Consider the following 71,592-nt stretch of genomic DNA (forward strand, 5'->3'; position numbering starts at 1 on the left):
TGACGCAGCGTTAACGTATCCACACTTTTGGCCGTCGCCAGGTCCGCTGGGCAATGGCTCCGCACCCAAGCCGAGGTGCCGCTCGGGAGCCCCACCATGAACTGTTCCAACACCACCGTGTCCAGCATCCGCCCCTCTCCCGCCCCCCCCCGGGCTGCAGCCACCTGCTTGCTGCGTCCTTCAGCTGCTGCGCGTACACAAATGGGCGGTCGTTAGGCTCCAGTCTTGTCCCCCGGAACCTCCGCCGATGGTCTTCTGTGGAGCAGCCAAGACGATCCAGGACAGCCCGCTTCACCTCCCGGTACCGCCCTCGGCTGGAGGCCGGCAGGCCCGGTGCCCCTGCCCCCTCCTGGGACAACATCGCCTCCAGCAGACGTGTCTGCTTTTCCGCCTGTGTATGCAGAGCCGCCAGGTGCTGTCTGCTTGAGGAGGCCTGGTCGTGGCTCATCTTAGCAACTTCTTTTAGCATTTCTGCTAGTGTGTTCACCGGCTGATGTGGATCCGTCATCTTGTGAGTTGGGTTACGTTGGGCGCCAGTTGTGGCAGGATTCGTTGCCACCGTGGGTTCTCCCCAACACACACACAGACCACTTCGTGGAAGTTAACCGTTTATTGCTGATAACCAAGGCTCACTAGGCTGAACGCAGGGGACGATCGCCGTCTTCTCCGGTACTCTGGTTCTTGTGCCTTCTGCCGTCTCTCAGACAGGTCATCTCACGGTTCTCCCCCTTGCCCGGACCAGCACGCTACTGATAAAGGGGAGAATGATTAGCCAATGATGTGCAGGTGTGCCAATCATCTCCCCTCCCACTGTCCTCTGCACCTGATGCACCACGCCCCCTCCACAAGCACTGAATTGTTTGTACATGAAATGTGCTATATAAATAAATTTGATTTGATTTGATTTGATTTATAGAGGTTAACCTGCTTAAAAGGGACATGTTTGGAACGATTTAAAAACAATTGTTGGTTCAGAGATCAAGTGCAACAAAAAGGTGGCTCTTCCTGGTTTTAATTCTGATAACCGATTGGCACATGAGTTCAACAAGTTTTACCTCAGGTTTGACTGCCTTGATCTTAGCAATGAGATTTTAAATCTGAAAAACAAACTTTTCTGTTCTGGTCATACTCCTTTTCATGTTGTCTCTTTGGCCAAATATTTTGAATATTCTAAAGTTTGTAAAAGCCCGGGTCCTGATAATATAAGTGGTCGGCTGCTCTCCTCCTGTGCGGAACAGTTGGCTCACATTTTTTATGATATCTTTCAGCTGTTATTTAACCAACAGAAGGTGCTGGAAGCAGTCCATAGTGACACCTGTGGCTAAGACCAGCCTCCCTAAAGCTTTTAATGATTTTAGACCTGTGGCACCGACTTCCCTTGTCATGAAATCTTTTGAAAAATTGATAAAGAAAGATCTTCTTATTAAGACTGAACACCTACTGGACCCTTTACAGTTTGCCTACAGGGCCGGTCGTGGAGTTCAGGATGCTACTGCCACCTTATTAAACTGGATTTTTAAACATCTTGAAGGTAACAAAAACCATGCTAAGCTGCTGTTTGCGGATTTTTCCTTCGCTTTTAACACTATCCAGCCCCACATTCTGATCCATAAGCTTCTTAACATTTTTCATTTAGATTGCAATACCGTGGGCTGGATTCTTGACTTTTTAACATCCAGAACACAGAGAGTGAGGGTGAATGGATGCATGTCGGAAGAGATGACATTATCCACCGGGTCTCCCCAAGGCTGCGTCCTCTCCTCCATATTTTCTACACCGACGATTGCTGCAGTCGGCAAGAGAATAGATTAGAGAAGCGAGGTGTGTCGTCTGTCCAACCTGAGCATCATCTGTACACAACATCTATGGAAACAAAGAGATTATTCAGTGAAATGTTTCCTGGTTCTGTCAGAGTATCAGCTGACTGACTGCACACACCTGTCTGTGTGGTCATCACCTCTCAGTGTTTAGTTTCATTGGTTCTGGTTCGGATCCTCCGGTTCCCCCTGGTTAGGTTCCCCCTGGTTCGGATCCCCTGGTTCAGATCCCCCCGGTTCCCCCTGGTTCAGATCCCCTGGTTCGGATCCCCCCGGTTCCCCCTGGTTCGGATCCCCTGGTTCCCCCTGGTTCGGATCCCCCGGTTCGGATCCCCCGGTTCGGATCCCCTGGTTCGGTTCCCCCGGTTCAGTTCCCCTGGTTCGGTTCCCCAGGTTCGAATCCCCTGGTTCGGATCCCCTGGTTCAGATCCCCTGGTTCAGATCCCCTGGTTCCCCCTGGTTCAGATCCCCTGGTTCCCCCTGGTTCGGATCCCCTGGTTCAGATCCCCTGGTTCGGATCCCCTGGTTCCCCCTGGTTCAGATCCCCTGGTTCCCCCTGGTTCAGATCCCCTGGTTCCCCCTGGTTCGGATCCCCTGGTTCAGATCCCCTGGTTCGGATCCCCTGGTTCCCCTCTCTGGGAGCTTTTGGATCTCTGTGGAGCTTCACTGCAGCACTTTGTTTTTGGCTTTGCTGGTTAATTAGTAAAGCAAATGTAGTTCTTATCCTCCTGCCTGTGAGTCCAACTCTTATCAGAACCTTGGGACCCCTGTTGCACGCCTCCCCCTCCGGTCCTGAACTGGCTCCTTGTTGAGTCTCGTATTATTATGTCAAGGATGAATATGATCCATAAAATTCTATTTGGTAGCGCCCAAATGTTTTTATCATGTCTTATCACTAAGGTAAAGGACAAATATTTGCACTCGTGGCAGCATATCAGATCTGCGTCCATATTCTTTTAAAACATCTGTAGGGAAAGGAACCTTTGCCTATATAGGGGCAATAAAGTGGAACAAGCTAGATAGGGAAATTAAAGTCACATCGTGTCTGAATACTTTTAAAAAGAGAATCAAGGCCTGGTTACTAGAGAGGGTAGCTGAATAGAGCAGGGGGTCAGCTATTGTCATTTATTTTTATTTAAGAAAAATGTGGTTTGCATTCTATGTTATTTATTACTATTTGTCATACACTCTGTGAGTGTCTTGTCGTAGCTTGTCTTGTCTTAATGTTTTTTGTGAGGACCACAATGGAAATAAGTCCTGGACTTTATTGTGTTCCTATCCTCAATTGTGTTTTGAGTCTTTGAATATGTGTAAGACTTTTCTGATACAATTAAATAAATAAAATCAAATCAAAAAAATCTGCAGCCTGCACCCAACAGAGAGACTCCGCCCACTGATGCTGGGATGGGTTTTATGTCCATGGGCTCAGAGGGGGTTTCACTGTTCAGCTATTTTTTTCTTTAAAAGAAATTCTGCATGAACTCTAAAGACGCTGCTTTTCTCAGAAACTGCGTCGGATCTGACCGGCACGAAGAGTTCGGTCTGGGTTGGGCGGGTTCCTGATGCCCGAGAGGCCGAGCTGCAGATTCCAGGAGCCACAGGAAGCCTCAGCAGAGGGTCAAACATCCCAAACCTCCAGTTAACACCAGAGGGCTCATTTAGCCGACACTTTGGAAGAATTCTCAGTCAGAAACCATCTCCTGGGGCGGTCCGTGGCGTAGTGGGTACAGCAGGCGCCCCATGTACAGAGGCTATAGTCTCAGCAAAGGGCCGCATCGGACGGTCCTTTGCTGCGTGTTATTCCCCCTCTCTCTGCTTCCTGTCTCTCTATACTGGCCTATATAATAAAGGCATAAAAAGCACCCAAAAAATGTACTAAAAAAGAAAAGAAACCATCTCCTCACCGCTGTGACTGTAAAGGTGCGACTTTAGTTTAGGAGCTAAAGTTTACTTTTACCTTCTGTCTGAACACAAAGTCCTGTTTCTGCATCAGTGGAAACCTTAGTTTACTCGGTGGTAAGTTACCACCGAGTAAACTAAGGTTTACCAGAAAGTCCGGTTTCTGCAGGACTTTGTGATAAGCTAAAGTTTACTTTAGGAGCTAAAGTAAACCAAAGTCTCACCTTTTAATTAAAATGCCATGACTCAAGGAAGTAAACTGATGTTCAGAGTAAGGCACGTGGACTGCAGGTGCTTTCCCGTGAGACAGTTTATCTGTGAGTGTTTGAGAAGCGAGGTGTGTCGTCTGTCCAACCTGAGCATCATCTGTAAAAACAACATCTACAGAAACAAAGAGATTATTCAGTGAAGTGTTTCGTGGTTCTGTCAGATCCTTTTTCAGATTTGATTTAAGACCCGTCCAGAGAGCTGGTTGTGCTGACAGAGGTGCATCATGGGAGCTCCCCCAGCAGGCTGAGGCTATAGCAGCAGAACTATGGGATGCTTCAGGGTCACTTTGTTCAGGGTCAGAACGATCTCTGCCAAGCTGATAACGGAAGACGCTCAGACACGGTGCTGAGCAGAGATTGGGTTTTCCTCCGTCACAGAGATGTGACGGGAAGGTTAACGCTAACTACTCTACAACGATGAAAGTGGAGAAGAAAACGTAGCACTGTCATCAGTGGGCCTCATGCAACAACCGTTCGTACGCACAGATTCGTTCTTAAGTCGTGCGTACGAGTGATCTAAGAGAACATTCACCAATCTTTTCGTATTTTACGTTTTCTTTCAGGTACGAACAGAATTTACGAGTGATCCATAGCTGTCGTAGGAGTTTCTTTATAGAACCAATCTGACACCAAAACCCTGGCCACTTTGGCGGCACGCTGGTCCCGAGTAGGGACAGCCACAGTGTACTTACTAAAGATGTCAGTAAGTACCAGGACGTCTTCTACACCATTCTGGGCTGGTTCCAGAGTAGTGTAGTCAATAGGCAACCACTTCTACCTTGCCAGGATCTGTGGAGACACCGTCAGCCGAAATCACATGGCCCAAGTAATGCGCTTCCCTTTGGGAGAAAGAGCACTTGCTGAGCTTGGCTTTAAGCCCCTCACGTTGAAGCCGCTCCAGCACATCTTTCAGTCTGTCCTACGGTGGAGGAGAACACCACAGTGTCATCGAGGTACAACAACAACGGCTGACACCGTTGGTCCCCAAAAATGCGTTGCATGAGCCTCTGGAAAGTGCTGGGAGCATTACAGAGGCCAAAGGGCATCCTGTTCCACTGGAACAACCCAAAAGGGGTACAGAAGGCGGTCTTTGGCCTATCTGCCTCGGTGACTGGCACCTGGTTATGTCCAGGGTCGAGAAGCAATACGCACCTGACAATGCATCCAGGGACTCCTCTATGCGTGGTAGAGGAAAGGCATCTCTTCAAGTCTTGCTGTTGAGCTGTCTATAGTCAACACACATACACAGGCTACCATCTTTTTTACCGTACCAGCACAATAGGGGACGCATAAGGACTGCTACTCTGTCGAATAACGTGCAAGGAGAGCAGCTGACTGATGTGTTCCTTCACAACCTCTTATTCTGAGGGTGGAATACGCCGATAACGTTGTTTCACGGGGGTATCATCCACCAAAGGGAGGTCGTGAGATACGAGGTTAGTACAACCCAAATCGGTGTCATGGGTGGAGAAGACTGAAAAGTACTGCCCAAGCAATGCCCTCACCTGACCCTGTTCCTCCACAGACAACGGAGAAAGGTCAACGCTCTCCACCTGCTGCTGCACACTGGGAGAAGCCATCTGAGAAAACATAGTAGCCACAGCTGAAGGTACCTCAGTGACCCCTGGAGGAAGGCTAACCACATTCACAAAATCCAGTGCACCAACAGCAGCACGTGGGTGCAAAACAACATCATTGCAGCCAACATTAAGGACAGGTACGTAGGCAGTGCCTCCAATGACACGAACCAAAGCAGGGGAAGCCAGTAACCCAGCGGGCAAGCCGGCATCTAGAACAGGACTGTACAACCCGAGAACCGTTCGGAACAGGTGACAGACACAATTTTCATCACACCGCCAGGATTCTGCCAGCCTCTCCTGCCCCTGACCCTCACTGCCCCAGGCCCACATGATGCACGACCTAAGTATTCGGGGGATCCGAACCAGGGGATCCGAACCAACAATGAAACTAAACACTGAGAGGTGATGACCACACAGACAGCTGTGAGCAGTCAGTCAGCTGATACTCTGACAGGACCAGGAAACACTTCACTGAATAATCTCTTTGTTTCTGTAGATGTTGTTTGTACAGATGATGCTCAGGTTGGACAGACGACACACCTCGCTTCTCAAACACTCACAGATAAACCGTCTCACGGGAAAGCACCTGCAGTCCACGTGCCTTACTCTGAACATCAGTTTACTTCCTTCAGTCATGGCATTCTAACTCAAAGGTGGGACTTTGGTTTACTTTAGCTCCTAAAGTAAACTTTAGCTTACCACAAAGTCCTGCAGAAACCGGACTTTCTGGTAAACCTTAGTTTACTTCTTGGAAACTTACCACCAAGTAAAGTTTAGTTTCCACTGATGCAGAAACAGGACTTTGTGGTTGTAACATTTCACTGAATAATCTCTTTGTTTCTGTAGATGTTGTTTTTACAGATGATGCTCAGGCTGGACAGATGATGCACCTCACTTCTGATTGGTCGGCCGCGGTGCCACCTCGCTTCTGATTGGTCGGCCACTGCGCCACCTGGCCACCATCTGCAGGTATAAGCAGTGAAGTCTGAGAGCTGACAGGCATTCGTGTGGAGAGTTCAGTGCCAGCCGCAGGTGAATTCACACAGGTGAGCCCCGAGCGGGATGACTTTCCACAGAGTGGCAGTCTGTCTCTGAGCCCTGATCATTGCTTTATGTTGTGGATTCATTCAGCAGAGATCATTCAGCAGAGATCATTCAGCAGAGATCATTCAGCAGAGATCATTCAGCAGAGATCATTCAGCAGAGATCATTCAGCAGAGATCATTCAGCAGAGATCATTCAGCAGAGATCATTCAGCAGAGATCATTCAGCAGAGACTATTCAGCAGAGATCCAGACTGACATCCGCCTCCGTCACTTCCACACAGCTGAGACGATGAAGGTGAGTTTGGACCTTACTGAGCGTTTGTAAAGCCTCGGGACAATATTTCAGAAGCTTCCAGGACATCCCATATCAGCAGCATCATTTCTGAACATCTTCTTACCCCCTGCTGCGTCCTGTGAGCAGAGTTCCAGCCTCGTTTTGGTGTTGATGAAGGTAGTCCGGCTAGTTGGCTGGGGTTTAAAAAATAAAGCGTTTTGCTTCTCAGAACAATATGCGTTCAACAGAGTAATACATTTGCATCACAAAATGGTTCTCCAGGAAAAAGTCAGACCTCACAATCTCTTGGCCCTATTTTCTCTCCCTTCATATCACTGCCTGCTGCCGCCTGCCGACAGCCGCGCCTGTTACAGTGTTTGCTGCTCGGTCTGCACTTCGGTCTGCACAGCAGGCAGTGATACGAAGGGAGAGAAAATAGGGCCAATCGATTGTGAGGTCTGACTTTAAGAATGGCAGACAGTAAGAATCTCCTCATGTCCTCTGTTCCAGCTCCCATCGGTCCTCCTCCTCCTCCTCCTGGCTCCGCCCATGATCAGCTGTGAAACCGTCTTCCAGCCGGTCGACTGCAGCGACATCCACCGCCAGGACAAGAACACACCCAGCGGAGTGTACACCATCTACCCCATCGGATCCAAGTCTGCTTTCGAGGTACCCCTCATCCTGTCTGTGAAGCCCAGGCAGGGGCTGGGCCGAGGGGCCCGTCTAAGGGCCACAACAGACCAAACTTCCCTTCTGCTTTCAGTCTGTGGGTTCATACTCCTGTAGGGGCGGTAGGGGCTCTTTGGGGCTTTTTGGGCTCTTTAGGGCTCTTTGGGGCTCTTTGGGGTCCTTTAGGGGCCCTTAGAGACTCTTTGAGGCTCTTTGGGGCTCTTTGGGGTCCTTTAGGGGCCCCTAGAGACTCTTTGAGGCTCTTTGGGGCTCTTTGGGGCTCTTTAGGGTCTCTTTGAGCCTCTTTGGGGCTCTTTGGGGTCCTTTAGGGGCCCTTAGAGACTCTTTGAGGCTCTTTGGGGCTCTTTGGGGCTCTTTGGGGCTCTTTAGGGTCTCTTTGGGGCTCTTTGGGGTCCTTTAGGGTCCTTTGGGGTCCGTTGGGTCCGTTGGGTCCGTTGGGTCCGTTGGGGTTCTTTGGGGTCCTTTAGGGCAGGGGTCCCCAACCACCGGTACCGGTCCGCGAGACATTCCAAACCGGGCCGTGAGATTGGGGGAAAAAAAAAAATAATAAAAAATTATTATTAGTTTTTTATTTTTTTAAAAAGACATGGAAATCGGGAATACTTTCATTTCACTCGCTAGATTCTCTACTTGGAAACTGCATAGATTGCATTATAGGAGGCCGATTGTGCACGTTTATTTTTTTCAATGATGACTGTCTGTCTGTCATCATATCCTAATTTGTAAAAGCGTCTGCTAAATGTAATGTCTGTTGAACGTAAAATACAATAAAAAAAAAAAGTAACAAATTGCAGAACCAAACCGGTCCTTGGTGCTGAAAAGATTGGGGACCCCTGCTTTAGGGCTCTTTGGGGTACTTTGGGGCTCTTTGGGGCCCTTTGAGACTCTTTGGGCTTTTTTGGGCTCTTTAGGGTCTCTTTGGGGCTCTTTGAGGCTCTTTGGGGTCCTTTGGGGTCTCTTTGGGGCTTTTTTGGGCTCTTTAGGGTCTCTTTGGGGCCCTTTGGGTTCTCTTTGGGGCTCTTTGGGGTGTCTTTGGGGTCCTTTGGGGTCTCTTTGGGGCTCTTTGGGGTCCTTTAGGGTCTCTTTGGGGTCTCTTTGGGGTTCTTTGGGGTCCTTTAGGGTCCGTTGGGTCCTTTGTCTCGTAAAAACGTGTAAAATCTCCATGAAGTCTGGATCACATGAACTGATGTGTTTCTGTGTGTGTGTGTGTGTGTGTGTCTGTGTGTGCGTGCGTGTCTGTGTGTGTGTGTGTATGTGTGTGTGCGTGTGTGTGTGTGTGTGTGTGTGTGTGTGTGTGTGTGTCTGTGTGTGTCTGTGTGTGCGTGTGTGTGTGTGTGTGTGTGTGTGTGTGTGTGTGTGTGTGTGTGCAGGTGTACTGCGACATGGACTCTCTGGGAGGAGGCTGGACGGTGAGTTCTCCACCTGAAGTCACGGCCGGCTAACGGAGAACCTCAGTTCTCTGAGTGTTCTCTGAGGTTCTGCCCAGTGTTGTATAAAGTACTGAAATCTCACATTCAAGTAAAAGTACAGGAACCCCTCCAAAATATGACTTTGGTAAAAGTCCAAGTCACTGACTGAAATGTTACTTGAGTTAAAGTCTTAAAGTATCCGAAACGTCTTGTTCTGTAGTATGAGAATTACTGTAAAACTAGATGTGCTTAAGTAATGTAATGAAAAGTAGAAGTAAAAAGTAAACAAGGCAAATGCAGTTTGAATGACATTTTTTATATTTTGGTAAACTTTGAAGGTCAAATACACTTAAAATCTGCACACAACCAAGTGCAGGCAACATTTAGACATAAAATACAAACTTTGTGAACCTTTAAGTTTTTCTTCTTCATGTAAGGTCAGTGCTGAAAATGAGGCGTACATTACACCATTAAGAAAAAAATTAAACAAAAGAGGCTGCTGCTGTTATTGCCATCATTATAAACAAAATTCAAAGAAAAACTGCAGCTTGTCTGGCATCTGAAGAGGGAGTCCAGTTTGAAACGCCTTTTGTAAACCTTTCTAAAAAATAAATAAAATAACTCAGTACAGAAAATGCGGCCAACATCAAGAAAAAAAGCTGTTACGGTTACTGTACTTCACAAGCTGTAGGAGGTGCACACACAACCGCTCATTATACAAAAGAAACAAAGAACTGGGAGGGAACTGCAGCTCATCTGGCATCTGAAGAGGAAAACTACCTTAAAACCTAAAAAAGGGGAGTTTCTGTAAGATAGAATTTCCACGTCTTTGGGCAGGCAGAACATGCATGGGGTCACAACACCGCTGCGTTTTTTCTCTCTCTCTTTTTTTTATAACGAGTAACTAAACCGAACAATGAAAATATATCGGAGTAAAAGTATGCAATTAGGTTCGGAAATATAGTGAAGTAAAAGTGAAAGATGTCAAAAAAATTTAAACTTGAGGAAAGTAGAAAGTATTCCAACATATACTTAAGTACAGTAGTGAAGTATTTTTACTTCGTTACTATACAACACTGGTTCTGCCATGACCCATTTATGTTCTACACTATTATCAGAAATGCTGCACAGGACAGAAAATGCTGAGTTTGTAAACGATAATTCTAACTGATGGTAGAAACTTCTTGGGGTTCCCACAGTTAATGGGACTGACAGCAGGTCGGGCTCTGCCCCGAACGACCAGTCGCCACCGTAGACCCAGCAGAGCTGCAGGCTCCTCACAGTCCGCTCATTAAACCATTCTTTGCTTCCAGGTGTTCCAGAGGAGGATGGACGGCTCGGTGAACTTCTACAGGCCCTGGGATCAGTACAGCACGGGCTTTGGGAACGCTGCCGGGGAGTACTGGCTCGGTGAGGCGTGACTTTGCTGGCTGTCCGTGTTCTTTGACTGTAGCGTAACATGTGTGGCGTTAGCTCCCCCTACAGGTCAGGGGAGGAATGACAAATCTCCACAGGTTTTAATTATGGGTGCCAATGCCGAAGGCATTAGACACACATCTTACTCCTGTACCAGACTCGTTCGGTGACTAACTAGTCTGGCAGCGATGGTCCCACCGACATAAAAAGTGCATTGTTAGGTGCGCATTGATCGGGAATAGTGTGCAAAGATTTTTCTCTCTCATTAGTCAAAAGGAATTCCGGCAAAATGGGAAAATGTTGGAAAATTTAAACAGGGAATCCTCATCAAAAAGTAAAAAAATGGCGATTTTGGCCCTTAACGAGCTTAAAAAAGGCATTTTCAGAGGCCTTATAACTCCATACAGCATAGTACAGACCTCATTCAAAGTTTGTAAGTGACACGAGACTCTCGGCTTTAACTGAATCGAAGGGTTTGAATATATTCAATACGGCTTTGACACGACGGCAGTTTACGTTTGAGGGTGCCAAAATGTCAGGTCGTGCGTCTCACGCACTCAAGCTCTCACTCTAAAATTCATTAATCACGGATTCTTCAAACAAAACTCTCTCACGTCTGAAATATCTGGCCGATCTGGACAAATTTTTGTCCTCTTTCACACAATGTCACACTCATTGACCTCTGCCACACAGATTTATCACGAATTGCCTCTGAACGCAAAGTGCCGTCCCTCAAATCCATTATAAATGGCAGAAATCCTCAAATCAGTGTTTAAATATGATTTTAAAACTGCCATTTAAAACGAGCCCGAGGGGGTAGCCGAATGAAAATCACACCGCTGGATTCGGCCGTCCCTTGTGGCGCTCACGGTACAAAAATGATACGAACACGAGATTTACTTTTCGAGCTGTGACCGTTTGTTCGAGAAAGTAGACGGAAATCAGAAGTGCTCCATTTTTAACAGGTAATAGTGTGTGTCATTTGCAGCAGCTGTCAGTTGGAGCTGCGCGCGTGCTGACGAGCTGTCTCCTAGCAACAAGCTTAACAGCCTGCTACGGGCTGAGACAGACTTCCCTTTCACACTGCGACCCGCTACCACAGCCATTATAACTAACAGCCTTGCCACTCTCTATTAAGCCCCATTGTACCGGCTTTTTGGCTGCAGTTCCACCAGAATTCCACTGGGGGCGTCGGTGGAGACCAGAATGAATGGGGCCCAATAGAGCTAGATGCTACAAATGGTCAGTTTCACCTAAGTCTCCTCAAGAGCGCTCAGATTTGAATGTAGTTTCTGAGAGCTCAACATGGGTTTCAAGTCAAAAATCTACTGAACGAGTACATATATCCCTTTGATTTCTAACAGGTTGGCTTCTTGTTGTCCACCACGCGCTAGCATTGTGCTAATGACAGCGCTCGACCAGAATTACGACCAGAGGCACCGCTTGACGGCTGGCTCCATACCAAGCGACAACAGAATTAAGATGGACTTTTTCCGCTTATGTTACCACAGCCTAAGAATCTGTGATGTTACCACACATTCTCTCTTACTACAGCTCTTCCTTGAAAACGCTGCTGCCTTTGAGACCAACAACAAGCAGGATTGTTGCCGTAAAGCGGCATCTCCGGTCGTAAGCTATGCATGACGTCATATATACTTAAAATCCTTTTTTTAAGCTAATGAGTGGCTCTAAAAATCTAAAACTCAGCCATGGGTATTTTCTAAACATCCTCTTTCGAAAACAACATTCGAATTTCTAGAGAAAAAATTATATCTTGAGATAAGGGCACGCTAGGGCGTATAGCTCCATAGGACTCCATTCATTCTGGTCTCCAAAATTGAGCGCCCCACGTGGAAAAAGGGTGGAACTGCAACCAAAATCGCCTCGTTGGAAACCGGAAATGCACCGTGAGTGGCGTATCTGTACTATTATAGAATCTGTGCCGCTACCTTAGCGGGTCCAAATTGCACCTTCGACCCGCGTCGAGCAATGTGAACGCTTGGCGTGTCAGGGTGACCCGTGTCGCCTGAAGCCGAGTTCAGGGGGCGTGGCCTAGTGGCAGAGCGTCACACGAAACACATAAAATGCTGGGCGTGCACAATGACGTAGGCACAAGCCATGCGTCGGAGGTAGGGTTAAATACACGTTGAGGACTCGTTTTTGCAATTGTATATGCAGTTCATGGAGATGTTATTTTACAGGGTGTGGATGGTTACAACGTGGGATGCCGCCGAAGAACATATGCGGAGAATACAAGAGCACTATAGTCCCCGAAATGTGGCGGTAAATAACGTCCTCTGCCCGGGGGCTGAGGAGCTCGCGGACCTCCTTGTCTCCCCAGTTGGCCATCTTCAAAAATGTCTCGAACTTGATGTAGGCTAAAACAGAGTAAAACTTGTCCTCACCTGTCGCTGTTGTTCTGAATCAGCTGTCCATTCTGTCTTTTAAACTCCTCACGCCACGCCACGCCCACGTCCGACCCGCGTCGATTGCGTTCACACCAAACTCGGCTCGGCAAAAAGACCACGGTCCGACGCGGGTCGAAAGGCGAGTCGAGTTGACGCGGCAGCCCAGGTCGGCAGTGTGAACGCAACAGCGGACACGCTAAATTCGCGGATTAAACGCGGGTTATTCCTCAGTGTGAAAGGGGCTAGAGACTGCTTAGGAGGAAAAAGCCAAGATGGAGTCATTATAGAGCCATATTGTGCCTTCCAGATGCCTTATCCAAGTACCCATAATGCATTGGGAAAATGCATTGAAAAGTACTTAACATTAAGCACTTAAGCATATTTAAAATGGCATAAAAACTGTTTTTTACACCAGACCTTAATAAAAATTACATAAATGTCTCCCCCAATTTAGGGGCTGGCAGAAGCGCAAAATTGAATTGGAAAATCGATTGAAAAGCACAAAATGAAGCCATTTCGAAAATGCCATTAAAGCTTTATTTTAACCAAGACCTTGATAAAAAATGACAAAACTGTCTTCATCGGACCTCTCTTAGGAATTTTGGGTGTCGCAGACACCCAAAATTCAATGGGAAAATCGATTGAAATTGATTGAAAAGCACTTAACGAGCCCCAAAATGCATTTAAAAATGCTAAAAAACCTGTTTTTTTAAAACTGGACCTTGATACAAATGACATGGCTGTCTACAGCAGACCTGTGTTTGTCTTTGGACCTGTCTCAATGGAAAATCGATTGAAAAGCACTTAACGAGCCAAAAATGCCAAAAAATGCCCTGTTTTGGAGGCCTCATAACTCTGTCATACGACATCACAGAGACCTTATTCAAAGTTTATATGTGACAGAAGGCTCTCAACTTTATAGGTTTGTTCCAGGTATATGCATCAGGATTAAAACTCATGGTCATAAGGAGAGAAAAAGAAGGCACTTTTGCCTCAAATGCCAGAAACTGCCCTATTTTGGAGTTGCCATAACTCAGCCATACGACATCACAGAGACCTCATTCAAAGTTTACATGTGACAGGAGACTCTCGACTTTAACTGAACATTAACTAACTTATCGATTGGGCGGGCAGTGGATTGGCACCCATCAAAATTTCTTCAGGAATTTTCTAGTTCCTTTTAATGTCAAGACTCTGAGTTGATAATGTCCAGCTGGAGCGGGTCTGAGTAAAGTGAGGATATAAAGTTAAGGTACTCTTGTTGGTCCTTATTAGGTAGGTTTCAATCCTAGGCGGGGCTTACTCTTCTAATTATCTATGTCCTCATAAGTCGGTAATAAATCAGGTTGGGATATTTTTCAGTTGAGTGTAAACATATTTTGAAGTGACTTTTCTGTTCTGTGGCTTGAAATCTAATTGTTGATATCTTCAGCAGCTCTGTAGAACATTCAGAAAGTGGTGTCCCTGTAATACACCCCCAGAACCGGTCTGACAAGCGTACTAATAACACACAAAAACCGGTGTGTGTGTGTGTGTGTGTGTGTGTGTGTCTGTGTGTGTGTGTGTGTGTGTGTGTGTCTGTGTGTCTGTGTGTGTGTGTGTGTGTGTGTGTGTGTGTGTGTGTGTGTGTGTGTGTGTGTGTGTGTAGGTCTTGAGCACATCCATCAGATGACTCGCAAGGGAAACTGCGAGCTGCTGGTGGACATGGAGGACTTTGAAGGGAAAAAGGCGTTTGCTCGTTACTCCTCCTTTAAGGTGGATGCTGAGTGTGACGGTTACCGTCTGAATGTGGCTGGATTCTCCAATGAGGGAGGGGCTGGTGAGTTACCATGGTTACTCCTGCTGTGGAGTTTATTGTCAGCTGTCTTTTCTGGCGACTTTGTCATGGTTTCACTCTGAAAGCCGATCATTTTTTACTTTTTACTTTGATTTCCATCAAATAAAAACAATAAGAATACTTTGGTATCAATTCACTTCACTTGTGTTTCTGCAGGAGAAACTGAAACATTCCCTTCTTATTTTTGCTGTTTCTGCAGGAGAAACTGAAACATTCCCTTCTTATATTTGCTGTTTCTGCAGGAGAAACTGAAACATTCCCTTCTTATATTTGCTGTTTCTGCAGGAGAAACTGAAACATTCCCTTCTTATATTTGCTGTTTCTGCTGCAGAAACTGAAACATTCCCTTCTTATATTTCCTGTTTCTGCTGCAGAAACTGAAACATTCCCTTCTTATATTTGCTGTTTCTGCAGGAGAAACTGAAACATTCCCTTCTTATATTTGCTGTTTCTGCAGGAGAAACTGAAACATTCCCTTCTTATATTTGCTGTTTCTGCAGGAGAAACTGAAACATTCCCTTCTTATATTTGCTGTTTCTGCAGGAGAAACTGAAACACTGCCTTCTTATATTTGCTGTTTCTGCAGCAGAAACTGAAACATTCCCTTCTTATATTTCCTGTTTCTGCAGGAGAAACTGAAACATTCCCTTCTTATATTTGCTGTTTCTGCAGGAGAAACTGAAACATTCCCTTCTTATATTTGCTGTTTCTGCAGGAGAAACTGAAACATTCCCTTCTTATATTTGCTGTTTCTGCAGGAGAAACTGAAACATTCCCTTCTTATATTTGCTGTTTCTGCAGGAGAAACTGAAACATTCCCTTCTTATATTTGCTGTTTCTGCTGCAGAAACTGAAACATTCCCTTCTTATATTTCCTGTTTCTGCTGCAGAAACTGAAACATTCCCTTCTTATATTTGCTGTTTCTGCAGGAGAAACTGAAACATTCCCTTCTTATATTTGCTGTTTCTGCAGGAGAAACTGAAACATTCCCTTCTTATATTTGCTGTTTCTGCAGGAGAAACTGAAACATTCCCTTCTTATATTTGCTGTTTCTGCAGGAGAAACTGAAACATTCCCTTCTTATATTTGCTGTTTCTGCAGGAGAAACTGAAACATTGCCTTCTTATATTTGCTGTTTCTGCAGCAGAAACTGAAACATTCCCTTCTTATATTTCCTGTTTCTGCAGGAGAAACTGAAACATTCCCTTCTTATATTTGCTGTTTCTGCAGGAGAAACTGAAACATTCCCTTCTTATATTTGCTGTTTCTGCAGGAGAAACTGAAACATTCCCTTCTTATATTTGCTGTTTCTGCAGCAGAAACTGAAACATTCCCTTCTTATATTTGCTGTTTCTGCAGGAGAAACTGAAACATTCCCTTCTTATATTTGCTGTTTCTGCAGGAGAAACTGAAACATTCCCTTCTTATATTTGCTGTTTCTGCAGGAGAAACTGAAACATTCCCTTCTTATATTTGCTGTTTCTGCAGGAGAAACTGAAACACTGCCTTCTTATATTTGCTGTTTCTGCAGCAGAAACTGAAACATTCCCTTCTTATATTTCCTGTTTCTGCAGGAGAAACTGAAACATTCCCTTCTTATATTTGCTGTTTCTGCAGGAGAAACTGAAACATTCCCTTCTTATATTTCCTGTTTCTGCAGGAGAAACTGAAACATTCCCTTCTTATATTTGCTGTTTCTGCAGGAGAAACTGAAACATTCCCTTCTTATATTTGCTGTTTCTGCAGGAGAAACTGAAACATTCCCTTCTTATATTTGCTGTTTCTGCAGGAGAAACTGAAACATTCCCTTCTTATATTTCCTGTTTCTGCAGGAGAAACTGAAACATTCCCTTCTTATATTTGCTGTTTCTGCAGGAGAAACTGAAACATTCCCTTCTTATATTTGCTGTTTCTGCAGCAGAAACTGAAACATTCCCTTCTTATATTTCCTGTTTCTGCAGGAGAAACTGAAACATTCCCTTCTTATATTTCCTGTTTCTGCAGGAGAAACTGAAACATTCTCTTCTTATATTTGCTGTTTCTGCAGGAGAAACTGAAACATTCCCTTCTTATATTTGCTGTTTCTGCAGGAGAAACTGAAACATTCCCTTCTTATATTTCCTGTTTCTGCAGGAGAAACTGAAACATTCCCTTCTTATATTTGCTGTTTCTGCAGGAGAAACTGAAACATTCCCTTCTTATATCTGCTGTTTCTGCAGGAGAAACTGAAACATTCCCTTCTTATATTTGCTGTTTCTGCAGGAGAAACTGAAACATTCCCTTCTTATATTGCCTGTTTCTGCAGGAGAAACTGAAACATTCCCTTCTTATATTTGCTGTTTCTGCAGGAGAAACTGAAACATTCCCTTCTTATATTTGCTGTTTCTGCAGGAGAAACTGAAACATTCCCTTCTTATATTTGCTGTTTCTGCAGGAGAAACTGAAACATTCCCTTCTTATATTTGCTGTTTCTGCAGCAGAAACTGAAACATTCCCTTCTTATATTTGCTGTTTCTGCAGGAGAAACTGAAACATTCCCTTCTTATATTTGCTGTTTCTGCAGGAGAAACTGAAACATTCCCTTCTTATATTTGCTGTTTCTGCAGGAGAAACTGAAACATTCCCTTCTTATATTTGCTGTTTCTGCAGGAGAAACTGAAACATTCCCTTCTTATATTTGCTGTGTTTCTGCAGGAGAAACTGAAACATTCCCTTCTTATATTTCCTGTTTCTGCAGGAGAAACTGAAACATTCCCTTCTTATATTTGCTGTTTCTGCAGGAGAAACTGAAACATTCCCTTCTTATATTTGCTGTTTCTGCAGGAGAAACTGAAACATTCCCTTCTTATATTTCCTGTTTCTGCAGGAGAAACTGAAACATTCCCTTCTTATATTTGCTGTTTCTGCAGGAGAAACTGAAACATTCCCTTCTTATATTTGCTGTTTCTGCAGGAGAAACTGAAACATTCCCTTCTTATATTTGCTGTTTCTGCAGCAGAAACTGAAACATTCCCTTCTTATATTTCCTGTTTCTGCAGGAGATGGTCTGCTTCATCACAACGGAATGAAATTTTCCACCTTCGACAAAGACCAGGACACCTGGTCTGAAAACTGTGCCAAGTCATTCCTGGGAGGATGGTGGTATGGGAACTGTCACCAATCAAACCCCAACGGAGTTTACCGCTGGGGGGCTGATGGTACCCTCTATGCTGTTGGAGTGGAGTGGAAATTCTGGAAGGGGCATGACTATTCCCTGAAGGCCATCAGCATGAAGATCCGTCCTGTGAAGTAACTCTGCGGGACAAACCAACAGAACATCGTCACAGGTCGATCTGTGTCTGTTCTCTCATCTATCATGTAACCCAACATAATCTTTGGAATTAAAGCATCAATCAAAAGTCAAATGTTGAGTGTGAGCAAAGTTTTCTGTGCACCGTGAGATCTTTAAGATGTGATGGAGCTCGGTCATTAAGAGCTTTATATGTGAGGAGAAGAATCTTAAATTCTATTCTGAATTTAACAGGGAGCCAATGAAGAGAAGCTAAAACTGGAGAAATATGATCTCTGCTGTTAGTTCTCATCAGAACTCTGGCTGCAGCATTTTGGATCAACTGAAGGCTTTTCAGAGAATATGTGGGACAGCCCAATAATAAAGAATTACAGTAGTCCAATCCTGAAGTAACAAATGCATGGACTAGTTTTTCTGCATCACTCTGAGACAAGATGTTCCTGATTTTAACAATATTACAAGATCCAAGCACAGAACCCTGAGGAACTCCATGACTTACTCTGGTGTGTGAGGAAGATTCTTCATTTACAAGAACAAACTGAAATCTATCAGATAAATATGACTTAAACCAGCCTGATGCAGTTCCTTTAATCCAATCATTTAACATACTAACATGCTCAAATGTGTTCATAGGAGATTCAAATAAATAAACAAACTACAAAATATAACTTTTTATCAAATTTTGGAAAACTTTAAAACAGTGGGTCAACATTCAGTCTTTCAAGTTCATTTTTCAAAAAAAGGGTCAAATATTAACTTTTGAGTTACTTTGACAAGAAGTTAGACTTTTTACAGCTGCAGCTAGTGCAGGGAGTTCCCAGTCTGCAAAAGAATAAACTAAATAAATAATAAACTTGTAGATAAATAATAAAGTAACAATAAGCTAAGAAATAAACCAAGTAGACTAAGAATAAACTAAGAAATAAACCAAGTAAACTAAGAATAAACTGAGAAATAAACCAAGTAAACTAAGAATAAACTGAGAAATAAACCAAGTAAACTAAGAATAAACCAAGAAATAAACCAAGTAAACTAAGAATAAACTAAGAAATAAACCAAGTAAACTAAGAATAAACTAAGAAATAAACCAAGTAAACTAAAAATAAACCAAGAAATAAACCAAGTAAACTAAGAATAAACTAAGAAATAAGTTTATTCTCTTTGCAAGAGCAAAGATGCAGGAAGCTCTGCTCTTCATCACCTTTACAATAAACTTTAACCCCTTTGTTGTGATTGGATGTTTCTCTGAACCGTGTCGGCCTCACAAACCAAACGCAGCTTTTCCTGGTCTGATGGCAGCTGTAAGCCTACAAGTTTCAGAAAAGTAAGTGAACTGAGCTGTTGAATAACGTAGGGTACCCTCTAGGTACGTACGAGCACATAATAACCCCAATGCGGAGGGGTTTTTGAACATTTCTAGGGGGCGCCACTGAGCCATTTTGCTCCGCCCACAGACGATACCCTTTACATACGGACGAGGTCGTCAGGGTGGACGTGTGAGCCAAGTTTCACGGCCTTGCAATGATGATGAGGCTTTCAAACCACAAACGCCATCACATGATTTTCCACATCCAGCAGGTGGCGCTATAGGTGGATGATACTATGGTAATATGTGCGCGTTCAGGCTGGGTCCAGCAATTACCGTATGAAGTTTGGGACAGATTGGATAATGTATGTGGGAGTTAAAAGCGACTTCATTTTTTGTGGCGAGTGATGGCGAGTCATCGAACTTTGAGGAGTTGCCACGCCCACGCCCTTTACATTTTGAAAAAGTTTCTCCATGATTCTTTCCCCCCCATGTCTTAAGAGTAACCTGGCCAAGTTTGAAGTCTGTAGCATTAAATCTGTAGGACAAGTTCGATCTTATGCAAGGCGTGGAATCGGGCAAAAGTGGCACCAAAACGTACTTTCCATCCAAAATGGCCGCCTTCCTGTGTACGTGGGACCATGGCGGCAGGAGACTTTTTTGTGCGTCTGGGCATGATGAATGAGTGCATCGAATTTCGCTGTCCCACCCATCAACCAACGTGCAGATTATCTTCTTTCTGCTGTTGGAATCTGAAGTGCTGAACATAATCTGACCTGAGGAGGTTTGAAACGGCATCAAAAGTTCACAGGAACAAAGTGAAACTGAACACCTGACAGTTCAGGTCAGGATGATTGATGAGCAGCTCAGGGACAGACAGCTTGAAGCTCCAGCTGATGGGCAACTTTTTTATTTCAATGTCACAGAGAGTCAAGAGAATCAAATAAAACACAAATCAGCCAGAAGACATGTAGAAAGAGAGGAAGGTGTGGCAGAAACCTCGGGTTCAGTGGAATAAGGACATTAAATGTTATCTCTTTTGCAATTTTCATGATGAGATCTGTGTGTGTTTCTTTGAACTTTGAACATTTCCTCTGGTTGTCAGCGCTGCTGTGAGTTCTAACCCGACCGTTTTATTGCTGCGTCTTCTTCTTCTACTTCTTTCTGTCAGGGTGCAGAGACGCTGTGAAACGTTGCTGCTCCTGTTTGTTGGGACCTGGACGGATGTGGAAATGTGGTTTCTGATCCCTTTTTAGGTGGCGATGTGTGTGTTGAATCACAGCTTTCACTGAGTCTGTGGCTGTGTTTGATATCACATACTGCATACTACATACTGCATACTCATCGATCAGACAGTATGCAGAGCGTTTACCCACAATGCATTGCGCTCCTGCCCGAGCCGAAATCAGCCGGCCTGAAGCTGATTTCTCTTAAGCTCTAAACTCTGTAAACTTTAGCAACATTTGAAACATTTTCAGGTGAGAAAGTAGTCGTTTAGATCCCCAACGTGTTGAAAACCTGACAAAATACCGGCTGTTTACAATTTTGTTCCCACGAATTCGGCGCTACTAAAGCTAGCCGCAGTGAGCAACGCACTTCCGGTTATTTTCACAAAATAAAATACCCGTTGCCTTTTATCATAGGGAAAGGCATTACCATACAATTGGTGCTTTTGTTTTGAAAACAGGAAGTGAACCTACCCTCGTTGTAGCTAGCTTGAAACTGCCGTTTTGACCGGAAATGACGATCGGCGACGTCACATTACGTTGCATCTTGGGTAGTTTGAGTATGAGTAGTAACAGAGAGTCTCTATTATGAGGAGAGGGAAAACTGGCGGCTATTTCCGGGTGGTACTGCACTCTAGGGGCGCCAACGAAGCAGTGCAGAGCACGCCGAACTCTAAGGTGGTACTATGAAATCCACCTTAGATGCAGCCATTGCTTTGGATAGAATTTTTTATATTTTTTTATTTTCATTTTCCTAAAGGCAGGATAAATTATCCTTTCAAACGGCACTTGGTTTGATTTTTTAGACTCACTAGATCTTTTTAAAATACACATTTATTGTCAGTATTGCCTCACGAGTGACGTCACGCATGTGGCATCACTTTACGGCATGGTCAGTCCTAGCGCTGAGCTAGCAGAGAGGTGTTAGCTCAAATAGTTACAGATTTCAGCACAGCCCTTTTACATACTCTCTGACTAGCCTCTGGTTTAACTTTGGTTGTTGTTAGCGGCACCAGGTTAGCACTCTGGCACAGTGGACGAGTGCCGTAAAGCAGCCGGTCGTAATCTGCCGTATGTTCTTCAGATTCCGTTAGCTAGATGCTAGCAGATACTGACTCGCAAATGCCAGACCTGTAAGAAAACAGAAAGATATAACTCCCAGGTTATTGTACTTTTGATATAAATCTACATCCCTCTGTCAGAAATCACAGTATTATTTTCAGGTTTCAGTCGCTAGCGGGGACATTTTTTGAGTTATTAGCGCCAGCCCTATGGAAAATGGTCATTCTGCACTCGCTCGCCAGCGCCCCCAGAGAAAATCAACTGAACTGCAGCCAAATTTTTTATAATGGGGTGAATAGGAAGTGGAACGGCTGTCTGTAAAAGGGCTGTGGTAGTAACAACAATTCAGAGAATCTAGCATGCATCTGGGAACTTAAAAAAAGTTTAAGTTTGTAGGAGTATGCGGTTTGAAACACAGCCGCTGTGTGTTTGGTCTCTTTCTGATGGTGAATCCGGCCTGTTTCCCAGCTGCAGACGGTCAGAGGCTGCAGCAGCTGGAAGGATGGTGCTCAGTTTCTGGTGGTGGGTCCATCAGCTCGTCCTAAGCTCACAATGACTTCTACACCTCCATCGCCGAGTCCATCCCGCCGCCTCCTCTCGCTCTCAGACGAGTCGGGCCGCTCTGATGGGGAGCGCCTCATCAGAGCGACCCGACTCGTCAGCTGTGAGCGTCTCGCCGTGTTTTCGCAGGTCAGATGACGGACCTTCTGTTCGTGGAGAAGGACCTGGTCGCCTCGCTGAAGGACTACATCACGGCCGAAGAGGACAAGCTGTAGAGCATCAAGAGGTGAGGCTGAAGCGAAGGAAGTCGGAGCCGATCCGTGTGCAGAATTAGTGACATCATCGTGGCGGACGAACGAGTCCCGAATGTGATGGAAACCTCTGTGTGACACCAGGTGGGCGGAGAAACTCTACGTCCTCTCGGCCGCAGCCTCCCAGGACCCCGAAGGCTTCCTGGGTCACCCGGTGAACGACAATCTTTTCAAGGCAAGCGCCAGAACTGAAACGTCATTTTGACGTCGCGGACCGCCAGCGTCGTGAGCGACGCGTCAACTATAAATCCAGCTTTAAAAGTGGATACGGCGCCGTCTCTCAGCTGGCACAACGATTTTTCCCAGTCGCCACTCGTGGTATTTCAACAGAAAAACAATCCCGTGGCCCAAAAAGCATTTTTTTCCCCATAGTATAGTACAATAGATGTCTGTAAAACTGTTCCCAGGACGCCTCCAGCTGTAACCGCTGATATTTACTAATCTTACTAATTCTATATTTTTAAACCATGGACTTTTTATCCGTCAAAAAATTTTGTAACGTCGAGAAAAGTCCCAGAAAAGTCTTCCCAGCGTGACATCACAGCTGTGTACATGCACTGTGATGTGTACGTACGTGCACGTCCTTATCGCCCCGGGGCATGATGGGAGGTCCCAAAGCATCATGGGGGGTGACTCTACTGCGCATGTTGTATGGGCCGCATAACGCGGAAGTCAGAAACTTTTACGGCGTATGCGCCAAGCGAGCAACTCCATTGAAATAAACGGTGGCCATTTTGCGGTCCGGTATTCAGATGATATAATACATCCATGGTGTACGTATATCGGGCCAGTGCTGGTCAAGTTACTTGGAAATAGTAGTTAGTTACTGATTACTTCTCCAAGAAAGTAACCCAGTTACTTTACTTACTTACTTTTCAAAAACATGATGCACGACCTAAGTACGCTATAAAGCAATAGACCTTTCAGCCTAATTCTATTCCGTCTGCATATTCCATCATATAGAACTGAATCAAAAGAAAAAGTCTCTTTCAAAACACCTGTCGCTTTTAGGCTATTTTCACCTGTTTTGCGGGAGAGGGGCCGTCAGCGGATTGACGGTTTGGATGTTAAAAAGTCAAGAATCCAGCCCACGGTATTACAATCTAAATGAAAAATGTTAAGAAGCTTATGGATCAGAATGTGGGGCTGGATTGTGTTAAAAGCAGATGAAAAATCCACAAACAGCAGCTTAGCATGGTTTTTGTTACCTTCAAGATGTTTAAAAACCCAGTTTAATAAGGTGGCAGTAGCATCCTGAACTCCACGACCGGCCCTGTAGGCAAACTGTAAAGGGTCCAGTAGGTGTTCAGTCTTAATAAGAAGATCTTTCTTTATCAACAGGTATCACTATGGACTGCTTCCAGCACCTTCTGTTGGTTAAGGACAGGAGCACCACAGGGGACTGTACTCTCACCATTCCTTTTCACTCTGTACACTTCAGACTTCCAGTACAAGTCAGACTCCTGTCATCTACAGAAATATTCAGATGACTCTGCAGTTGTCGGGTGTATCAGAGATGGACAAGAAGCTGAGTACAGAGAGCTGGTGGACCGCTTTGTGGCATGGTGTGGGAACAATCATCTCATCTTGAATGTTAACAAAACAAAGGAGATGATTGTAGATTTCAGGAGAAACAGGGTCAGATCAAACCCTGTTTTCATCATGGGAGAAGAAGTGGAGGTGGTTGAGGAATATAAATACCTTGGTGTTCATGTGGACAACAGACTGGACTGGAGACACAACAGTGAAGCCATCTACAAGAAAGGACAGAGCAGACTGTACTTCTTGAGGAAGCTAAGGTCCTTCAAGGTTTGCAACAAGATGTTGCAGATCTTCTACAAGTCTGTTGTTGAGAGCGTCATTTCCTCTTGCGTCATCTGTTGGGGCAGCAGCATCAGAACCAGGGACCTAAAAAGACTCAACAACCTGATAAAGAAGACTGGTTCTGTTCTGGGGACGACTGTGGAACCTCTGGAGACAATAATGCAAAGAAGGATTTTGCATAAAATCAAGAGAATTATGGACAACCCTGAACATCCTCTCCATGAGACTGTTATCAGAAAACAGAGTCTCTTCAGTCAAAGGCTTCTTCAGTTTGGATGCAAAACGGACCGCTACAGGAAATCTTTCCTGCCCACAGCCATCAGCATCTATAATAACTCTTTGATTTAATTGAGCTACATCAACATTTAATTTCCCTCTGGGATAAATAAAGTATTTTGAATTGAATTGAATTAAATGACAGCTGAAAGATATGATAAAAAAAATGGGAGCTAACTGTTCCGCACAGGAGAAGAGCAGCTGACCACTTATATTATCAGGACCCGGGCTTTTTCCAGCTTTAGAATATTAAAAAGATTTGGCCAAAGAGACAACATGAAAAGGAGTATGACCAGAATAGAAAAGTTTGTTTTTCAGATTTAAAATCTCATTGCTAAGATCAAGGCAGTCAAACCTGAGGTAAAACTTGTTGAACTCATTTGCCAATCGGTTATCAGAATTAAAACCAGGAAGAGCCACCTTTTTGTTGCACTTGATCTCTGAACCAACAATTGTTTTTAAACCGTTGCAAACAGGGCCCAATCTGTTGGCAAGTTCTCTTTCCAGCTTCTCCTTGTTATATAATTTTGCCCTTTTTATTTTATTCTTAATCTCCCTTTTAAGCAGGTTCACCTCTATAAAAAAGTCACCATCTCGGAATGCCTTCCTCTTTTTGTTTCACAGGTTTTTCAAAGACAACCAGGGTTTGCTATTAGGAAATATTTTTACTGACTTTTTTGGAATCACACAGTCTTCACAAAAAGCCACATAGCTACTAACAACGTCAGTCAGCTCATCAATATCACTGCATGAATCCTTGAATCTGTCCCAGTCAGTTTTATCAAACCGGCTCACCAAATCCATCAATGAACATTTCCGCGTTTGAGACTCTATCCGAAAGCCAAGTTTCAGTAAACGCCAGTAAACATGCATTTCTGAATTAATGTTAAAATCGAACTTCGGCTTGGAGTTCATCAAGTTTATTACGGAGAGACTGTGCGTCAGCAAGGATGATGGACGGTAGTGGAATGTGAGAGAGCGACTGTCTCCGCAGGCGTTCGAGCAACCTGCCATGTCTGCCCCGCTTCCTAGTTTTTCGTAGCGGAGCATTAAAGTCTTTCTGATCGCCTTCCCTATGATCAGTAAAGGAATCCAGGCTTGGAAAGATTAGATACAGAGGAGGAACTGGCAGGGGGTCGCTCCACTGCAGAAGTAACTCCCTGCTATATTGAGTCCAAGCCGGCTGATCTTGTGACAGCTGGAGACCAGAGGAAAGGCAGAAGAATAGCCAGAGTAGGAGAAAACACGCTTTAGACTCCATTGCTCATTAAGATATACACCTTCCAGTCAGATTCTTTAGTCCAGGATCATATCCACCTTTCGACTAAAAAATTTTCTTCAAATATCACAGCCAAATGGTTTTTCCCCAGTGTGGACCCTCATGTGTCGCTGAAAAATAGCTTTTTGATAAAATGTTTTACTACACACCTCACAGCTAAATGGCTTCTCTCCTGTGTGATCAGTCATGTGTCTTGAAAGATTTCCTCGCTGACGAAATCTTTTATCACAAACATCACAGCTAAATGGCTTCTCTCCAGTGTGGAGTTTAATGTGATTTGAAAGACTTCTTCTGTAGCGAATTTTTTTCCCACAAACATCACAGCTAAATGGCTTCTCTCCTGTGTGGACTTTCATGTGACTTGAAAGAGTTCCTCGCTCACGAAATCTTTTATCACAAACATCACAGCTAAATGGCTTCTCTCCTGTGTGGACTTTCATGTGACTTGAAAGATTTCCTCGGTCACGAAATCTTTTCCCACAAACATCACAGCTAAATGGCTTCTCTCCTGTGTGAACAGTCATGTGTTTTGAAAGATTTCCTCGGTGACTAAATCTTTTCCCACAAACATCACAGCTAAATGGCTTCTCTCCTGTGTGGACTTTCATGTGTGCTAAAAGAGTTCCTTTTCTACTAAATCTTTTATCACAAACAGTGCAACAAAACGCTCCTGTATGCACTCTTGTGCGTGTCTTATTAACAAACTTTTCTCCACTGTCAGAGGAGCCGAAGGATATTTTGGCAGCGTCAGAAACGACATCATGTTTTACACTTGACTCAAGTACCATCTTCTGTCCCGAATGTTTGTAACTGTCCTCTGTTTCAGGTCCAGATTTCTGCCAATAATCATCATCACTGACTTCAGTCTCAGAAGAGTCCGACGCCTTGTCATCAATATTTGGTTGTAAATGACCGTGTGGATCTGAGTTTCTGGCTGGTTCTGGTCCTTCATATTCCTCTTCATCAGTTTCTGTTTTCACCTGTTCAGCTGAGCTGGTTGGAGTCTCGATTTTATGAAAGTGTAAGGGCTGAGGTTTCTCTTCATCTTCACTCTTTACAGTAACATCAGTGAGCGAGAGCCTGGTGATATCAGTCTCTTCCTGCCCATGAAGCTGCTCTTCCTCCTGATTGGTCCAGGGAGCCTCCTCTTCCTCCTTAATTTGGATGAGTGCTGGGTCCTGCTGGTCCACACCGGAGCTCCAGGGAGCCTCCTCTTCCTCCTTAATTTGGACGAGTGCTGAGTCCTGCTGTTCCACAGCGGAGCTCCAGGGAGCCTCCTCTTTAATCACCAACAGCTGCTGAACATCTGCAGGAAACACAAATATACATTATATTACAACACACAACTTAGCTTAAATGCATTCATCCTGCTCCTCAACAGCTTGAGTATTATTCAAAATGTTGCTGGTCCGTTTAAACAAAACAAGCAAAAAATTTGAAATTAAATATACAAATTTTATACAACTGAGACCACATGAGTGATTTATTTATTTTATTCCACAAGCTGCTCCAGAAGTGAGTGAAATTGTGTGAAGTGCTGCAGAGGAATGATATGACGGCTGCTAAAAATCGAACTTATGAAAAGACGGTTTCTGATGGTGATGTTGAAGGGAACAAGACGGTGTAACTGCTTGAATCTTAGACAGGGATTCTCTTTGAGGAGTCTAAATGTTCTCCCTGTACTTGTATGGCTTTTCTTTCCTCTCACACTCCAATAATGTGCATATTAAGGTAATTAGTGATTGTATATGTCTAGCAGGTAGAAAGTCTGTCCTCCAACTTAAAGACTGGCAGGATTGATCTTTCAGAGTCCTCGCCCCAAATGTGTCGATCAGTTATTGATTGCAGAGAAAATGTGCTGTATGTGTTGCGGTTTGAGTGTTAATAATTTGTTACCTTTAGCACCATGGACAGAAACGCCACCAGAGAACTGTTACTCTCTTCCCCCTGATTTTATATAGGAAAATGGCAGTAAATGGCAAAGTTTTTGGAGCCAGTTTGAGACAGCTGTTTATAATAATGCAAGTCCAACCAAGTCTGATAAATTTACATATTTGAAATCGTTCTTATATGGCACGGCAGCTAATGTAGTTATGGGACTTTCTTTATCAGACGAAAATGATGACAATGCAAAGAAAATGCTTATCAGCCGATTTGGGCGTAAAGATCTCATCATAAATGCACATATGAATAAGCTGTTAAATCTGACACCAGTGAAAAGGGCCTCGGATGTCCCAGCTTTACGCAGGCTGTACGATGACATCGAGATTCAAGTGCGCAGTTTAGACTCAATGGGAGTAGTCTCTGACAGTTATGGCAACTTGCTCTGCACTATTCTCATGAAGATGATACCAGAAGAAATGGCTTTGCAGTTCACCCGTCAAAACGCTAATGAACGAGATGACGCAAATAATGACAACACGTTCTGTGTCAAAGGCCTGATGACGTTCTTCCAAAAGGAGGTTGAAAGTCGTGAAAGAACAGCCAATCTCAGCCATAATGTGCAACAACCAGATTAAGAGAAACAATGGGAAAAGTCTTATGCGGAGAAAAGAATACCGGAAAAAAGGAGATCTTACACGGCCTCTACAGCCTCGTTTCACACTGTCAGCGTTAGAGATGAGACACATAAGCGTGTATTCTGTGGTGGAAATAATCATAGATCTAAGAACTGTACAGAACTGACTCTTGAACTGAGGAGAGAAACATTAAGAAAAGAAGGGAAGTGTTTTGTGTGTTTAGGCAGGAGACATGTAGCGCGTAATTGTGAGACGCAGGGAATCACCTGAAGAATGTGGACGAAGACCCCACAAAGCAGTCTGTCCTCAATTAGCCAATCACCAAAAACACACACAGAGAGACAAGGAAGCACACAGCAAGCTGCCCGAAATCTTTCAGTAGATGCAGTGATGGCAAGTGCAGCTCCCAGTAGTTCTACGAGTGGTACAGTTTTACTCCAAACAGCTACCGTTTGGATCGACGCGCCCACTCAAAGTCAGGTGGCCACATGTCTTTTAGATGGAGGTAGCTCACGTAGTTTTGGTCGAGAAGACGTATCCAGAGCACTTAACCTGCCAGTAATAGGTGAAGAAATCCTGAATGTTTTTGTATTTTGCTCCAAAACACCCCAAAGACTTAAGGAACATCAGAAATAATCAGAACATGGAAGTTCAGCTCCTGGAGACCCCCAAGGTGAGCTCTTCCATTATTAAAATGGCAAGTGAAACCATAAGAAATGATTTGGAGTCAAAAGGAATGCCTCTGGCGGATGTTCACGTGAGAGGAGTGGAGTCAGAAGAACTGGGAGTCCTAATTGGAGGGGACCAGTACTGGAGAATGGTCACTGGCAAAATGGAAGAACTGGAAGACGGGCTAGTTGCGCTGGAAAGTGTGTTTGGATGGCTTGTGCAAGGAGAGGTCACCGCACTGAATATTGTCACTGAAGCTGATGACGTTGAATTACTGCATGTCTGACGGATGAAACAGTTCTGAAAAGATTTGAAAAATTAAAAATGAGCACGTAACTATGTCTCTTTACATATCAGACGAATTCAAGTATGATAGATCTGGTCTCTCAACGCTATTGATCAAATTTTCTCTAATGAAAGTTGGGGAAAGGAGAACCCTCATGCCCCGACGGCACATTCTTCGCTGGATACTCAATGGACTCCTGGGAGAAATGGAGAATTCTGTGTGTAGCGATGCTGTACGCCGAGGACGTCGACGATGTCTATATATTTGGATTTATGATACTCGGGTTCCTGCTATTTGGAGTTGGAGGATACCTGGTATTTCACAAAATTAAGAGAACGTGGAAAACGTTCGAGTGGGTCACAAGAGCAATTAACGCTCAGACTGAGATGCTACGTGAGCAGAATTGGAAGCTGGATGCGAGCGCGCAGGCCGGCTGAGATTCCTGGACTCAGAAGAGAAATGGATTAAAACTGGGAGTAAAGTTGATTGATTACTTGGACCGGGCGGAAATGGTCTACATTCCACAATTCGGCCGATCGGATTTCGCCATGAGACGCACCAGCAGAAACTTAAAGACAGACGGCACTATCAGTAGTCTGTCTGGACCAAAAACAAAAATTGTTATTTCAATCTGGCGCCCCAGGACTGGCCTGACAAAATCGTTCTCCAAGATTGTTATGTAATAAACATGTGCTACCCCCCCTTTCCTGAGACTCCTGTGGAAACTCTTTGGACTGGCTGGCAAGCTTCCACCACTGTCAAGGACAAAATGCCTGATAAGAGTTTAGCACAGACTTACGTGCACACACCCACACACACACACACTCACTGAACTCCTACAACACACCTCCTTCACTGTTTCCCAATTCCTTCTTTGTGCTGATCTCTCTCCTCCTCTCCCCAATGTGTTATTTCCTCTCTCATTCTACGCCTATCTCATTAACGCTTCACTAAGACGAAAACTTAGTTACATTCAAATGGTTTATCTTATTAATGAAAACTTAGTTATATTCAAATGGTTTATTAAGACATATTATCACTGTATAAACCTTAATATTTCCTCTCAGATGAAAGTTTTTTAACCAAGTCCCCTTTAATTTAATTTATGGACCATTGAACGGCTTCTTAAATGCTTCCTCTTAGAGGAAAGCTTATCCATGTTTCTGACCTTATTAATGCTTCACTAGGAGGCGAACTTAGTCATATTCATATATTGAAGATCTGTTATCATTCATTATATCAACCGTTCTGTTATTAGCTATATTCTTAAATGCTTCCTCTTAGAGGAAAGTTTATCCATGTTTGTTAGCTTTTGTTAGTTTACTCAAATGACCTGCTCTGTATTTCTGTGTTGTATTTTTTTATGTCTTTATGTGAAGCACATTGAGTTGCCTGTGGTATGAAATGCGCTATATAAATAAAGATTGATTGATTGATTGATTGATGTCTTCAAATTATGTTACAGCAAAAAACAGATTTGATAATCTAATGAGAAGGCTTAAAATGAATCCAACTCTTTTTGATAAATATGATGCGGTTAGTCGAAACTATTTAAAAGAAGATATAGTGGAAATGGTCAATGATAATGTAACGGCCCAGTGTATTATTTACCACATCATCCAGTCATAAAGGAAGACAGAGCTACGACAAAGTTAAGAGTTGTTTTCGATGCGTCCTCTTATGAGAAATTTAGTTGCTCATTAAATGAGTGTCTGCTTACAGGTCCTAATTTAAATCCTGACCTTTTGATCATCCTGATTAAATTCAGACAATATCCAGTAGCTGTAATGGCAGATATTAGGTCAGCCTTTCTGCAAATCTCTCTCGACGAAAGGGACTGAGACGCACTGCGATTCCTCCGGACAGATGACCAGCCGATGTTGCAAAGGGAGATAAAGGTAAAAACACCCGTTTGGAGTGTCAGAGTCCTTTTCTGTTGGCAGCTACTGTACGACACCATCTGAGACAGCATGAAGAAAAGAATCCCTTAGTCGTACAGACAGTAAGAGAATGTCTTTATGTGGATGATTTTATAAGTGGAGCTGACAACAGTGGAAGAGCTGTGCGTAAAGGCCAGAGAAACAATGGCGAGTGCGGGAATGGATCTTTGTAAGTGTAAAACAAACAGTCCTGAACTTCAACGAAAATGGTCACAGGAACCGCAAGGACAAGGAAAGGATTCCACTCCATTAAAGGTTCTGGGCCTCGTCTGGAAAAGTGAAACTGATGAATTCGTCTTTGAAATGGCGGAGGTGATGAATTATGTCAAGGATAAAAAAAAAAACTCACAAAAAGAGCAGTACTCCAAACAGCGTCAAAAATATTCAATCCGGGGCGGTCGGTGGCGTAGCGGGCTGAGCAGGCGCCCCATGTACAGAGGCTACAGTCCTCATGCAGCTGGCCCCGGTTCCAGTCCCGACCGGACGGCCCTGTGCTGCATGTCTTCCCCCTCTCTCTGCCCCCTGCTTCCTGTCTCTCTCCAACTGCCCTATCCATTAAAGCAGAGGTCTTCAACAGGGGGTCCGCGGGGGTACTGCAGGGGGGGTCGCAAAATCTTTGGTTGATTAGACGATTTTTAACATTTATTTTTTTATTTTTTATTGAAACTGTTTTTTCTCACAAATTGTGTGCAAACGTGTGCCATCCACAGATGGTTTGAGGGTTCATTGTCCCATCTACATGCATGTTTAAAGTTAAAATCTGTGGATTATTTGAATAGCTCAGTGTTACATTACATCACATTACGGTCATTCTGCAGACGCTTTTAACCAAAGCGACTTACCATAAGTGCGTTCAACATCGGTAGGCAAAAGAACTTCAGGTCACAAGAAATCATAAGTGCATTTCCTTCCAAAACCAATCAGCTGAGAGCAGAACTAGTGATAGAGTAAGTGCGATAAGTCAGGTACCTCAGCCTCTCACAAACTGCACACCAGTCACAGCGGGGTGGGGATGCAAACCCTGGTTCGGGTGGTTTGGGTGTTGTATGCAAGATGTTTGTTTATAAATGGCAGTGGCACGGCCACCCTGTACCTTGCACATGTTTAAAATAAAAACATGAATATATTAACCTGTGTATTATTTGAATAAATTAGTATTGAATGTACAATAACAGAGTAGCTATGTTTATACACGGCACTAGGCCCCATTAAATATAATACACAATTGTATGCCATATAAATAGTAGGGGGGTCCCTGCTCCAACTCTCCATCAGTTTGGGGGTCCCTGGCCTGAAAAATGTTAAAGACCCCTGCATCAAAGGCATAAAAAGCCCCAACAAATATATATATATTTTTTTTAAATTAAAAAAAAAAAAAAAAAAAATTATCGATCCCATTGGCTTCTTGTCTCCACTTATAATTAGAGCTAAAATCATGTTTCAAGAAATTTGGGAAACAGGCTTGGATCGGGATGCCGACGGATTTGGCCGCATGCTGGAAGGAATGGTGCGAGGAACTGCAAGATGTGAGTAAAGTGTCAGTTAACAGACGTTATGATAAACAGTTAAATCAGAACAAAAACGCCCAGGAAATGCAAGAAATTCACGTGTTTTGTGACGCTAGTGAACGAGCCTACTGTGCCGTTGCGTATTTACGCACGACTAAGTCGGATGGAACGTGCACTGTAAGTTTAATCTCTGCCAAACTAAAGTGTCTCCATTAAAACGAGTAACTCTGCCCCGACTGGAGCTGCTGGGAGCCCTCATCGGCGCCAGACTTGGTCATTATTTGAGTAACTTTTGAATCTGAACAATGTTAAATGTCATTCCTGGACTGACTCGATGATTATTGGATTAAAAGCACAGCAAGGCAATGGAAGCCGTTCCTGGCTAACAGAGTAGCGGATCTGGAGACACTGCGAGGGAAAAGAAAATCCTGCCGATCATGGAACTCGGGGAACTTAAATCAGAGACACTTGCAGTTGACACACTGTGGTGGAACGGTCCGAGTTGGTTACGCACAGCCGACGTGACATCTGCGGAGGAAACAAACACGCCTCTACTGACTGGTGAGCGTATCGCTCAAAAATCAGACAACAGAAGATGGAGAGGATGTTTGTTCTGTAACTGAGCCCGTTCTAAAGCTGGGAAATTACAGCAGTTTAAATAAGTTGCTTAGAGTAACTGGGCAAGGAGATTTGTGCACACTTTGCACAACCCAGAAAAACAGCGAGGAGAGCTCTGCGCCCAGGAGACTGGACAAACTGGTGGGTGAGTTTTGGAACAGATAGAAAACGGAATATCTGATGGAGTTGCGTTCCGCTCGCTGTACCAAAAGGCTGAAATCAACTTCATTCAAGGCTGGAGATTTAGTTCTTGTTCATGATGAAAGGTTGCCACGTCACATGTGGAGGAAGTGTTTGAAGGCCGTGATGGAAAAGTAAGATCATGTTGTATTCGTTTACCTTTTAACCTTATTCTAAGAAGACCCATTCAGCTGCGTTATCATCTGGAAGGGGAGTGATGAACGTGGTAATCGGCCATCGGCCCGGAGTTTGTTGCGGTTTGAGTGTTAATAATTTGTTACCTTCAGCACCATGGACAGAGGAGCCACGGAGGCAGCTGAGGCTCATTAAGGGCTGATGTGCGACACCTGCGAGCAGCCACACAGAAACGCCACCGGAGAACTTTGACCCCCTACCCTTTCCCCTGATTTTATAAAGGAATTAGTGAAGAAAACAAACTATCCATTTTAATTATTCCAAACCTGGACTCCTCATATGTCCGCATCGAACACCATTATTCATCTCTTTCCCAGATTCTTCTTTAGATTGTTGCCGTGGTATGGGTTCAGTATCGAGGTATTTCCGGCAGGTATCGTATCGAACTCAAAATGTTGGTGTGGGAACAACACTACTCTGCAGTGAAAACCTGGCACATGCACCGTGGTGTTTAGTTGCAGGTTCATTTCCCCACTTACTGAGATCTCTGCTGTCTTGTGTCTGCTCCAGTTCTGATGTGGATGCTGCAGCTACGGGGGGCACCACACTGAGTCCTCTGGGGTCCTCTGGGTGGAGAATCCTCCTTCCAGGCATCCCTGCTGCACCTGAGATTCTCCTCTTCACCATCACTGATTACAACTAAAATCTTTCAGATTTTAGGACGTACACGTTGGATCTTCTGCTGCTTCTGGCACAGCTGTCTGAAACGGTAAATACACAAAAGTCCACCATTCAGCCAATTATCCATTAAAGGGAAACTCCGGGGCATTTGAAGCACATTTCCATTGCTAGAGGTTGTCAAATACTGACAGTAGGACACAGAGAGATGCGTATCTGCGCTCCCTGTGTGGAGATCGCGCTGTTCGCTCAGCCTGTCATGCGAGGCTAATACGTGGTGGCTAAGGGGCAAGCGCTAACCCTTCCACGTAAAACAACAACTTGCACACAGCAGAAACGTCACACCACTTTATAAACCATCCGACAATAAAGTCACAAGCCTTACCATCAAAACCATATGCATGGTTCTCACATTACTGGCATGGGGACGTTACAAAACAACTTTATAAACAGCATGTCACTCACCGGCTGGTTGTAGGCTCGCACATGTGAAAGCCCAAAAGAGTCGATGGACGATAATCCCATATACAAAACAATTATATTCTCTAGAAAAACTGCGTTCAAGTATTTAAAACATTAAAACAATATTACTGGGCATGTATTGTTGTAATGTTTTAAATACTTGAACATAGTTTTTCTAGAGAATATAATTGTTTTGTATATGGGATTATTCTCCATCGACTCTTTTGGGCTTTCACATGCGCGAGCGTACAAATAACCGGTAAGTGACATGCTGTTTATAAAGTTGTTTTGTAACGTCCCCAACAACGCCACCCTGGGTTAAGGCCAAAGGACCCGTACTAAAAGTCGATTATCAGCTCTTCCAAAAGGACACTCAGGGAGGGCAGGAGACAAAGTTCAATGATCACATACAAAATGTTGTTGTTTAAAATAAGCACCCGGTTTGGCAGAAAACTATAAAAAGATAAGGGAGCCCGACTGAAAAAGGGGGAACAGGATGAGGCTTATCGGCTGGAGGAGGGGCAGACAAGGAAAAGTGTCTCCAAACAGGACATGAGCACCCCAGAGGTAATAAAGCAGCCGTGGCTAAATAGCACTGCGGTCAAGTGAGCAGACGTTCATCTTTCCCTGATTTAAAGTGCGCCCATATTACAGAATTTATGGCAAATGCAGGACGTCAATGACACGGAGCGTGCAAATACCTGTTACAGATTCAGTGTGACACTTGTTACAGATTCAGTAGGACACCTGTTACAGATTCAGTGTGACACCTGTTGCAGATTCAGTGTGACACCTGTTGCAGATTCAGTGTGACACCTGTTGCAGATTCAGTGTGACACCTGTTGCAGATTCAGTGTGACACCTGTTACAGATTCAGTGTGACACCTGTTGCAGATTCAGTGTGACACCTGTTGCAGATTCAGTGTGACACCTGTTGCAGATTCAGTGTGACACCTGTTGCAGATTCAGTGTGACACCTGTTGCAGATTCAGTGTGACACCTGTTGCAGATTCAGTGTGACACCTGTTGCAGATTCAGTGTGACACCTGTTACAGATTCAGTGTGACACCTGTTGCAGATTCAGTGTGACACCTGTTGCAGATTCAGTGTGACACCTGTTACAGATTCAGTGTGACACCTGTTGCAGATTCAGTGTGACACCTGTTGCAGATTCAGTGTGACACCTGTTGCAGATTCAGTGTGACACCTGTTGCAGATTCAGTGTGACACCTGTTGCAGATTCAGTGTGACACCTGTTACAGATACAGTGTGACACCTGTTACAGATTCAGTGTGACACCTGTTGCAGATTCAGTGTGACACCTGTTGCAGATTCAGTGTGACACCTGTTGCAGATTCAGTGTGACACCTGTTGCAGATTCAGTGTGACACCTGTTACAGATTCAGTGTGACACCTGTTGCAGATTCAGTGTGACACCTGTTACAGATTCAGTGTGACACCTGTTACAGATTCAGTGTGACACCTGTTACAGATTCAGTGTGACACCTGTTGCAGATTCAGTGTGACACCTGTTACAGATTCAGTGTGACACCGGTTACAGATTCAGTGTGACACCTGTTACAGATTCAGTGTGACACCTGTTGCAGGTGGCTCCATGTTGAGTGCGTCGACATGGAAACATTTCAGCAGGCAGAGAGTAGTGAATGGAATTGTGTGATTTGTGAACAATGAATAAACAACTTCACCAATGATTTCAGACTATATCTACAGTTTATAGTCACACGTCCACATTTTACTAGTGAATGATGTTATTTGTTTCCCAAATGTGGAGCTGAGGGTTTGTAATGATGTTTTCAGCTGAGTTGTTTAGTTTTCCCTCTGTTTGGAGTGTAATCCTCTTGATTTGTTCAGCTTCATTCTTATTTTGAACAAGTAAACAAAACCGATATTAAAATAAATAATCTCCCTTTACAAACTAAAAATGTGAACTTTGAGGCTGAATTACTAAACAGTAAGGATGGTCCTGAGTTCAAGTGTACACGCCTTTGTCGGAAATTATGGATGAAAGGGATTTTACAGTAGCGTATAATGCCTTTTTCACTTCAAAATAATGAACTTTGAGTCTTAATTTCTCCAAAATGATACAGTGAATATGTTTGGTACTGAGTGAGTGAACAGTCATGATGGTCCTGAGTTCAAGTGTATCAACCTTTATCAGAAATTATGGATCAAAGGGATTTTATAGTAGAGTAAATATTGCAAATAATGCCCTTTTCACTTCAAAATAATGAACTTTGAGTCTGAATTTCTCCAAAATGATACAGTGAATGAGCTTGATACTGATTACTCTGGGCTCTCCTTACTTAGCTTTAGTGTCCATGAACTCCGGTTCCCTGTCCGGTTAATGTGCGTCCTGTCCGGTTAATGTGCGTCCTGTCCAAAGAGGGAGAAGGGTGAAGACAGCCACCACACACCATGCGACCAGCAGACTGAGGAGGAGGAGCGGAAAGGGGCTTAGCACCTAGCTACAAACAGTTAGCAACGCAGGCTCACCATGACTCACCTGTGCTCTGGAACACGCCAATATATCCCGGGACCAAGAAAAGCGCCGGACCTACAAATGAGTTCTGTTTGAGTTGGATTAAACGCTGAGGAATGAGCACAAACAGCACGCTGTACTCCGAGGTGAGAGGCGGGCACACCGAGCCGGAAGCGGAAGCGCCGAAGAGGCCGGAAGCGAGAGATCTTTTTTTAATTTATTTTTTTAAGAACTTTATTCGCAACAAAGCAGAATAGCGACATATAAATGTGTACATAACGTAAAAAAAAGCCAGCCAAGGGGAGCATACGGATAATAATAATAATAATAATAATAATAATAATAATAATGAGAGAATAACAGAAAAAAAAAATCTCTCGCTTCCGGTTTGCCGCTTCCGCTTCCGGCTCGGTGTGCCCGCCTCTCAGCTCGGAGTACAGCGTGCTGTTTGTGCTCATTCCTCTTTGGACAGGACGCACATTAGCCGGACAGGACGCACATTAACCGGACAGGACGCACATTAACCGGACAGGACGCACATTAACCGGACAGGACGCACATTAACCGGACTGGGAACCGGAGTTCATGGACACTAAAGCTAAGTAAGGAGAGCCCAGAGTAATCACGGCTGCTTTGTTACCGCTGCTAGCGTCACGAAAAGCGCACCAAATAGCCTCAGGATGGTATTAATTTGTACAGAAAACTAAGACTAACATACCACAGGCTTTATCAACTCACCAAAGTAAGCAAGTCTGGCGAAAGATCAGAGTAAAGGCTCCGAATATACTTCTAAGTGAACTACGGCAGCCGGAGCGCTTAGGGACCGTCGCAAAAGTGCAACGCCTTTTTTTTTTTTTTTTTTTAAATAAATCCCTGGATATTCAACCAATGAACACCAAACCACTTCTGATGGGTTCATGGACTCATTGTGTACTTCCCACACCCTTTATTCTCAAGGAAAACCTTTTTAATTACAAAAAACAAGGCATAAGTAATCAGTGTATATGATTCATTCATATTTATGGCTTTTATTTTGTAATAGCTCTCTTGTTTTTATAGATATCAACACCAAACCACTTCTGGTGTATTCATGGACTCATTGTGTACTTCCCACACCGTTTTCTTCGGCACCAGTTCCATAACTTTTCTTTTGTTAGCTGCTATCTGACTTGACGCAAGCTGCTTTTTTCAGGGAGGCCTGCACTGAAAATTGAAAATGCTCTAACGTTCAACAATCATTGCGCTGAGTGAAAGCGCCCATCATTCGGTTAGGTAGGGAATGGGGAGTGGCGAGGAAACAAAGAAATGCGCAAAAAACAAAAAGTTATCGTACGATTTATTGACTTATTGGATATGGTGACAGGCCTGTGTGTGTTGTTTTTAGACGTGTATGTAATGTAACATCTGACAAGCAGAGAAGCTTCATCTGTCCCTGTTATTCAGTCCAGTTCTAACCAGTAATGCTGTCTGAAAGTCTTGGACCATTCAGGGACATGCATTGTGTAGTATGAGCAGAGTGGTGATTTATTTATTTCACATGTATTTATGTCTTACCCACGAACATAACCTGTATGAAGAAATGTGTTCCTGAGCCTGAAGAATCCGACATTGTCTCCTGTAAATTTTCCAGACTCAAGACAGAAAAGCTATTTTTGAAAAATCCATTGATAGAAAAACTAGGCTTAGTTTATGTTCAGATAGTGTGTTGTGGCCATTTATGTTTCGTAAGTCGTGGGTTCTATCGGTTTGGTTTTCTTTGGGCAGTTGGAATATACTTTGGTTGATTTGGAGTCAAGATCTGGGGTTTATTTTTGTATTTGAGATTATTTTGGTGACTTTTAGACCCGCCCATTAATCAGACAGATTAAGCTTTTTTTTGTTGGTCAAATGTCCGCTGTGAGGACGGGAGGTGGTGGTGGAATGATTTTTTTTGACCACTTTTAGATCTTGTTAAATTCAAATAAGTTAACTTTCGTTTTCATCCAAATTGTAATAATTTTTTTGTTATTGTTTTGTTCATATTTTTTTTGTTGTTAAAAAATAAACTACATATATTTTTTAACGATCAACTGAAGTGCGTGCCAGAACACAACCTCCTGCTGCCACCCACGGCCTCTGTTGGAAAATATCATTTGGAAATTTAAATGGCCGCGACATAGTGTTTAACAAACATAACGTTTCTGATTGATGTGTTTTTCTTTCAGAGTTGATGTTCACTGTTGTGTCTCCATGTGTGTGATGCATCATATGTATAACTGTGGTTCTTCTTTACACAGATTAACGTCTGAATATCACCGCAGAAGACACAGAAATGAATTTAGAAAGTTGTTTTAATGGATAATTGGCTGAATGGTGGACTTTTGTGTATTTACCGTTTCAGACGGCTGTGCTAGAAACAGCAGAAGATCCAACGTGTACGTCCTAAAATCTGAAAGAACATCAGTTCTAATCAGTGATGGTGAAGAGGAGAATCTCAGGTGCAGCAGGGATGCCTGGAAGGAGGAGCCTCCACCCAGAGGACCCCAGAGGACTCAGTGTGGTGCCCCCCGTACCTGCAGCATCCACATCAGAACTGGAGCAGACACAAGACAGCAGAGATCTCAGTAAGTGGGGAAATGAACCTTGTGAATGCCTTGTGCCAGGTTGTAGCAACATTTGCTCATTTCCACCTGTAGTCCCTGTAGGCACGTAAGGTGAGAACAATTAAGATTGTAAAATATGACAGATAAAAGTAATATGCAGACCATAATATTTTAAAATAGACAATATACACTGACAAAAAAGAGAAAGGAAAACAGGAAACAAGGGCGCCAAAATCATCAAGTGCACAATAGGGATCAACAGCACACACTCTCTCTTACTCTCATCACACATTCAGACACAAGCACACACACAGATAACAGTCCAACTTTCCCCATCCTCCCCCAGCAACCACACTCACTACACACACCAGCAACCAGACATATTTAAAAAATAAATCGGGGCGGGACCCTGTAGAGGATGGCAGCATAGTCTGAAGCTCCTTTGAATTCACACAGAAAACTACCCCAAACTTTATTTTGAGCTTGTCACTTGGCCTGTTCTGACCATGCCAAAATCCCAGCCTGTAAAGGAGTGTGAAATTTTCGGAAAAACACGTCAAGCAGGCAAAAAATCTTCGAAGACAGCGTCGGAGGAAACCTGTAGCGAAGAGGACAACATGGCGATAGCAGAGGTGCTAACTGAGCTCAAGGCTCTCCGATCTGAATTTGGATCTAAACTCGATGGAATAGATGGCCGTCTGAATGAAATGTCCAACACTATCTCAGCATTAGAGAACAATCTTTCAGATATCAGACGAGACGTCTCCTCCAACGAAAATCGCATTGATGAGGCCGAGACTCGCATATCTGCTACAGAAGACACGCTAAATCATATGGAGGCATCATTAGCTGGGGCTATGAAAAGGATTGCGCAGCTTGAATCAAAGACGGAAGATTTGGAGAACCGTGGAAGGCGTAAAAACATCAGGCTATTTGGTCTTAAGGAAGACGCGGAGGGCTTTCGCCCGCTTTTGGACTTTATGCGAGACATGTTACCCGTATGGCTCGGATTGGACCGGAGCCAACCCTTTGAACTGGAGAGGGTACATCGCACTCTGGCCGAAGCAAAGCCGAACCAGCACAGAGCCGTCATCATTCGCTTTCTTAAATTCCAAGAAAAAGAGCTTGTCCTCCGTTCAGCAAAGAATCGCAAAATCACACATGACGACTGCAAGCTCTCCTTCACCCAGGACCTGTCGGCCGAAACCATTCGGCAGAGACGCAAGTTCGAAAACGTGAAACAGCTGTTCCTGGACATGGGGACTTTTCTTTTCACGGCTTTCATCCTCATCCGTGCAAGCTCCGAGTACTCCATGAAGAAAAGATTCGGCACTTTTCCTCACCACAAGACGCCGAAGATTTCCACCGCAGCATCGTAGCTGGGGGCTGCCAGGTTAGGGGTTGCCAGGTGGGGGCAAACGCAACTTCAACTGAGGGGTGAGTTACATCATGACCTACTTTTACAATAGCCGCTTTCGGACAGAGTAGTCATAGGAACGCAGTTATCAGAACTGTCCTACTCGAATTTCATTCTGATAACTGTCCTTCTGTTTCAGTCTGCATTCGCACATGAGTCGGGACCTGATAGGGACTGATGCGGCTCGCGCAGCCGTCTGCGTCAGTGACGTGTTAGCCGTTAGCCGTTTAGCGCTACATTCAACAACAAAACAAAACAAAACCGGTAAAAGTAAGGAGAGTAGAAAAAACACCACCAAGAAGCTAACATGGAGAGCGGGGAGGCCACTGTGTTTATGGTCTGCATGATGGTGATATTAATCATGGACAATCACATCAGGCGTCTAACATCGAGGCTGGAAGAGCTCACAGAGAGAGTCAGGAGATACTTTTTCATTTCATGAAGTAAGGAAGGAGAGCAGAGCGCTGCAGACAAATGAGACCAGTGTAAGTTTAACTTATTATACACCCGCTGGTTGTGTCTGTGTCATATGAGGAAACATTTCAGCCGTGATAGCATGACATGGGGCGTAGCTACCGACCACCACACACCTCCGTCAGATCGTTCTATAGAACTATGAAAAGACCCGACCTCGGAGAAGGAGCTAAATAGTTATAGGAACTAAGGGAGAAAGCCCCGAGTTCCTGTATGTCCGAACACGGGAGAAAACGGCCCCGCGGATTAAAAGGTTATTAGAACTGCCAAAGGTTCCTACAGTCCGAAAGCGGCTATACAATCTCATTAAACCAAACAAGAACTGTAACCTAAATGGAACTCTGCAGATATGGACATTGACCTGAAGTCAAACACATTATTATTCTAGAACATCTTTGATTTGCTGACCAAGTATTTTTCTTTCTGTCCTTTTCATATGACTTCTATATGCCACTCAGTTTTCACTTGGTCTGAACTTGTGTTTTATGGCTGATGGGATTTTTTTATTTTTAAAATGGTGGAAATGTTCTGATATCTTTACTGTGTGCTGTTTGTGGGCATTTGGTGTACACACTGTTAGACAGTATCAGGGTTACTTTTGGGGACAAGACTTTTGGGCTGGGGGGGTTGTGAGAGCTGAGATGTCATCCAATTAAACGTAAGAGAGTTCTTACATTTTTAAAAAGCAAAAAAATAGACATCACATTTCTACAAGAAACTCATCTTTCAAATGAGGAGCATAAAAAACTAAAGAGAGATTGGGTAGGACAGGTTTATTTTTCAAGCTATACAAGTAGTAAAAGGGGAACAGCAATACTTATCCATAAAAAATTACCATTCATAATCAAAGAAGAGCACTATGATCAGGAAGGCAGATATGTCCTGATTTGTGGACTGTTATATGGTCAAGAAATTCTTTTGCACAACATCTATGCACCAAATGAGGACTGCCCCAAATTCATGTCAGATATGATAACTTTATTTACTCAACATCATAAAGACCTTGGAATAGTTGCTTGCGACTTTAACTGTAACATGGATGGCATTTTAGACAAATCATCACATTTAATATCCAATCCAAATGCGTCTAAAGCTCTACAGTTGGCATGTAGTGATGCTGGTCTGGTCGATGTCTGGAGAGAATTTAACCCAACCATTAAAAATGACTCCTTTTACTCAACAAGACATAAAACATAAGATTAGATTACTTTCTTTTACCTCAAGATCTACTATCCTTTGTTATCTCCTGTACTATGGGTCCAATCCTTATATCTGATCACTCTCCAGTGTACCTCACATTTGTCCTAGGGCATCAGAAACAACAAACTAAATATTGGAGATTTAACTCTCTCAAACACTGAAGCCTGTCTAAAAATGAGGCAATGGATAAGTCAATATAGGCAGGAAAATTCAGACTCTCCAGTCACAAATGCCACAATGTGGGACGTGGCTAAAGCAGTCATTAGGGGATATCTTATCTCATATACAAGTGCCAGGAAAAAGGCTGCCAATGAACGTGCTTCTCAACCTCAAAAAGAACTCATTACCTTAGAACAATCCCACAAGCAAGAGCCACAGAGGAAACCTTGAGGAAGCTTAATGCTGTCAAAACTAATCTCAATCTCATTCAAACAGAGCAAGTAAAAAAACTTTTATTTTTCACAGGGCAACGTTATTATGAATATGGGAATAAGCCCAGCAGACTTTTAGCATACCAGCTCAAAAAAGAACGAACTGATCGTACCATAAAACACATACGCCAGGCAACAGGCCAATTAAGGTATGATTTGCAAAGTATACAGCCCTCCTTCCTGGATTTTTACAAAAAATTATTCACGTCTGAAAACCCCTCAGAACCAGACATTCAGTCATTTTCAGAGACACTATCTCTATCCTCATTGTCAGATGAGTACAATGCACATCACCAACAATAATTACACAGTTAAAATCAACTCAGATCATAGAGAGCAGTTCACTGAGGTCATCAAAAAAGTCTGCCCAGTATTTGAGGGGCCTGTAAACATTCAGAAACAGGACTCTGGATGAGGCCTTCAGCTGTACAGCCACATATTCAAAGGACTGAAAACTTCCAGGAGATAACTGCTTCCATTGAAATGATTCATTAAATAAGACTGCCACCCCTCCTCCTCTCCTGCTCACTCTGGCCTCGCTGATAAAGCTGTAACCAGGAGGGGTCGACTCAATGAGAACAGCAGCACTGTTATTTTGCTCTAACCAAGTTTCAGTTAAAAACATCAGATCCAGGGTGTGCTCAGTGATAAAATCATTAATTAAAAATGTTTTTCCAGCTAAAGACCTAACATTTAATAAAGCCAACTTGAGTGTTTTAGAGGTATTATTTGCCCCCTGCTGTTTGGGAGCAGTCTGTGGCACACAAGGTATATTTACTTTATTTAAAGATCTTTCAGAGTGCAACTCTCTGTGTTCTGACTGGGCCACATTTCTCCTTCTGTCACCTAAAAGTACAGAAACGTTAAAACCTTCTGATAAACAGGGTCCCAGCTTGTCCTGGGAAAAGTCACAGCTGCCATAATCCTCGCAGCCCGGACCCTCCACACATCACACATCAGACTGCGGAGACAGAACATGACGGCGGCGTGGAGGGACAGGAGGGGGCGGGGCTGGGCGCCGTTGCTTCGGCTGCTCTGCTAGGGGAGCGGCTCGGTGGCGAACTTTTGGCCGCTCTGGTGGGGGGTTTATGGGGGACAAAAAGGGATTGAGCGGGGGGGCAGATCTGAGCCCAGCGTTGACCCGCTCCATCATCTGCTCAGTGAATTTCAGGTGAGGGGAGGAGGCAGAAAGGGAGGGTGAGGAGCGCGATGACCTGTCAGGGCTTTGGGGGCCTGGGGAAGGTCCTGGTCCCTGGTCCTGGTCATTGGTACTGTTTAGAGGGTTGGGGGCAGATAAGGACCCCTCTTCTTGCCTCTGATGTCTCTCCTTTCCGAAGCTCTTCCCGGGTGGGGGCAGATGGAGTTCCTCCTCAAGGTTTCTGCTGGGCTTTGTTTGTTCCTCTCTATGAGATAACTCCTGGTTTATCTCAGTCTTGGCACCGAGCACAGATGGATGACGTAGGAAGTAAAATAGGTTGGAGGAGAACAGTTTCACCCCTGTCTTGTTAAAATTAAATCCATTTGCCTTGAAAAGGTGCCTGCGTTCCCAAAAAATGTTAAAATGATTAATAAAATGCACTGAGTGGTCAGCACATGCCGATAAAAGCCATTTATTCAGTGCCAACAAGCTGCTGAATCTTTCCTCTCCTCCTCTGACGGGTGGTACAGGTCCACTGATGAATACAGCTGCATTCAGCGAGCTCACTGCGTTTAATAATCCAATAAAGTCCCGTTTCACAACCTCAGATTGTTGCTGGGACACATCGTTTGACCCTGTATGCAGAACGATGTTTGTCACACTTGGATATTCATCTGCAATTTCAGGAATTCTCTCCTTCATACCGTTGACCATATCCCTAGGAAAGCAGAGGACTTCAGTGTTGTTACCGCACAACCTTTGTACATCATTTACAGCAGAGTCAGCCACAATCAGAGTTTCAGGCCCAGCCTTTAGCTTTCCCTGTGGCCTTTTACTTTCTGACAGGTTTTCAGTCCTTGCCTTGCTGCTTTGGGATGGATGGTCATCCAATAGAGATCCAGAGTCCTTCGATGGTGGAGCAAATCTGTTCTGCAGTTTCACGCCCGGTTGTTTTACAGGGGTAGAAGAGCTCCTCTGTCTGGTGGGAAGTGAAGGCCAGTCGGTTTCACATATTTCAGCTCGCTGTGCCCTGCCTGTGATACGTCCTCCCACGTCCAGGAGACATGATTTACTTTTTGGTTTTGCACCGAGATGGTTCCAGGGAGGATTATTATTCGATGATTTATTATAGTGCACAGAGTCTATTTCTTGGTCGCGTTATCTGTGGTCTTTAGCTGTGTGTTAGCTTGCTCGACTCCACTATTCTGAATCAATGGCAAGGTTGTTTCATTTCCACACAGTCCATTTACCTCCACATTTACTTCTAAGCGATGGATTTTTGTCTCCAGTACTGCAATCTTCTGCAGGAGGCTGTAGTAGTCATCTGTGGAGAAGGGAGGCATCTTGCTGCTAGTTAGCCTAGCGGTTAGCACCTTTCCAAGCTATTGCTTTAGCTGAGTGCTAGGCAGGGCCGTTTCTAGCTTTGTGGGGGCCCTGAGCAAGATACCGTTTGGGGGCCCCTAGTTTGTCAAACTAGAATGAAGAGATTCCTAACCATTTAGATGGAACACTAAGATCTATTACACTTTATGAGCAAAACAGGCTAGAGTTTAAATTAAACATCTTCAGTTGAACCAATAAGTTAAACTAATAAGAATATATAATACAAAGAAAAAAATAAATAAAAGATTTTGAGTTTTTTTTAAATATTAAACTGTAATGTACAGCGTCCCTTTAAAGATTGTATCCAATTACAAAGTAGATAGATACTTTATTGATCCCGAAGGAAATTCAAGCATCTAGTAGCAAGACATAAAGCAATAAAAAATGTTTATATAATTATAAACACTTTAAAAACAATCTAAGAATTTAAAGAACAGTTTAAAAATATAAAGTGACCAGGGAAATACAGAAGCGCCATTACTTAAAGCTGTTGTACATCCTGATGGCCAGAGGAACAAAAGAGTTTTGGAAGTTGTCACTTTTAAGAAGTTTCTGCATTTATCTACACATTGTACTAGTTAAAGTAATAAAACTAAGAAAAATGATCCACTGCCACAATATTCTAAAATAATCAACAGGATGCCTAATATTTGTATATCACTTAAAAAACTGACAGTAGAACACTTCTAATTAGAGGCCTATAAATAACACACCAAACTTAGTAAATGAATCCTAAGTAATGCCAAAATCGTGTCAAATAGCTGAGAGACAACTTCCACTGAGCAATGACAGAGCAGGACAACAACATGCCTCCCTCCCTGCTAGAATCTGAATAAACTGGAGTCAGTCAGTCATTCCCGTGGCAGGACTGACTGTCATACTCATCTTATATAAGCAAACTTTCATGAGGCAAACACTGAAGCCGAGTTTATAACGAACGAATCCCAGCCAGCTACACAACATTTATCCGAGACTAGCTAGCAGGACAAATAAACACAAAAAACGTCCCACCTCCAGCTATCCAGCCCACATCACCCAACACATGCCTTACCTTTGTCCTCAGGTCGGTTTTATTCCTCCGTTTTTCCGCGCCACTAATATAACTTCTATTTTATGCCATTACGGTGTTTGTCTTGTTAACTTTTCTCGCTTTTTAGGGGAATGATGGGTAGATGTCAATCATTCCCGTCACACCTGTTGGCGGCCTGCTACGCCACTCAGCGTGTGACAGTGCTGTACTTTACACAAACTCTACACACGGTCGCCAGCATTTAGTAGATTTTGTTCATAACTCCAAACTTTTCGTCAAATCCAATCGCTAACCAAGCCGAGGTTGCTGACGTTAGCTGAGGTTAGCTGGCAGCAATATCACTGAACGTTGGGTTAGCAAAACAATTACACCAAAAACACGAACTTACCAGCAAAGGATGCACGAGCGTCATCTCTCCGTTTTCTTTTCTTTCTTTTGTCAGCGCCAGAATCATGTGGCCTTTTACTTGACATTCTAAATCTCCTTCACTGTTAACTCGGAAAACGTAAGGTAGGAGGATGCTCCACCACCTCCGATGCGGTAACTTTGAAGACTGTACCATTCAGGACCCATTGTACCATTTCAGGAAGGGGGGGTATAGATAAGGTAAACACATCTAATTTAATCGAATCGAGTAATAGGGCACAGAATTAAGAAAAACGCTGGGCCTGTTCATGACTAATTTATATAATTTATTTAATGTAATAATATAATAACTATCATGAAATTTTTTTAACAACCTTAATTTTGGGGGCCCCCGCCAGGTACTTGGGGCCCTACGCGCTCTGAGTACTCTGCGTATGCGGAGCGGCGGGCCTGGTGCTAGGTGCCCGGACACTGTAGATCAGGCTTCAGCTGTGTGTAGGCCACGCACACGGAGCGCTGAAGATAAAGAACTCTAAAAAATGTAAATAAAAACTTTAATCCCAGAGATTTATAAGTGACCAGAAGCTATCGCAGGTAGGCTCACATGGAACAAAGGGGAAAAATTAAGATAAAATCAATAAAATAAGAAGAGCAAGCAGAGTAAGTGTCCGCAGGACGAAGCAGGAAGGGTAGTCTATGTAGAAACCATTACTTCTTTACCACTAGGAAAATCCCCGGGATTAGATGGATACCCTGCTGAATCGAACCCCTGGCAGAGGCTATCAGGGCAAGTAAAGATATATATGGCATTGATATTGATAAAAAAGAGAATAAATTTCCCTTTACGCAGACAATGTGATGTTGTACTTGTCTACCCCAGAAAGATCAATTCCAGCAGTTCTGGACCTAATCAACAAATTTGGAAGAATATCAGGTTATAAAATTAACCTTGCAAAATCCAATGCCTGTATGCTTAATTCAGATATTTCAACCAAACTTAAAATAATTTCTCCCCTAACCTAAAAGACTTATTTCAAATAAACTACACCCCCCTACTTAACAAAATCTAAAAGGAACTGGAGTACTGGACTCTGCTTCCCATTTCTTTTATTGGACGAATAAATGTCATTAAAATTAAAGTATTGCCACGATTTAATTATCTTTTCCAGTCCTTACCTTGTTACCTAAACAAACCATTCTTTCAGTCATTTAACAAGACAATAAGTTATTTTATATGGAAGAAATCCACCCCCAGGATCTCCTTGAAAACCCTAACAAAATCTAAAGAAAAGGGCGGACTGGGTCTCCCAGATTTTCTACTCTACTACTGGGCAGCACAGACTAAGAACCGAACAACAGCTCATTGGACAGAAATTGAGAGGGAACTCTGCTTTCCCAGCTCAATCAGTACTCTGCCATTCATCAACAACATTAAAGCCATAAAATCAACATCTAGAACATATGTAGTAGCAAACACCCTTCAGGCTTGGAAAGATGCCAAGAGATTCTGTGGATTACATACCACCATTTCTATATTGGCCCCTTTATCCTCTAACCCAGACCTGCCACCCCTGATAGGGACTTCACTCTTCACTAAGTGGAAGGAACATGGCATACATCAGTTCCAAAATTTATTTGAGGAGGGCTCTCTAAAATCTTTTGTAGACCTCAGATCAGAATTTGAAATTTCAAACCAAGACTTTTATAAAAACCTACAGCTTCGTCACTATATAACCACATTGGAAAAGTCAGGGCAAATGTCCTTTACTTTACCAGCCATTGAGGAAATCATGGTAAACTCCAGAAAGCTGAATGTACCTAACACCAATCCGTCTTAGCTAGGGCTGTGTTAAAAAAAATCGATCCACGATCCAATATCGATTCACGCTCAAAAAACACGATATCGATCCAAAAATGTGTGGATCTATCTTCTCCAGGCGACTGGCACTATTTTTTTTTTTTTACGCGGAGGCACACTATAGAAAGCGAGTGCCGGCAAAACGAAATCGAAACTTAAGGCGGTAAAATGGCTGAATCAGCAGCATCACTAAAAACACCACCTGGATTGAAGGTAGATGTTTGGAAACATTTTGGATTCAAAAGCTACGAGGACAAAGATGAGTTGGACAAAACAAACGCGGTGTGCAAACTGTGTCGGCGAGATGTACCATATAGTGGCAGTACCACCAATCTGCGTAACCACATAGCCAGGCACCACGGCGACCTGGCTAAACCTCCCTCATCGAGCCAAACCTTACTTGAGGCATTTGGTGTGAAATTCCCTTCGAATTCTACGCGTGCCTTATCGATCACCGAGGGAATCGGAATATTTATTACGAAAGACCTCCGACCCTACAGCATGGTGGAAAATGCGGGATTTCGACTACTCATGAAGAGGCTAGAACCACGCTATTTCGTGCCCAGTCGCAGACATCTCAGCGAAACGGTCATCCCACAAATGTATGGGAAAACCAAAGATGCCCTTGTGCATTCACTCAAGCTTGCCGAGAGGGTGGCGTTAACCTGTGATTCCTGGACCTCGAGAAACACGGTGTCCTACCTGACAATCACTTGTCATCACATCGACGAGGAGTGGAGACTAGCCTCGAGCGTACTGCAGACCAGGGCAGTTGAGACGAGCCACACTGCAGCCAATCTAGCAGACCTGCTCGCTGAAGCCATCGAGGAGTGGGGAATCTCCGATAAAAACCCCGCTATCGTCACCGATAATGCAGCGAACATAGTTAGAGCGGTGCAACTGATGGGTCGCTTTCACATGGGCTGCTTCGCCCACCTCCTCAACCTGGCATCCCAAGCAGGGCTTAAAACCCCTGCTATCGCACGCCTACTGGGGAGGGTAAGGCGGATTGTTGCGTTCTTCCACCGAAGTACCACTGCGAGCCACTCGCTGAAGGAAAAGCAACAGCTACTTCAACTGCCGCAACACAAACTCGTGATGGATGTCACCACCCGATGGAATAGCTCGTTGGAAATGTTGGGCTGCTTCCTGGAGCAGCAACCAGCAATCTCAGCAGCGCTGATGTCCCCCGACGTCCGCAGGAGGGAGAGTGACCTCTGCACATTAGCCCCTTTCACACTGCGACCCGCTATCTTAGCGGGTCCAAATTGCACCTTTGACCCGCGTCGAGCAATGTGAACGCTTGGCGTGTCAGGGTGACCCGTGTTGCCTGAAGCCGAGTTCAGGGGGAGTTGCCTAGCGGCAGAGCGTCACACGAAACACAAAATGCTGGGTGTGTACAATGACGTAGTCACAAGCCATGCGCCGGAGGTAGGGTGAAATACACCTGTCTGCATCAAATTTTTCAAACAAACGATGGCGGGACACCTTGAGAACTCGTTTTTGCAATGCAGTTCATGGAGATGTTACTTTACGGTGCGTCTTGCTGCGTGGGAAACCGCGCTCTCCCATCTTTCTCGCCAGCCCTTCCAGCAGATGTCCATCTTTCACCGTCCCCGACATGTGGCGGTAAATAACGTCCTCTGCTCGGGGGCTGAGGAGCTCGCGGACCTCCTTGTCTCCCCAGTTGGCCATATTAAAAAATGTCTCGAACTTGATGTAGGCTAAAACAGAGTAAAACTTGTCCTCACCTGTCGCTGTTGTTCTGAATCAGCTGTCCATTCTGTCTTTTAAACTCCTCACGTTACGCCCACGTCTTACCCGCGTCGATTGTGTTCACATCAAACTCTGCTCGGCAAAAAGACTAGGGTCCGACGCGGGTCGAAAGGCGAGTCGAGTTGACGCGGCAGCCCGGGTCGGCAGTGTGAACGCAACAGCGGACACGCTAAATTCGCGAATTAAACGCGGGTTATTCGGCAGTGTGAAAGGGGCTATTGACTGAGACGGACATCACCACTGCCGAGGACGTGGTTAGATGCCTCGGACCCTTGAAGACCGCCACCCTCGCCATATCTGAGGAGGAGTCCCCAACCATGTCAATGGTTGCCCCACTGCAAGTTCAACTACTTAATCAGATGGCATGCACTGCTGAAGACACGGCCATCATTAAGGAGCTCAAAACTGCTGTCCACCAGAACTTGAGTTCAAGGTATGTACATTTATTCATTTAATTTATTTTCATCTATACTTTATTTAACATGGCTGGTTGTGTAGCAGTAGCAGCACTGACGTGTGTTGTTTTTAAATAAATTTATCTCTGATTTTATTCTCATCTTCTTACATAGAATAGATCAGTGATTTTAGATTGTATTGTATTCATAATAGTGCTTGCAGTGTTTCCCACACATAGACTAATTTGTGGCGGTGCGCCACAGATTAAACACCGGCCGCCACATATTGCGTTTCGTTATTATTATTTTTTTTTTAACGCTATTTAAAAAATACTCGTATTCGTTAAGCTGCATTTAATTTCCCTGCTCTCCCTCCGTCTCTCTGTCCCTCGCGTCTCTCTCGCATAGCCTACTCACACAGACAGCCCCTCCCCTCCGTGCTTCCCTGGAAGCTTGCTAGCTTAGATTAGCTCTATAGCTCTGGCTCAACCGAAAGAAGGACTGCTGGCGAAATTCACGAAAGGTTGGTATCACGTGCACCTTTATAAAATCACACATTAAAAAGTCCTATAAAAATATTTTATATTTTTAATACAATGTTGTCCCGTCCCGACCCATTGCAAACAAGCGATTACGCCTTCTTTATAAAGTTAACTAGTCGCAAGTTTGTCGTAAAAAAAAAAAAAAAAAATGTAGTTGGGTTGTCGAGGTCAAAAACACTAGCAGCTGTGAATCAAATAAAGTAGTTTTTTTTTAAACTCTTACACTGAATGTTTGCTGCTTCAATCCAGATGAGTATTGAAAAATATTCCTCTATATAGATATGAAGGCCTGAAGGAGACCCTGTGCGTAGCGTCATCCTTGGACCCTCGTTTCAAGACCCTACCATTCCTGTCTGATGAGGCACGTGAGGCTGTCTTCCTGAAATTGACCTCTGAAGCTGCTCATCAAAACCCATCATCCCATGTAAGTTTGCAGATAATATAGGGTGCCCATTTGAATATTTAGACTATTTTTTTATTGAGATGCAAAAGAATGAATTCAAGTTAATTTGTGTATTATTTTCTTGTCTAATATTTTTCTGCATCAGAACACTACACCAGAGCAAGAGGACCCTCATGGTTCAACCGACGTGGCTGCACCTGCACTCGGACCAACTCAACCCAAGAGCCCCAAAAACTCTGCTCTGATGGCTTTACTGGGGTCAGCTTACACACCAGCGACTCCACCAGAGAAGAGAACAACATCTGAAAGGGCAGAGGAAGAGGTCGCCACCTACAGGAAAGTGCCAGCTATTTCTCTTTCAGAAAATCCACTGAGATGGTGGCAGGTGCATACAGAGGATTTCCCTCTTTTGTCAGGCCTGGCAAAGGAATACCTTTGCATACCGAGGACCAGTGTCCCATCTGAACGGGTTTTTTCAACAGCTGGAGACATCGTTAGCGCTCAAAGGAGCTGCCTCACTCCTCAGCATGTCGACCAGCTCTTTTTCCTCCAGAAAAATGACAAGATTCCTGAAGTTTAGGCATATTTTTATATATTTTTTTATATGTCAGGCATGTTTTTACACTGTTCTTGTTGCTGAGCTGGCTGGTTAGTCCTAGTCATTGTTGTGTTACTCCTGTAATGGGTAGGATTATGTTATTCAACCACATAAGCTTATAGCACACTCTTACATACATTCAGCCCAAGGCAGGTCTCTCTCTCTCTCTCTCTCTCTCTCACTCTCACTCTCACTCTCTCTCACTCTCACTCTCACTCTCTCTCTCTCTCTCTCTCTCTCTCTCTCTCTCTCTCTCTCTCTCTCTCTCTCTCTCTCTCTCTCTCTCTCTCTCTCACACACGCCTGAGCATAACAGCTACAAAACAGTAAATAATCCTAGTTCAAAAAATTGTTCCTGAATGTAGGGGTGGGGATATCGTCAGTCGCACCCAGGCGTTGGATAAGAGTCAGTCCAGGTAGAAGCCCAGAAGGGATGCAGATAAAGTGTGGATGCTTGGGGGTTAGTTTATGTGGTCCAGTGACGATCTGTCTGTCCTTCGGTGTGATGTTGACTTCTTTTTTCAAATAAGCCATCTGTTACATGAGCAACCTCCTGTATGTCATTTCACAAGTCTCTGGTTAAAAGACTGTGGGCAGGGGGTGCTTGAAGTTTTCCAATATGAGGGCCAGTTCATTTTAATTTATTTATGTTTTATTTGGTCATTGTTATTTAGTTCTGGTCATTGTTAATTCTGCCATGGTTATGTTACTAACATTTCAAAATAATACTTGTATTTTTTACTAAAATAAATACTTGATACTTGACTCTTCTCTCTCTCTGTGTCCCTCTTACACATACACAGATACAATCACCAACACATGGGGCCGTTTTGTCTATTGGACAGTATTTATTTCCATTATGTCTGTAAATAGATCAATATCGAATCGTGGATCGAATCGGATCGTGACCTTGTGAATCGAAATCGAATCGATCTAGGGAATTCGGATCGATTCCCAGCCCTAGTCTTAGCAAGATGTATCCCACTGTGTCCTCTAAATGTCACCGCTGTAAAATATCTACTGGTTCGTTTATTCACGTATTTTGGAATTGCAAGAAATTAAACCATTTCTGGAATGCAGTACACGATCTGACAATCAAACTTATGCAAATTCAATTCAAACTCTCACCTCTATTGTATCTCTTTGGTACAGATTCAGATAGTACATTAGACTCCATCTCCAATAAAAGCATTGGTATAATTGTTTATGTAGCCAAAAAATGCATATTGCTCAACTGGAATCAAGCTACGCCACCTACAATTAATCTGTTTAAAACAATAATGAAGGACACAATGCAATTGGAGCATCACACTTACCGCTTGAAAGGTAAAGGGGATCTTTTTGAGCAAACATTTGGACCCCTGATTATCACTTGACCTCCTTGATTTTGTATCTCATCTTGACCTAACAAATGACTTGTACCTGTGTTTACCTTTTTTCTATGATAACACTGATAACAATAATACACTTAATTTATGTTATTGTATTTGTTTATCATTTTAAACTTTTTGTTTATCATGAATTTTTTGTGCTCTCAACTCACGTATATGCATCCTAATATTTGTAGTACTTAATTTGCTCTCTCTCAGCCTACCTGTGTGTTCAGTGTGTTATGTATGTGTAAAAAAATGAAAATTCAATAAATAAACAATTGAAAAAATAAAAAAATTATTCGAAATAATTCCTTTGTCAATAATTGGTCACACAGAACTTTATTGTATTAATATTCACATCTTCAAATGTCTTTACCTCTACAAAATACTGTGCCATACTACATTTTGTGTTAACAAAAAAAAAAACTCCATCAATCTTCTCTCTAGCCCCTTTCACACTGCCGAATAACCCGCGTTTAATTCGCGAATTTAGCGTGTCCGCTGTTGTGTTCACACTGCCAACCCGGGCTGCGGCGTCAACTCGACTCGCCTTTCGACCCGCGTCGGACCCTAGTCTTTTTGCCGAGCCGAGTTTGACGTGAACACAATTGACGCGGGTCAGACGTGGGCGTGACATGAGGAGTTTAAAAGACAGAATGGACAGCTGATTCAGAACAACAGCAACAGGTGAGGACAAGTTTTACTCTGTTTAAGCCTACATCAAGTTCGAGACATTTTTTAATATGGCCAACTGGGGAGACAAGGAGGTCCGCGAGCTCCTCAGCCCCCGAGCAGAGGACGTTATTTACCGCCACATGTCGGGGACGGTGAAGGATGGACCTCTGCTGGAAGGGCTGGCGAGAAAGATGGGAGAGCGCGGTTTCCCACGCAGCAAGACGCACCGTAAAGTAACATCTCCATGAACTGCATTGCAAAAACGAGTTCTCAAGGTGTCCCGCCATCGTTTGTTTGAAAAATTTGATGCAGACAGGTGTATTTAACCCTACCTCCAACGCATGGCTTGTGCCTACGTCTGAACTCGGCTTCAGGCAAGACGGGTCACCTAACACGCCAAGCGTTCACATTGCTCGATGCGGGTCGCAGTGTGAAAGGGGCTTCGGATAGAAACAATTTTTTTGATAAAGAATCTCATGAAATCATCACTGCTGAGACATAAAGGAATACCTGGCTCAGCAGAGCTCGGACTCTTAGTCAGACTGGCTACAGCGCTGAAGAGAAACCTGGGATTGTTCTTATTCTCTTCTATCAATGATGAATAATATGCAGTTCTAGCTTTACGAAGGGCTTTCTTATACGTTATTAAACTATCTTTCCAGATTAATTGAGACTCTTCTTTTTTTTCCCTTGTCCGGTCCAGCATTATGGCAGCAGAATTGTAATCTGAATACCGTTCATGGCAAACACATTTGCTATGCCAAGGGAAGCTTTATGAATGCAAAGCTCCCTGCCAGTCTCCAAGTTGGAGGACAGACTTTCTACCCGCTGAACCACAGCTGTTCACACACATGCAGCATAAATCACTCGTGGTCTCAGTTGTATAAAATTTGTATATTTAATTTCTCATTTTTTGCTTTTTTTGTTGAAACGGACCAGCAACATTTTGAATAATACTCAAGCTGTTGAGGAGCAGGATGAATGCATTTAAGCTAAGTTGTGTGTTGTAATATAATGTATATTTGTGTTTCCTGCAGATGTTCAGCAGCTGTTGGTGATTAAAGAGGAGGTTCCCTGGAGCTCCGGTGTGGACCAGCAGGACCCAGCACTCCTCCAAATTAAGGAGGAAGAGGAGGCTCCCTGGAGCTCCGCTGTGGACCAGCAGGACCCAGCACTCCTCCAAATTAAGGAGGAAGAGGAGGCTCCCTGGAGCTCCGGTGTGGACCAGCAGGACCCAGCACTCGTCCAAATTAAGGAGGAAGAGGAGGCTCCCTGGAGCTCCGGTGTGGACCAGCAGGACCCAGCTCTCGTCCAAATTAAGGAGGAAGAGGAGGCTCCCTGGAGCTCCGGTGTGGACCAGCAGGCCCCAGCACTCGTCCAAATTAAGGAGGAAGAGGAGGCTCCCTGGACCAATCAGGAGGAAGAGCAGCTTCATGGGCAGGAAGAGACTTATATCACCAGGCTCTCACTCACTGATGTTACTGTAAAGAGTGAAGATGAAGAGAAACCTCAGCCCTCACAGTTTCATAAAATCGAGACTCCGACCAGCTCAGCTGAACAGGTGAAAACAGAAACTGATGAAGAGGAATATGAAGGACCAGAACCAGCCAGAAACCCAGATCCACACGGTCATTTACAACCAAATATTGATGACAAGGCGTCAGACTCTTCTGAGACTGAAGTCAGTGATGATGATTATTGGCAGAAATCTGGACCTGAAACAGAGGACAGTTACAAACATTCGGGACAGAAGATGGTACTTGAGTCAAGTGTAAAACATGATGTCGTTTCTGACGCTGCCAAAATATCCTTCGGCTCCTCCAACAGTGGAGAAAAGTTTGTTAAGAAGACACGCACAAGAGTGCACACAAGAGCGTTTTGTTGCACTGTTTGTGATAAAAGATTTAGTAGAAAAGGAAATCTTTTACATCACATGACTGTTCACACAGGAGAGAAGCCATTTAGCTGTGATGTTTGTGGGAAAAGATATAGTAGGAAAGGAACTCTTTCAAGACACATGATTGTTCACTCAGGAGAGAAGCCATTTAGCTGTGATGTTTGTGGGAAAAGATTTCGTGACCGAGGAAATCTTTCAAATCATATGATTGTTCACACAGGACAGAAGCCATTTAGCTGTGATGTTTGTGGGAAAAGATATAGTAGGAAAGGAACTCTTTCAAGACACATGACTGTTCACTCAGGAGAGAAGCCATTTAGCTGTGATGTTTGTGGGAAAAGATTTCGTGACAGAGGAAATCTTTCAAATCACATGACTGTTCACACAGGAGAGAAGCCATTTGGCTGTGATGTTTGTGGGAAAAGATTTCGTGAGCGAGGCAAACTTTCACAACACATGATTGTTCACACACGAGAGAAGCCATTTGGCTGTGATGTTTGTGGGAAAAGATTTTGTGAGCAAGGCAAACTTTCAAAACACATGACTTTTCACACAGGAGAGAAGACATTTAGCTGTGATGTTTGTGGGAAAAGATATAATAGGAAAGGAACTCTTTCAAGACACATGAAAGTCCACACTGGAGAGAAGCCATTTGGCTGTGATGTTTGTGGGAAAAGATTTCGTGAGCGAGGCAAACTTTCACAACACATGACTTTTCACACAGGAGAGAAGCCATTTGGCTGTGATGTTTGTGGGAAAAGATTTCGTGAGCGAGGCAAACTTTCACAACACATGACTGTTCACACAAGAGAGAAGCCATTTGGCTGTGATGTTTGTGGGAAAAGATTTAGTCAGCGTGGAACTCTTTCAAAACACATGACTGTCCACACGAGAGAAGCCATTTAGCTGTGAGGTGTGTAATAAAAGTTTTTATCAAAAAGCTATTCTTCAACATATGAGGGTCCACACTGTAGAAAAACCATTTGGCTGTGATATTTGAGGAAAAAAATTTAGCCGAAAGGTGGATATGATCCTGGACTAAAGAATCTGACTGGAAGGTGTATATCTTAATGAGCAATGGAGTCTAAAGCGTGTTTTCTCCTACTGTGGCTGGCCTTCTGCCTTTCCTCTGGTCTCAAACTGTCACAAGATCAGCCGGCTTGGACTCAGTGTAGCGGGGAGTTTCTTCCGCAGTGGAGCAACCCCTTCTCAGTTCCTCCTCTGGATCTAATCATTCCAAGCCTGGATTCCTTTACTGATCATAGGGAAGGCGATCAGAAAGACTTTAATGCTCCGCTACGAAAAACTAGGAAGCGGGGCAGACGTGGCGGGTCACTCCAACGCCTGCGGAGACAGTCGCTCTCTCACATTCCTCTACCGTCCATCATCCTTGCTGACGCACAGTCTCTCCGTAATAAACTTGATGAACTCCAAGCCCAAGTTTGATTTTAACATTAATTCAGAAATGCATGTTTACTGGCGTTTACTGAAACTTGGCTTTCGGATAGAGTCTCAAATGCGGAAATGTTTATTGATGGATTTGGTGAGCCGGTTTGATAAAACTGACTGGGACATGTTCAAGGATTCATGCAGTGATATTGATGAGCTGACTTACGTTGTTAGTAGCTATGTGGCTTTTTGTGAAGACTGTGTGATTCCAATAAAGTCAGTAAAAATATTTCCTAATAGCAAACCCTGGTTGTCAAAATCTTTGAAAAACCTGTTAAACAAAAAGAGGAAGGCATTCCGAGATGGTGACCTTTTTATAGAGGTGAACCTGCTTAAAAGGGAGATTAAGAATGAAATAAAAAAGGGCAAAATTATATAACAAGGAGAAGCTGGAAAGAGAACTTGCCAACAACAGATTGGGCCCTGTTTGGAACGGTTTAAAAACAATTGTTGGTTCAGAGATCAAGTGCAACAAAAAGGTGGCTCTTCCTGGTTTTAATTCTGATAACCGATTGGCAAATGACTTCAACAAGTTTTACCTCAGGTTTGACTGACTTGATCTTAGAGCAATGAGATCTAGATCAATGAGATTTTAAATCTGAAAAACAAACTTTTTTGTTCTGGTCATACTCCTTTTGATGTTGTCTCTGTGGCCAAATCTATTAAATATTCTAAAGTTTGTAAAAGCCCGGGTCCTGATAATATAAGTGGTCGGCTGCTCTCCTCCTGTGCGGAACAGTTGGCTCACATTTTTTTATGATTTCTTTCAGCTGTCATTTAACCAACAGAAGGTGCTGGAAGCAGTCCATAGTGACACCTGTGGCTAAGACCAGCCTCCCTAAAGCTTTTAATGATTTTAGACCTGTGGCACTGACTTCCCTTGTCATGAAATCTTTTGAAAAATTGATAAAGAAAGATCTTCTTATTAAGACTGAACACCTACTGGACCCTTTACAGTTTGCCTACAGGGCCGGTCGTGGAGTTCAGGATGCTACTGCCACCTTATTAACCCTAATCCCTGATAGGGGACATTTTTGTCCACTTGGGGTGAACTTTCTCCTCTAATTTCACACTGTAGATAGTGATACTCATCATATTTGGTCCAGTTGTGCATTTTTGACATTTTTTTCGAATTTCAAACACACATCATATACAATGCAATTTTTGATTGTGTAAAAAAAAAAAACTCCTTAATGTCTGAAGAGGGACATTTTTGTCCCCTTTTAAAACGACCTAAAAACATCATATATTAATCTTTTTTCCACTTTTTTTCATAAATCTTTTATTCCACTTCAGTTCTGATCATAACTACCAAGTTGTAAATTATTTTCAAAAAAATTAACCCTTTAAATGCCAATTTGAACTTTTTAGCCCAATTTTGAAGCCTTAAGGTGCCAGTATTTTCAAAATATGGAATGCAAAGTGGAATTATTGAGTAGGGATAATTAGGGTCTGGGATATGTCAATGATTAGCAACAACATTGATTTTTTTGGGATTTTTAATTTTTTTGTTATGCCTGATTTAAAAAAAAAAAACTCCTTAATTTCTGAAAAGGGACATTTTTGTCCCCTTCTAAAATGATCCCCAAAATACCATATGTTAATATTTTTGTTCCACTTTTTTTTTCAGAAATCTTTTCTTCCACTTCAGTTCTGATCATAAACACCAAGTTTTCAATTATTTTCAAAAAATTAACCCTTTAAAGAAACCCCAACTATTTCTCAGTCTGACGAGCTCAAAACATCACTGGGGTCAAACAGGTGTCCGTGTGTATGTGTGCGCGTGTGTGTGTGTGTGTGTGCCATAGACTAATGCTGTATTCATTATAATGGATGTCTATGGGAGCCGTTTCTGTAATCTGCCATTGCAGAAAAACTAAAAAGCTGATAAAACTGATGTTTTAGCTCATCAGTGACATATCCCAGACCTAACAATCCCCCATAGAATATTTCACTTTGCATTGCATATATTGAAAATACAACAGTGTATGTGTGCGTTTTTTAACAGAAATTGGTGTTTACCTCATATACACCGGTATTTAAAGGGTTAATTTTTTGAAAATAATTGAAAACTTGGTGCTTATGATCACAACTGAAGTGGAAGAACACATTTCTGAAAAAAAAAGTGGAAAAAAATATTAATATATGGTATTTTGGGGATCATTTTAGAAGGGGACAAAAATGGCCCTTTTCAGAAATTAAGGATTTTTTTTTTAAATCAGGCATAACAAAAAAATTAAAAATCCCAAAAAAATCAATGTTGTTGCTAATCATTGACATATCCCAGACCATAATTATCCCTACTCAATAATTCCACTCTGCATTCCATATTTTGAAAATACTGTCACCAAAAGGCTTCAAATTTGGGCTAAAAAGTTCAAATTGGCATCTAAAGGGTTAATTTTTTTTAAAATAATTGAAAACTTGGTAGTCATGATCAGAACTGAAGTGGAATAAAAGATTTATGAAAAAAAAAGTGGAAAAAAATAATAATATATGATGTTTTTAGGTCGTTTTAAAAGGGGACAAAAATGTCCCTTTTCAGAAATTAAGGAGTTTTTTTAAAAATCAGCCATAGAAAAAAATTAAAAATCAATGTTGTTGCTGATCATTGACTTATCCCAGACCATAATTATCCCCCCTCAACAATTCCACTTTGCATTCTATATATTGAAAATATAGCAGTTTTTGTGAGTTTTTTTTACAAAAATTGGCGTTTACGTCATATAAACCAGTATTTAAAGGGTTAAATTTTTTAAAATAATTGAAAACTTGGTAGTTATGATCAGAACTGAAGTGGAATAAAAGATCTACGAAAAAAAAAGTGGAAAAAAATATTAACATATGATGTTTTTAGGTTGTTTTAAAAGGGGACAAAAATGTCCCTTTTCAGAAATTAAGTTGTGTTTTAAATCAGGTATGAGGGTTAAACTGCATTTTTAAACATCTTGAAGGTAACAAAAACTATGCTAAGCTGCTGTTTGAGGATTTTGCATCCGGTTTTAACACAATCCAGCCCCACATTCTGATCCATAAGCTTCTTAACATTTTCCATTTAGATTGTAATACCGTGGGCTGGATTCTTGACTTTTTAACATCCAGAACACAGAGAGTGAGGGTGAATGGATGCATGTCGGGAGAGATGACATTATCCACCGGGTCTCCCCAAGGCTGCGTCCTCTCCTCTATATTTTCTGCACCGACGATTGCTGCAGTCGGCAAGAGAATAGATTAATTTTCAAATTTGCAGATGATTCGGTAATAAGTCTTTTACATGATGTCCTGTGGTCAAATTCATTGAATCTTCATGAATTTGAAGTCTGGTGCAAAAACTTTTCTCCAGTTAAATGTACAGAAAACTAAGGACATGTGCATTGATTTCAGAGAAAAGCCCCATAACACCAATCAAAAAGCAGAAATCAAAGGTCAGACAGAACATATTGTCGAAAATTCCAGATATCTTGGGACTATTCTGGATAATAAGTTAAATTTCAACTGCCATTCAAAGGGCCAGCAAAGACTGTATCGTCTGATTATTTATGTATTTAGTTAATCATTTTCTTGCTTGCTAATTTGCCATTCCTGTGTTAGAAATACATTGTGATACTTTTACTGATTTAGGCTACTTAACGTAAATGCAGCTGTTCACTTGACTATTTATGCCCTAACGACACAGTAGTTCAATTCAGTCTTTAAGCACTAGCCAACAGTGGCAGCTGACAAGAACATAAAGATTAATCAATTTCATCACTGTATTTGCACCTACATGCAGCAAATGTATTATGCACAATGCAACTCTCGATACATCACACAATACATGGTGGCACACTGGAGTGCAGCTTGCACCTTTATTATTATTATTAATTTATAGCAATCTTAATGTGATAGTAAGTGGGCAATATGTGAAATCAGTTCAGTGAACTTGTCTTTAATGTCGGGTGTGTTTCCAGAGCCACTAAAAAAAAAGCTGTAATCAAACCTCTGCTGAAAAAGGACAATCTTGACAAGACATAAATGAACAACTACAGGCCTATCTCAAATCTCCCATTTTTAAGTAAGATCACTGAAAAAGCGGTTTTTCAACCACTTAATTACTTTTTAAAAAAAAAAAAACTGCTATGACACCTTCCAGTCAGGTTTTAGACAGAAACACAGCACTGAGACTGCTCTGACCAAAGTGTTTAATGACATATGACGGTGGAAAAATGTCAGTCAGATTACAGATTATTACAGATTATTTTAAACATGATACTATCTTGAAATGAAATTAATGAATAAAGAAAACAAACAAAAGTTAATCATTCAGAATATTTGATAATTTTATGATATTTTTTGATCATTTGATTTGATGATATTGGGGGGGTTATATTAGCTGGATCTGATTTTTGAACATTTTTTGACGGATTAAAAATTCCATGGTTTTAAAAAAATAGGCATCTATTTTACTATACTATGGGGGAAAAAAATGCTTTTTGTTGCAATACCATGAGTGGCCACTGGGAAAAATCGTTGTGCCGGCTGCGAGGTGGCGCCGTATCCACTAACAAAGCTGGATTTGTAGTTGACCTATCGCTCACATCTGGTGGCCCGTGTTTCAAAATGACGTTTCATTTCTGGCGCTTGCCTTGAAAAGATGGCGCAACGCATTGTCATGCACGTGTTGATTTTTGTAACACTCCGCGTGCTGACAACGAGAGACCGGATGGACCAACTGGAAAACAGGCTCACGGTTGGGTCATGTAAAATACTTTGTGCAATTATTTATAAATAAATTATGTTGTTTGAATTTGCTGTTGTTTCATTCACTGGCAGCGCCGTTGAGTATTGGCACTATTTAAAACCGATCTATTATTATTGCATCCTGAAAGGTAACGAGAATTCCCAAGTGCGTCCATTGAAGCACACTATTTAATAACAAACAAACAAAGAAAGGGTAACACAGTACACTTAAAAGTTCTATAGCAATATTCTAAGTAGCCTACTATATCATACTATAATGGTGAAAACACACCTATTGAACTTTCAACTTCTGCAGGCTCATCAGCTGTTATGTGAGGAATCTTTCTTTTTTGTCGCCTTTTTTACTAATCAGCAGTATCAGTGGCGTATCTAGCGCCAGAATAAATTAATTACAGCTTTCACAGTTAATCACAGCTTTGCTTCCTTTGGAGCAGGAAAAGATGGCGCCGGTGTGCGCCGCCTGCTGCTCCTACAGTGTTTTCGGTGTTCATAACCCTCATCAGTACACAGTTCCGGTCTCTGCTGGTGTACGATCGCCAATTTCTTTTGGATCTTCGCCATAATGTCAGTTTTTTGGCTGCGTTTGAGCATGTTGGGCAGAAAAGTGTGCCCCCGCTACTGGCGGGGATCCCGACTCACCTGCACCGGGCCTTGGCCCTACCCTCTCGGCGGAAGCGTCTCCGTCGCCGCGTTTGCCGCGCCGGTCGGCTGGTGAAGCTTAAAGCCTGGCTGGCCGGATCTACGACCATTTCCCGAACAGGACTTGGATTAATCCACCCTTTTTTTGTGCCCTGCCTAGTACCTGTCACCGGATCGTTCGAGGGACTCCAGCGCCGCCGCCGCCGCCGCGGCCCTCCTCGGCTTTCCCAGCGTGGGGTGAACCTTCAGTTCCTGAAGACGCTGCCACGGTCTTGCAGATCCGCCGAACCACAGCCCGCCAGGATGGGCCTGGTGAACGCCAGATCACTGGCAAACAAAACGTTTATCCTGAGGGATTTCTTCAACTCTCGTGGCCTGGATTTTCTCTGTGTGACAGTCTCATCCTCCTTTTCCAGTTTTGAGGCAAATTTATTTGAGGTGGATCGTCCCGATCCGGTGCTGTGTGCCGTCTGCTGGCTGAAATTATGCCCAAGTATGACCGTGTCCTCCTTGTGGGGGATTTTAACATCCATGTGTGTTGTCCTGACAAGCCGTTGGTGAAAGACTGTTTAATACAAGTACCCTTCTCCCAGGCAACATTTTGCTTATATAACAGCAATTAAAACCACAACTAGTGGTAGGCTATATGCTATCATAACCCCCCTTTTCAAGAATAAAACATCACAAATAAGAAATAGAGTGAGAGTTTCAACAGTGCCTCCTGAGCAGATTTATTTTTTCCTCCTTATATTTGCTAAACAAACCTAGGGTTAAGCCTCGTTGACTCTTTTAATTTGGTGCAGTGTGTGGCTGGTCCCACACACGAACATGGACACACATTAGACCTTGTCCTCTCTCATGGTTTGTCGGTGTCCAACCTGGAAATCTGTGACACTGTGTTTTCTGATCATTTGCCTGTGCTGTTTGACGCTGCCTTTTCTCGCGCTGCAGTTAAATCTGGCGCTCCTGCTCGGAGCCGTCGGATTTTTAACCCTGTCACTGCTGGTCTGTTCTCCTCTGCTTTTAACCAGCTGTGTGTCCCCTCTGGCTCAAAATCTGCAAATACGGAGGAGCTCAGTTCTCGGTTTCACTCCTCCTGTCGGACCATACTGGACTCTGTGGCGCCATTAAAACTATACAGCCCAAAGCTAAACCTGAGCCCTGGCTTAATGGGATAACTTGCGCAGCTCGACAGGAGTGCCGAAAAACTGAACGCAGGTGGAAGAAGGACAAGCTGCAGATTTCCTACCAAATCCTAAAAGACTGTTGGTGCTGCTATCAGAGCACTGTAAAAGAGGCCAGAAGGGAATACCTTTCTGACCTTATTGACTCTAATCGTAACAACCCCCGTGTGCTATTTAAAACAGGGATGACTCCCTCAGGGAAATTCAAGTCCCCAGTAGCTCCAAACACACACATAGGATCTCTATAAATCTAAAATACAGTATAATATAGAATAATTCATATAATATATAATGAATATAGAATAATCTAAAACGTGTAAAGTGTAAAAAAGAATATAGGCTATACAAGATATACAAAGTAAAGAGAGTTAAATAAAATAAGTTATAGCACTATGGTTGAGTTATTGCCCATAATGCACTACACTTGCTGGCTGAAAAACACTGTGGGGAACAACTCTGAGACACCTTCTGATTCACATGAGAAGACTTTTTAGTTGTTATTTGATTTCATTCAACAGAAAAAAAACAATTCAAACATCTCCAGCTTCAGAGTTTTTTTCTGTTCATTTACAGCCGCTGAATAAAACTCGCCTTCACTTTAATCTTCTTTGTTATTGTTTTTGAATGGGCTCCGGATGGATGAATTGGACTACTACTGAATGAATATGATTATGATACCAATGAATTGGACTGTATTATTGAAGCGTCTTGAGATGACATTTGTTGTGATTTGGCGCTTTATAGATAAAATGAAGTGAATTATTCTGAGGAGCAGTTTATGTCGGTGAGCCACAGCTAAAGCGGAACAAGTCAAATCTTCTCTCTGCCTTCTGCTTCTGCACAAGAGAAACAACAAAGAAAGCAGAGTGCTGCTGAGATAACAGCAGCTGAGTCCACAACTCATTAATACAGCATGAAGAACAGGAAAGTCTCTGAGGACATTAAACAGCTTTGGCTTGTTGTCAGATTCTGATCACTTCCTGAAGCTAAACTGGTGGTTTGGTGCAGCAAACTGGTCCCAGCAGCTGGACATCAGTGGGTGGACTGGTGGACTACCTCAGTGAAGAGTAGAGGACATCTGGCTCTGCTGGAGACCCTGGAAACAAACACACACAGTTCCAGCTGCAGGAAACACAACTCCAGGAGAAAGGACTGAAGCTGATTATCTCTGGGACCTTCAGGATCAGAGGCTCCCGCATACCTGCAGCTCCCCCTTTCATCCAGGCAGGAAAAGCCAAAGCACAGAGGCCAAAACACATCAAATGTTGCTGCATACTTGAAATGAAAGTGTTTCAGCAGCCAAAGACATTTGTACTATATTTGCACTTTATATAACTGGATGAGAATGGATAAGCGACATCGATAATGGAACCGGAATCGGTCAATTTCTAACCTGGGAACCTGGTGAGTGTGAAAATGATGCACTGATGGTGGATAAAGCAGTGGGACACGTCCAGCAGTGGAGCTGCAGTCAGTAACCAGTAACAGCAGAAAACCACCAACAATAATAATAACCAATAACACCACACAGTGATGAATAAGAGAAGGAAGATAGGTGGTGCGTTTCTCTAGCAGGAAGTAAATCTAATGAACTGTTAAAGGTGAACTTTAACATGTTCTGAACTCTAAAGAGTCACCTGAGTCACCCTCAGCTGTGGCAGAGATCCAGCTGGGTGGAGACTCTCCATGACTGCAGAGGCCTTCATCAGAGCTGGTAACAGGCTGGAGGGTCATGTGACCTGCAGGCTCCGCCCTGATGAGGGAGCCATCTTTACAGAAAGCAGCTGGGGGGTCTTTATTTGACAACTCAGAGTGACGTCACCTCCCTCCATCACAGGGAGGACAGGACTCTGCAGGATCCCTGATCCACCTCAGCACAGAGACAAACTGCAGCATTTCATCCATTTCCACACAGCTTCATCAGCACTAACTCCACAGTCTGATCTCACCAGAGACAGTGAGGCTGATGCTGTTACTGGCTGCTCCCTCTCTGGGCTCACACCAGGAAACTCCACAGTTAAATCCAATCAGAGACAGGGAGGCTGATGCTGTTACTGGCTGCTCCCTCTCTGGGCTCACACCAGGAAACTCCACAGTCTGATCTCACCAGAGACAGGGAGGCTGATGCTGTTACTGGCTGCTGTTACTGGCTGCTCCCTCTCTGGACTCACACCAGGAAACTCCACAGTCTGATCTCACCAGAGACAGGGAGGCTGATGCTGTTACTGGCTGCTGTTACTGGCTGTTCCCTCTCTGGGCTCACACCAGGAAACTCCCATCTTTCTCGCCAGCAGAGCTCCATCTTTCACCGTCGCCGACATGTGGCGGTAAATAACGTCCTCTGCTCGGAGGCTGAGAGCTCGCGGACCTCCTTGTCTCCCCAGTTGGCCATATTAAAAAATGTTGACGCGGCAGCCCGGGTCGGCAGTGTGAACGCAACAGCGGACACGCTAAATTCGCGAATTAAACGCGGGTTATTCGGCAGTGTGAAAGGGGCTATTGATTCCTGCTTTTAAAAGAATCAATGAGAAATCCCCAGTGAGACGACACTGCCACCAGGAGGTCAGATTGGAACATTACACTATTGTTTGGCTCCAGAAATGTGTTCTTCAACAACCTTCAGTTTTACAGATCATTACGGAGGTGGAAAAAGTGAACACGTACTACTGAAAAACACTGAAGCACAGAGGCATCGCTCAGTGTGCTTTGGGAGCAGGAACCCCAGAAAGACTTCTGGGGACTGAGGGTATTTTCCTCATTTTTACGTCCCTTCATTCATTTGCCTTTTTCAAGCACTTGTTATTACTTATTTGAATTGGCTGATGTGACAATTCTTCATGCTGCTTCCTGCTTTTGATTAGTTTCAGGTGTAGCCTGAGTAAGAGAGAATAATGCAAAACAAGAAACTGCAGCACTGATCAGACACGGCTGGATCTCAACAGGAAATAGATCTAAAGTGTGACTTCCACTGTGAGTCAGCTCAGTTACAAACTGGGTTTAACTTCCGAGGTTGGTCTCTGACTGAGGGACTGTCTCTGTCACGCTAACAGCCCCCCCGGCTGGCTCGCCATGTTTTGCCACATGTACACAACATGACGGGGTTCATTCGGGGGAGGTGACTTCACTGATGACCATCTGCATACAGGAAGACCGTCCTGCGTAACATTCAGTCGCTACAGCGACTGTCTCGCATTTCTGGTGGCTACTTCCTGTTCAGCCAGGACCGTAGCGCCAGTCGCTAACACACAAAAGTCACCGCTGATTAGGGCTGGGTAAAAAAATCGATTAAATCGATTTTGGATCGATTTCATTGTAATTTTGTGAAATCGATTTGTAGGGCATGAGATCGATTTTTTTTTTTTTTTCATGAAGTTAACCCCAGTAGTCTCGTGGCTAGGGTGGCTAGGCCTCAGGCTACCCTGTTAGACTCGGCTTTGACTTTAGATGTTCTCTGACGCGTAGCCAAAAGTGCAGTTCCAGGCAGAAAATCCGTTTGGGGGTTTTCCCCGTTTATTGCAAATGAAGTTTAAAAGGAAGTTTTAAATTCTAAGTTCACCTCTGTGCAAATTGTGCATAAAATGTGCTGCCTTGGCTGGTTCCAATCCACACGGCTACGGTAAGAACAGTGTGTTCCCCAGTCCAAGCAGTCATCAACCCACTAATTCTGGGCACCTGTAATTATACCTAGAACTAAGTGAGCTACCATAAAGGGTGAAGTGCTCCCCCAAGTGGCTAAATCTAAAACTACACTAAAACCTACCTACAGGTGAGACTAAAATGGCTCCTACAAATGTATTTAATTAAGTAGGCTGTCACGTTGAATATCGTGTAAAATCTTGCTAATACTTCTTTCCACTGGCTGGCTTCAGGTGTTACTAATATAATGTAACAATCTGTTAACACTGTCAAGCCACAGCCCTTTAAAATATTGATGTCAAAATGCAACATTTTGGGGTTAAATCCTGGCGCCAAGAGGAGCAGATGGAACCGATTCGGATCGGATCGAATCGAATTGAATCGTGATTAATCAATCCAGGAACTTGGCAGTGATACCCAGCCCTACCGCTGATCGCATCTTTAGGCCAAAGTGGGATTTGTCGATGAGATTCTCCCACTGTGAGCGGCAGAAAGCGCTTCCTAAGAAACTCTTCAGGACATAATAGCTACGGGGACGTAGTTACCACAAGAACACAATACAACTCCAAGTCTGAGCTGAACATTTTCCACTGAAATGCTCAGGGTACGCCACACACAGTCAGCTTAAAACTAAAGGGAACAAAAACAGCCTGAAGCAGGTTTAAATGATCAGCGTTTGAGTTTGTAGAAACAATCCAATAAAGTATAAGGGTGTCGTGTGCACACCAGGGCCCTCATTTATCATTAGTGCGTAGAATCCCTTCTAAATCCTGTCGTAGGAGTGAAATTTAGAATGTGCCCAAGTACAAAAAAAAATCGGCATTCATCAAACGTTCTTAGACAGGTCGTACGCACACCGGTAGGTAATCTGCAATGATAAATACCACACCTGCCAGTTCACCTTGCGCGGGCACGAGCAGACTAATTTGCATCATGGAACGCCCCCAAGTAACCATATATGGCACCAACATTCCCTTTAAAAGCCACCGGAACATGCTTGCTTGCGCTGGACTCAGAGCGCGGATCTCGAAAACACATGAGAAACAATACAGAATCATACGCGGCGGACAGCACAGCTTTATGCCAATTACGCACACAGGCTCCACACCTCCACACGCATCGCGTCTGCAATCAGAACTCATCAGGGGAAATCACATTTTGCCAATATTTTTTGGCCATCGGGCAACGACATTGAGAAGCAGCATATCACTGTCGCATATAAGCTGTACATTAATGGAGTACTTACCCTTCCTATTCACGAGGTTGTATTTGTGCTGTGATGATGCTTTTAGTGCGACGTGAGTGCAGTCTATTGCTCATATTACGTTGGGGAACTGCGCGATACCATAAAACCCTCGCTTAATGTCTGCCTGGCGTGGACCCCCATAAGGGAATCGAATGTAAGTCGGGGTCAAAGAAATAATCACATCCAACACTGTGGGCAGAATTCGGCTCATGGACGGCTGAGAAATGCCGCATCGGGCCCCAATTCACGGCAGAGGTTGAGCAATATATGTTTTGGAAATCTGAACCTGCTTAGAAGCCACTCACTACTTTCTGCCAATGAATCTGCACGCTCCCTAAACACGCTCTCCCTCCGTAGCGCACGGTTTTCCAGATCCTCAAGCAATGCAAGATGGGCCATGTTGTTCTGAATGGCATGTCCTACGTGTGCCTTTTATACCCATATCAACTAAACTAGGCTGATTATTGTCAGGTCTTCTGGTGAAACAATTATTGTTACACTCTGAATGAAATGCAATGAACGCCAGGTAGGTCTAATGCACCGTGCTTTGGAATTGCAGAGGCTACACGGACCCAAATGCCGTCAGACACACTGTAATGCAACAATTGAATGAACATTGTAATATTCCCCTGTGCAGTGATCAACACCATTTGCAGTTTCGTAATTCTACCACTAGGCAATGTGCGTAGGCATGGTCAAAGCTGTGCGTAGATTTAGGCACATTTCTAAGTTCAAGTACATGTTCATAAATCCCACACTTTGCTCAGGAATGATCGCACGCACGCTTTACGCACAGATCTGTTCCTAAGAACGCTTGATAAATGAGGGCCCAGGTGTTCTGGGTAAGTTGTGTAGCCGTCGGGGCAGAAGAAGAAGAAGAAGAAGAAGAAGAAGAAGAAGAGTTGTGGACTAAAACCACGTGAGCAGCGCGACTGAGAGCATCTGAGATTACAGCAGAATGTCTGTTTGGTAAATCTGCTCAGTACCTGATTGTGTGAGTAACTGAGCAGTTGTAGAAGCAACAAACAGATCAGTTCAGTTTTCTCGTGTTAAACGGTTCAATTCAAAGTACCGTTAGCCTGCTTAGCTGCCTTTTCCCTCAGTGCAGCCGTGACGTTTGGACTAAAATCAGTTCACACGTCTGATTCCAACACAACAGACATTTGAAAGAGTTTCACAGCTTGAAGTTGAGCCTCGTGCCCTTTTAGTGTTAGAACAGCCTTAACTTTCAGCTTCAGTCATGAGCATCATACAGCTGTCTGGGAAGTACAGGGAACAACTCCAAACCTTTTTCCGACTGCGTTAAAGATTTCTGGGTCTTTGGGGAAGATGATAAGGGTCAACTTTCCCTCATAACCAAACACACATTTTCTTCAAAAAATATCTGTGTATCAAGAACAGGAAAAGCATGAGAAGAGTTAACATCTGACTTTTAATGAACAATGAAATACAGACGAATGGCATGTTTGTCTTGAACATCGGGAGATCCGTACCCAGTTAAAACAATCCCAACAAATTATAAAACACTTTCAATCGTTCCTCAAACATGTGCTCCCCACAGAACATTCAGAACTAATGTCCTAACAAGAAAAGGTGGTAATCCACAAAGAAGATTTTTGAATCTGAACAAATGCAAGGCTTCTGATTGGTAGTTCCTCTGTCTGCTCTCAGGTGAATGTTTGCTTATCTGCCTTAAAAATTGTTGTTGATTTAAGCCAATCATTTCTCTGCAGTGTGACTACGTTGGTGTCTCTTTAGACTACTTAATCCAGTGAAAGCTGCCCCACACTGACCACAGCTGAAAGGCTTCTCTCCTGTGTGAATGCGTTGGTGTCTCTTTAGATTACCTAATTCAGTGAAAGCTGCCCCACACTGACCACAGATGAAAGGCTTCTCTCCTGTGTGAATGCGTTGGTGTCTCTTTAGATCAGATGATGTAGTGAAAG

The 71,592-nt window shown here is 43.4% G+C and overlaps 3 protein-coding genes across 7 annotated transcripts; 2 read left to right on the top strand and 1 right to left on the bottom strand.

Annotated features, from left to right (window-relative positions):
- Nucleotides 1-6,502: 6,502 nt before the first annotated feature.
- LOC142373448 (microfibril-associated glycoprotein 4-like) lies at nt 6,503-18,036 on the top strand. Of its 5 annotated transcripts, none has more exons than XM_075456700.1 (7): nt 6,503-6,611; nt 6,700-6,906; nt 7,396-7,554; nt 8,946-8,984; nt 10,298-10,394; nt 14,457-14,627; nt 17,685-18,036. In XM_075456700.1, the coding sequence occupies exons 2-7, from the start codon at nt 6,901-6,903 to the stop codon at nt 17,936-17,938; spliced, it is 726 nt and encodes a 241-aa protein (XP_075312815.1). In that variant the 5' UTR covers nt 6,503-6,611; nt 6,700-6,900; the 3' UTR covers nt 17,939-18,036. The 5 variants fall into 5 exon arrangements, with proteins under 5 accessions (XP_075312815.1, XP_075312816.1, XP_075312817.1 ...); XM_075456701.1 differs by having other exon boundaries at nt 6,512-6,611; nt 6,697-6,906; XM_075456702.1 differs by having other exon boundaries at nt 6,536-6,611; nt 6,812-6,906.
- Nucleotides 18,037-24,921: 6,885 nt separating this feature from the next.
- On the bottom strand, nt 24,922-37,146 carry LOC142373445 (uncharacterized). Its single transcript, XM_075456698.1, has 3 exons — nt 37,040-37,146; nt 34,115-34,336; nt 24,922-27,026 (listed from the first exon to the last, which is right to left on the bottom strand). The coding sequence occupies exons 2-3, from the start codon at nt 34,260-34,262 to the stop codon at nt 25,780-25,782; spliced, it is 1,395 nt and encodes a 464-aa protein (XP_075312813.1). The 5' UTR covers nt 34,263-34,336; nt 37,040-37,146; the 3' UTR covers nt 24,922-25,779.
- Nucleotides 37,147-37,647: 501 nt separating this feature from the next.
- Nucleotides 37,648-57,743, top strand: LOC142373442 (uncharacterized). The gene is made up of 3 exons (XM_075456695.1): nt 37,648-37,817; nt 39,596-39,818; nt 55,893-57,743. The coding sequence occupies exons 2-3, from the start codon at nt 39,671-39,673 to the stop codon at nt 57,656-57,658; spliced, it is 1,914 nt and encodes a 637-aa protein (XP_075312810.1). The 5' UTR covers nt 37,648-37,817; nt 39,596-39,670; the 3' UTR covers nt 57,659-57,743.
- The last annotated feature ends 13,849 nt before the right edge of the window (nt 57,744-71,592 follow it).

This window comes from Odontesthes bonariensis, chromosome 23 (assembly GCF_027942865.1).
Source record: "Odontesthes bonariensis isolate fOdoBon6 chromosome 23, fOdoBon6.hap1, whole genome shotgun sequence".
Classification (NCBI taxonomy): Eukaryota; Metazoa; Chordata; class Actinopteri; order Atheriniformes; family Atherinopsidae; genus Odontesthes; species Odontesthes bonariensis.

Excerpts from the sequence above, each read along its gene's own strand:
- LOC142373448 (XM_075456700.1), top strand. Across the intron at positions 10,395-14,456 it reads TGCCGGGGAGTACTGGCTCG|GTCTTGAGCACATCCATCAG; the intron begins GTGAGGCGTGAC and ends GTGTGTGTGTAG. Across the intron at positions 14,628-17,684 it reads CTCCAATGAGGGAGGGGCTG|GAGATGGTCTGCTTCATCAC; the intron begins GTGAGTTACCAT and ends CTGTTTCTGCAG.
- LOC142373442 (XM_075456695.1), top strand. The coding sequence starts at position 39,671 with ATGGTGAAGAGGAGAATCTCAGGTGCAGCAGGGATGCCTGGAAGGAGG. Across the intron at positions 39,819-55,892 it reads ACAAGACAGCAGAGATCTCA|ATGTTCAGCAGCTGTTGGTG; the intron begins GTAAGTGGGGAA and ends TGTTTCCTGCAG.
- LOC142373445 (XM_075456698.1), bottom strand. The coding sequence starts at position 34,262 with ATGGTGAAGAGGAGAATCTCAGGTGCAGCAGGGATGCCTGGAAGGAGG. Across the intron at positions 27,027-34,114 it reads ACAAGACAGCAGAGATCTCA|ATGTTCAGCAGCTGTTGGTG; the intron begins GTAAGTGGGGAA and ends TGTTTCCTGCAG.